The sequence below is a fragment of the Giraffa tippelskirchi genome, chromosome 4 (genome assembly GCF_054371585.1).
Source record: "Giraffa tippelskirchi isolate mGirTip1 chromosome 4, T2T-mGirTip1v1.2.pri, whole genome shotgun sequence".
NCBI classification, from domain to species: domain Eukaryota; kingdom Metazoa; phylum Chordata; class Mammalia; order Artiodactyla; family Giraffidae; genus Giraffa; species Giraffa tippelskirchi.
Genome location: NC_137278.1, coordinates 127,813,302 through 127,885,390, shown reverse-complemented (window position 1 = coordinate 127,885,390; position 72,089 = coordinate 127,813,302). Strand labels below are relative to the sequence as shown.

Here is a 72,089-nt window from a genome sequence, read left to right as displayed (position 1 = left end):
TAGCTACGCCATGTGGAATCTAGTTCCCTCATTATGGATCCATCCCAGGCCCCCTGCTTTGGAAGCACAGAGTCTTAGCCACTGGACCACCAGGGAAGTCCCCCTAGTAGCTCATATTTAATGTGTTCAAAAGTAGAACTCATCTGCTTTCTCTAAACTGCTCTATCTTTTGTAGACCCCGCTTCAGTTGGGGGCATCCAGTTGCTTCTGCCGGAAGCCTGGTCACCTTTATCGACTCCTTCCTCTTCTTCTCCCTCTTTACCATTGTGTAAATTACCAAATCCTTTCCTTTTAAACTCTTCTCAAACCTACCTCTAGAGCGGGCAGTTTATATTGACAAAAGTCTAGGCTAACAGTCTTTCAGTTTCGAGATCCCTATGGTGAGAAGTCCTTTCAGACTCACATTCCTTTTCTAGGTCAGTGACTACCTTGATTTTCAAACCTAACAAAACTAGAAGCTGATCTTCACCCATCCATCTGCAGGAAATTAACATAGGCTCTTAAAGATTTTCCAGTAGTCATATACGGATGTGAGAGTTGGACCATAAAGAAGACTGAGCATCAAAGAATTGATGCTTTCGAATTGTGGTGCTGGAGAAGACTCTTGAGAGTCCCTTGGACTGCAAGGAGATCCAACCAGTCCATCCTAAAGGAAATCAACCCTGAATATTCACTGGAAGGACTGATGCTGAAGCTGAAGCTCCAATACTTTGGCCACCTACAGCAAACAGCCAACTCATTGGAAAAGCCCCTGATGCTGGGAAAGATTGAAGACAAAAGGAGAAGAGGGCGGCAGAGGATGAGATGGTTAGATAGCATCACCGACTCAATGGACATGAACAAGAGCAAACCCCGGGAGATAGTGAAGGACAGGGAAGCCTGGCGTACTACCGTCCATGGACACAACTTAACGACTGAACAACAACTTAAAGCTTGCTGTGTATGTCAAACCACACGGAAGATGGAAAAGGTGGTTGAGGGACCCAAAGGTCCTGCCTGATGTCCATACAGCTGCCTTTTATTGGGACATTGTTAGCTTTTCCAAGACCTAGTGCTGCATATGCTGGTCTTAGGATAGTCAACTGCCAGGCTGTGGGAAGCAGAAAACTGGAGGGATGAGCTTGATACTCAAGTAAAGTAGTTTAACACCTAAATTACTGAGATAATTGCCTCTTTGTGGTCTAGGGCTACCTGACCCCCACACTCCTGGAGCCACAGGAAATCTGAAAGTCATAATTGTCTGTGAGAAACCAAGTGGGGCGTCTGACAGGGGTGTCTGCCAGCATAGGAAACGAAAACAGACTGTTCAAAGTAGCAAAGGAGTAATGTGCTCAGTGTGGCAGGCAGGAAAACAACCTCGATGGGAGTGAGCCAGGGGGGCTCTGATGATTTTCTCACCCTGCCTATTTTCCGAATGTGGCTTGATTCATTTCCAAGTAACTCTATTTAACATACCCTTATCCCAGGACTGCCAATAATTAAATCTCCATCCTGCAGGAAGCATTCCCTAGTTCTCCTCATCCAATATTGGTTTCTTGTTTACTTTGTGTTTACATAGCACCAGGGAACTCAATCTGTGTTGTATTTATTTGCACTATTTATACGTTGCTTTGTAAGTGTTTTTGAGCCATTTTTCTATATGTGGGCTGTGTTTCCTTAAGTGAATTTATGAAGAAAGTCTTCTCAGTTGCTGTTTTCCCTTTTCTTTCATTTGCATTTTACAATGCTGTTCATATGATATTGTCTCATAAAAATCTCCATGTAACTTCTTAATCCTTATCCACACATTGCCCTTTTCTTGCTGTTGACCACAAGTATGAAATGAATGGGCTTCCCTGGTAGCTCAGTTGGTAAAGCATTTGCCTGCAATGCAGGAGATCCCAGTTTGATTCCTGGGTGGGGAAGTTCCCCTAGAGAAGGAACAGGCTACCCACTGCAGTATTCTTGGGCTTCCCTGGTGGCTCAGATGGTTAAGAATCCACCTGCAATGTGGGAGACCTGGGTTTGATCCCTGGGTCCGGAAGACCCTGTGGAGGAGGGCATGGCAACCCACTCTAGTATTCTTGCCTGGTGCATCCCCATGGACAGAGGAGCCTGGTGGGCTTACAGTCCATGGGGTTGAAAAGAGTTGGACATAACTCCAACTGTGCGACTAAGCACAGCACATGAAATCAATGCTACATGTGCAGTCAGGATATAGTACCTGTGTCATTAGGTTTTTGCTTTACGGATTATCTGCTTTAGGACAACATCTCTAGGAAATCTTTGTACCTACAGCCTGGATTCCTTGTGCATTCTCTGTGTCATTGCCCCTGTGCACAATGAGCCCCAGCTCTTCCTGTTCCCACAAACATCAGGGGCTTTGCCCCATTCTGCTTGGAAAACCCTGTCCCCTTCTGCGCAGGGCAAGTGAGAAAGAACTCAGGCTTCAAAACCTAGCTCCTTCACCATCCCGTCTGCTCCCAGAGCACTTTATATAAACCTTTACTTAGGCCTATAGGCTTCCCTGGTGGCTCAGCAGTAAAGAATCCACCTGTACTGCAGGAGATGTAGGAGATATGGATTTGATCCCTGGGTGGGGAAGATCCACTGGTGGAGGGCATGGCAACCCACTCCAGTATTCTTGCCTGGAGAATTCCATAGACAGAGGAGCCCAAAGGGCTGCAGTCCATAGGGTTGCATAGAGTCAGACATGACTGAAGCGATTTAGCACCACTAAAGCCCATGCCTGGAAAAGGAAATGGCAACCCACTCCACTATTCTTGCCTAGAGAGTCCTGTGGACAGAGGAGCCTGGTGGGCTGCCATCTATGGGGTCGCACAGAGTCGGATACGACTGAAGCGACTTAGCATGCATGCATGCTTTGGAGGAGGAAATGGCAACCCACTCCAGTATTCTTACCTGGAGAATCCCAGGCAAGGAGGAGCCAGGTGGGCTGCCGTCTATGGGGTCGCACAGAGTCGGACACGACTGAAGCGACTTAGCAGCAGAAGCAGCAGCAGCAGCAAGGCCCATGCCCATTTTATTGTCTTTACCAAAATGCATACCTCAAGACCACAGCTTGCTCATCATTATAATCACCCCACCACATACTGAATCCTCCACACGGTAGATCCTCATAAAATGTTAGAGAACAAATACTCAGGAATAACTTCTCCCATAGAATGTTAACAGTTCTCTGTTTTACATCCCCATCCACCTGAGGAGACTGCTTGGATAATTCTTCCAGCTTAGTTCTTCATATGCTTCCTCTTCCTCAAGTATCAGTGTCCAGCTGGTCCCTAGTCTTTCTTTGCCATCATCCCAACTCCCCCATTAATTGGCCAAGCCAGAATGGGCCTGGGAGTTCAAATAAATCACTTATTCATTTATAAGATATTTATTTCAATATTTGGGCTTCTCAAGTGGTGCTAGTGGTAAAGAACCTGCCTGTCAAAGAAGGAGACATAAGAGATGCAAGTTCAAACCCTAGGTCAGGAAGATCCCCTGGAGGAGGACATGGCAACCCGCTCTAGTATTCTTGCCTGGAGAATTCCATGGACAGAGCAGCCTGGCAGGCTACTGTCCATGGGGTCGCAAAGAGTCAGACACGACTGAAGTGACTTAGCACGCACACAGGCATTCCAATATTTATCTCACATCTACCTTGTGCCAAGCACTCTTTGTTCGAGATGCTGAGGATACGTCAGATAAAATGGTCAAAGTCGTTTTATAAAATGTTTATAAAATGATAAGATGGTCAAAATTCCTGCCCTCATAATGTTTATATTTTAACGGTTTAGTCTGAAGACTGCACTGAGAGACAGATTGAGAATAGAAAAGTGAGCTTTTTGCCCAAATTGCCTGACAAATTCAGTTCAGCCATATGTATATGGCTTCGTTTTTTCCACTTTAATTTGATAATTGAGCTCTAACTGCATGTGACTTTCTGTGATCATATTTCTCAGCCACAAACACCAACATACATAATACACACACCTGTCTGTAGCACCTATGCCATGCTAGATAGACATTGGCACCTGTAGACACAACTACGCTTCAGCAGTAACCCAGTGTATGCACTCACTAATCATACATTCACCCAAATAGCAAGCCTCCCCACATTCGGATTACGCCACCTTCCCCTCCGCTAATACATATCCATTCAGACACATTGTCTAATGTGTGTACCTGCAGAGGTTCACAAATGCACCTGCAGACCTCAGCTTCCCCTCCAGTCTCCTTCCTTCTCCCCTAGCAAGGTGAGGGATATGGAAACATGCTCCCTTTCGTCAGGAGCAGAAGTGCTTTGAAAACTATCATGGATGTATATTGGACCAATTTTCGAAATGAGCTGGGCAAGCCCTGGGTGGAAGCATCTTCTCTTAATCATCAGTCTCCTTGCCCTCTTCTCCTGGACAAAGCAGGACCCGGAGGCTACTTTGAGGCTGAAAACTATTTAAAGTGGCGCATTAGCCTACAGGGAAAAATGAGAAATTTCTATTGGAGAAGATTACAGGAAAGAAAGAACTGATTAAGGAAATGATGGTCATTCTGTCAAGGCGCTGCAGTCCTGTTTTAGAGATTTTCTGTGATTCTCCCTGCCCTTTACACATTGCTCCGAATCTTAAATTGTTAGACATCAGTGTGTTCATGCTCCTGTCTCCACGCAGAACCCTGACCAGTAATAAGATGCAATGTGTCTTGTGTGAAGGGAACTAATACTCAAAGACCATCCTCAATAGGCCAGGCCTTGCATTATTTGATTTTATTAAAACCTTAAAATGGTCCAAATGGGAGATCATACTTACCTCCATTTTGTGAACAAGAAAACCAAGGTTCAAAGATATTAAATAATAGTGGTATTGGGATTTGAACTCAGTCCTGACTGACTTAGGAGTCTTCTTATTCTCTTTCTTCTCCTGTGCTAGAACTGATCTGAAGTCAGGGAAGTTTGAGTTTTTAGGATTATTTTGGCTTTCTTTTTTTAGCAGTGTAAGGGTGTTGTTCTGAGCCAGGGGCAAGGGTTATAGCCTATATTTGTGACACAAAAACACTGACCTGTGATAACAGACAGTGCGTGGGTGCTCAGTCATGTCTGACTCTTTGCGACCCATGGACTATAGCCCACGAGACTCTTCTGCCCATGGAATTTTCCAGGAAAAAATACTGGAGCGGGTTGCCATTTCCTACTCCAGCAGATCTTCCTGACCCTGGGATTGAACCTGCTTCTTCTGCATCTCTTGCATTGGCAGGAGAATTCTTTACCACTGCGATATATTGATAGAACAATATGGTAAAATACTTTCATGGAGATTCTAATGATAACATATATCTTTGTGTGTTCACAGTATCTAAATATTTCCCATCTATTGAACCCCTTTGATGGTCACACTAAGCCTCTAAAGGATGCAGCCCATACTCATTTTATATTTAAGAAAACTGGGGGGGGGGGCGGGCAAAGAAAAGGGTCAGTATTTACTGAGGAAATGATTTCTGTCTCTCTCTCACACAGACACACACACATACACACCCTACTAGGGGCCTCTTGTGGGACTATGCATTTTATCCCATGCCATCTCTGTGAAATAATATTATTTTGACCATCTTACAGATGAGGAAATATTTGAGCTCTGCAATGAAACATTGCATTTAGCACTGTTTTCCAACAAGCTCAACTAACTGGCATCTAAGTCATCCTGATGGGTGAGTATCATCAGAAAGCCTGCCCTAAACACTACCAAGAAGGGTGTTGCTTCACTCAGGAAATGTTTCCTCTGTCTAACTCAATCCTTGCTTCTATAGTTTCATTCTATTTCTTTGTGGTTTTTACTTCCCCAGAAAGAATGAAGAATGGCTGCCTGTGGTCCCACAAACAATAACTCTTCAGAGATTTGAAGCCCATTATGGTGTGGAGGACAGTTCTCTCCCAGTGCCCGTCTTTTCATGTTAGAGCAGACTTACCTCTGAGTGTTTCTCAGCAGAGGCTCAAAGCTGTACGTAAGTAAGATCACTCTTTTTCATTCTCTGGACCCTGAAGATGTATTTCATGGGCCAAATAGGCTGGCAAGAAGCTACTGGCCTGCCCACCAGTAGTGGGTGCGGGTCTGAATCAACTGGGAGAACAGAAGGCGGGTGACCTAACTTTCATCACACCTCCCTGTCTTTTACCCTCTTACCTTCTTCCCCAGACTTGAGGTCCTTTCCTTGCTTCTCCCCACAGATCTACGTCCACTGCTTTTCACCACCCTTTCCAGATGCTTCTTGCAAAACACACATAGGGACACATGCATGGCATCTTGTGTATATCTATTCACGTTTCTCTTTTTTTCTTTTTTTTTGACTTAATTTTCTTATGGCATTTATTCCCAGAAGTTTTTATTTCTTTGATTTCTTCTGGGGTATTTTTTTCTTCTGTGCAACCCCGTCTTCTGGTTTAGGAGCAGTGTGTTATTTTTCAGTAAGAACCATCTCAGCGTGGCAGGGAGAGCTCATGAATGGGCTGATCTGACCATGAGTGCCATATCTTGGGGGTTTGTTTATCTGAATGTGCTCAATAACCAGAGAATCTACATCTAAGCCCTTAAGTTCGGCATTACTCTCTGCATTTTGAGCACGTGCAGTAAAAACTTAACACTTTTTTTGGGCCACCGACCCTGCATCTATCCTCACTGTTTGACCTGGTCCCACCTCCCAACTCCACTATCGTGGTGACAGAGTGGCACTCACAGCTCTGTAAAGGGACATCCTTCAGGTACTTGGTGGCTTTTCAGATACGCATACCTTTAATGGCCTGGGCAGTTCCATGAGTGTTCTTAGAGTGAACACAAAGATGTGAACCTCATGATTTGCATGGTTTTGTGGGGTTTCCTGGGTCAAGTGAATGGCGAACTATTTTTAGAGGTCATCTCAAGCCCCTTACCAGAAAAGCTATCCCTTTATGTTAATCTTTAGTCCTGACTTTGATTTTTCTGTTTCATTTCTTTACATCTTTCCAGCACTTACCTTTGCAACTCAGTAAAGTGCCTCCTGGTCTGTCTTTGTCTTTCTTTGCCTTGGTCCCTGTGTCATGAGTGCCATCCCATCTCTCTGATGGGACTGGACTCCACCTGTAGGAAGAGGGTCTCCTGTCTCTGGGTTTTCCTTCTGCTCCCTGAACACAAGGTGGTCACCTCAGAAGTCACTGATCCACACATCATCTGATAATCCTCCAAGTGAGTGAGATATTTCTTAAATTCCTATTTAAAAAAAAAATACTTATTTATTTGGCTCTGCTGGATCTTAGTTGTGGCATGCAGGCTTTTTTTAGTTGCAGCATGTGAGATCTTTACTTATGGCATGTAAACTTGGCATGTGGGATCTAGTTCCCTGACCAGGGATGGAACTCAGGCCCTGGCATTGGGAGAACAGAGTCTTAGCCACTGGACTACCAGGGAAGTCCCTCTTAAACTCCTATTTAAGATCTTGCTCTAATTCTGGATATGAATTCAGCATTTTTCAAGAACAAATGCTTCTTGCATCTGACATTAGCTCAGCGTAACAGGGCAAGTGTGAGGAGAAAAAGAAATATGGTGGTGTGGATGAACACAATTTCTTGGGCCAATTAACTGAGACAATTCACGTGTTTATTATGTTTAAACTACTGGGTGATTAATTTAGGGAGCTTTATAGACAGTTTAATACTCTCCCAGAATAAGGCATAAACCAGTTTATATAAAAGAAGAGAGAAAAAACCCCTGAGATATATCTACATCTGATGATGACTATGACAAATAAAAGCTAGGAACATTAAAGAAATTTCCATAAATCATGTAGTTCAGAATGTGGGTATAAGGGGTGGGAGGTGGGAGGGAGGTTCAAGAGGAAGGGGACATATGTATATTTACGGCTGATTCATGTTGATATATGGCAGAAACCAACAGAATATTATAAAACAATTATCCTCCAATTAAAAATAAATAAATTAAAAAAAAAGAATGTGAGTACAAAGAGTCAACTATTAAACGTTGGCATACCAACGATCTTTAGGAAATTTAAAAGCCTAACATGACTTTTCCTTGCCTGTCAACATGCATCTTGGCTGCCCTATCCCAGTCATTCCCAAATCAGCACTGTAAACTCTTTCAAATGGGATTGCTTATATAAATCATAATTGCTAAGAGGTAACTTCTTGGGCAAACCAAATTTAAAAATTTGGGCAGAGTTTCCTGGCAGTCCAGTGGTTAGGACTCAGTGTTTTCACTGCCATGGGCCCAGGTTCAACCCACAACTAATATCCTGCAAGCTGCACAGCACAGAGAAAAAAAAATTAAAATTAAAAAAAAATTTAATAATAAAAAATGTTCATTGTCCACTTCATTTTTATTAGCACAACTGATCAAGAGTTGCCTGAGATTAATCCAAGAATATTTATTGAGTACCTGGGATAGCTATGGTGATGTGGCAGGGGTGACAATGTGAGGTCGGTTCAAGGCCACAAAAGAACCAAATCATATTACTTGAAAATGTGACCCTGGATCAGCCCCAAACCTTTAAGGCCTGAAATGCCTGTTCTGCTCCACACCTTTTCCCTCAGTGTTTCTGACCTTGCCTTGCCTATTCTCTGTTTTTTCACCTCAGCCTTTCTGGGAAAGCTGCACCTATCTACTCACATAGAAAAAGCTCTCTCTCTTCTTCGTTCTTCTCTTTTGATCACGAGATGCACATGTATAATGCTAAAAGTGCCTTTTGGTGTTGCCAACTCATTTCAGTGGATGGGGAACAGTGCTTTGATTCAAGTAGCCCAACATAAGATGTATCATCAGCTTGCTCTCTGTCTGCCTTTCCTTCTTTTGTCTCTCTCAGTAATCTTTCATGTATTCAACAAATATCTATTAGGTACTTACTGTGTGCCAAGAATTATATTTGTGGTTCAATCGTGACATGATATTGCTGTGTCTCTCTAATTACCTTCTCTCATAGCTCAGTCAGTAAAGAATCTGCCAGCAATGCAGGAGACCTGAGTTTGATTCCGGGTCCGGAAGATCCCCTGGAGAAGAAAATGCAACCCACTCCAGTATTGTTGCCTGGAAAAATCCCACGGACAGAGGAGCCTGGCGGGCTACAGTCCATAGGGTCGCAAGAGTCAGACACGACTTAGCAACTAAACCACCACCACCACTCTACCATAAATTTTAAAAGTCTAAAGAAGGAAGTTATACTAGGAAAACAGCTATCACAGGAAGTTGATTTCCCCCCTTATTTCTGGAGGTTTTATTAACTGGGGGGAAGGCAGTGGTGGGAGGGTCAATATTGCTGATCAGAGATTTCCTCACCTTAGCTTCTGCCCTGGACTGTGGGGATAGGACAGGGTTGCCTGCATCCATAGTCCCCCCATACCTTCTCACTCTTATTTTCTTGCCCCAGTCCCCACACCCCCCACCAACCAAGAGGAGTCTGTCACTATAATTATGCAGTCTGTAATCAACAAAGTCCCATTAAGAAATAATGAGGCCAGTAATGCAGTGGGTGCTATTGATGGGGGATTAGTGAAACTCATGTGGTTTCCTACAACTCCTCCACTCTCTGAGGAAGTGGGTTGGAGAAACTGTTGACTCAGCACCCTGAGCATTAAGCCCTGTGCTCCCTGCAACACTCCCTAATTAAACTCCATGCTAAAGTTGGATGTGTTGGATGGACATGGATCCCTAGGTAGGTGAGAGCTCTCAGGATCACCTCACAATCATCTCTGCATTCCCAGTGCTTACAAGCATCAGTGCCCAGTAAATGGTCCATGAGCACTGGGAGAGGGTGGGCTGATAGCCCAAATTGAGCATAGGACCTGAGTGTTCTTACTCAAAACTTCCTTACATAGACTGTGGATCCACTAGCATTTGTGTAAATATCATTGACTGAAGGGGCTCTTGGTCCTAAGAACTATAGTCTCTTTTCATACTTCTCTCATGTTGAATCCTGTTTGTATCGTAATTACTTATATACAATGGCATAAGTTATCAGAGGACAATGACCATTGTATGTAGCTTTATATTGTATATAACTTTATATAGCTTTGTATGTGGCATGTTTTCTAGCCACAGTAAAACTCTCAGGCTTATTTCATAGCAGTAAGGTTTGAGGCTAGACATATGGGAAAACTGCTATGCTGGAAAGTAAAAGGAGCGATCCCCAAAACATTCCTTTTTACTAATTTCACTGAGTCTAGTGAAACAACAAAAGCTGTATTGAGGAATAACCAATCTAGAGGTTCATGAAATGCTTTATGTAATCTTCTACTGGGAGGGAGTTTGCTCTATATAAAGATACTGTTCTTGTACTTTCCCAAAGTGAATTCCACTGAGTTTAAAGAGCCTTCTCGGATTTCCCAGGTGGTGCTAATGGTAAAGAATCCATCTGCCAATGCAGGAGATGCAAGGGACGTGGGTTCAATCCTCGGGTCAGGAAGATCCCCTGGAGGAGGGCATGGCAACCCACTCCAGCATTCATGCCTAGAAAATTCCATGGACAGAGGAACCTGGGGGGTTACAGTCCCTGGGGCTGCAAAGAGTCGCACATGACTGAGCAACTGAGCAGAAAGAGCCTTCTGCGGGAAAGCAGAATGACTCCTCAAAGCACCTTTCAGCCCAAGATGATGTGCATCCTCAGCATCTCTTGAGCTTGTAGTGTTTTGCATTTGCTTTTTTTCCCCCCTTGGCCCAGGGATTTGAGCTGGGCGAGCCAATCAGGCAAGGATAAAAGTTCATGAAGTCATTCCACTAGTTTCACAGCCTCCGAGTGTACATTCCCCTTTCAAGCAAAGAAGGAGTTTCAGCTTCTTTCCAGGTAGAAAGTTTTTCTGCAGAAGGAGGCGGTATGAGGTGATGATTAAAGGCACGAGTTTTTAGTCACATAGGTCTGTGTTTCAACCCACTCCCCTGCTTAGTAGGGCAAGTTACCTAGTCTCATCTCTGAAATGATGGTAACAATTTCCACCACAAAGGTTTGTATTATTAAAGTACCTGCCAGCGCTGTGCCTGGCTGACAGTGAATGCTCAGAAATGGTTGTTAAGAAGAATAGAAGGAAATCTAGCTTCGATTCTCCCTTTTCCAAAATGTGCTGTGTAATCTTCCTAGATTTACGTGAGCTGTCTGATTGCTCTCATGTCTGTGTTTCGCTTCTCCACTAAACTGTAAGGTCCTCTGGACAGGGCCAGGTATTCTTTAATATTATTTTATATTCTTTGATATTATTGAATAATTAATACTTGGCCTAAAACCACAGGAGATTTTAGGACAGGTATCAAAAAATTATGATTGGCCCTTCTGTCATTTCAGGTTCATGAAATGTATTATTTTGATCTATGTCAGAGGAGCTTGCTCTGTATTAAGATATAATTCATCCGTATTCCTTAAATGTATCCAATGGAGTCCAAAAAGCCTTATATGTAGTTTGAAGAAAAAAGGAGATCAAGAATATAGGAGCACAGAGTAGGTGGTAAAGAAAAAGAGGAAAAAACCAGCAGAGCAGAGTGGGGCTGGCAGAGAAAACTGGGCTTGTTTGACTTGGCTGAACCCACACTGAAGAAAACCTTCTCTTCCAGGACTGTAGTCATGTACTTTGCAAGTCTGAAAACACAACCCCCTGGCCTGAAACCACAGCTGCAGGGAGATCCTGGAGCTAGGGGTCATCTCCGTAACCTCCTTCTCTTTCCCAAACTAGAGTTCCCTTTCCTCTTATTTCTTCTTCCAATGAGAATATAATTTTGGCAAGAGTTGATCATTTCCCACTTTTTGTTTGTTCATTTTACCATTATCTCTGTTTGTTAACATTTTGGAACCATTTGCAGCAGGTGTTTTGTCTCGGCCCAGCTTTTTCCTGTTACCCTGCATCCTCAGGCTTGGCCATCTCCTTGCTCTATCATTTGGTGAGAGTAAAACAAAACAGACCCTTCCTGATAGCCACTCCCTCTAGAGAAACTCTTCCTGCTGGATCAGACTCCTCAAGGAACACCTTTCCATCTGTATCAGAAATCTCTTTCGACTGTCAGTATCTAGTTGGTTACCAGAAATGTGAACAGTTGAGATGACAGAAATGTTGTTGTTCAGCCGCTCAGTTGTGTCCGACTCTGAGACCCCATGGACTGCAGCACACGAGGCTTCCCTGTCCTTCACCATTTCCCAGAGCTTTCTCAAGCTCATGTTCATTGAATCAGTGATGCTAGTTGGACGGTGAAGAAAGCTGAGAGCCGCAAAATTGATGCTTTTGAACTGTGGTGTTGGAGAAGACTCTTGAGAGTCCCTTGGACTGCAAGGAGATCCAACCAGTCCATCCTAAAGGAGATCAGTCCTGGGTGTTCATTGGAAGGACTGATGTTGAAGCTGAAACTCCAGTACTTTGGCCACCTCATGGGAAGAGTTGACTCATTGGAAAAGACCCTAATGCTGGGAAGGATTGGGGGCAGGAGGAGAAGGGGACGACAGAGGATGAGATGGTTGGATGGCATCACTGACTCAATGGACATGGGTTTGGGTGAACCCTGGGAGTTGGTGATGGACAGAGAGGCCTGGCGTGCTGTAATTCATGGGGTCGCAAAGAGTCAGACACAACTGAGTGACTGAACTGAACTGAACTGATACAACCATCTAGTCCTCTGTCATCCCCTTCTCCTCCTGCCGTCAATCTTTCCCAGCGTCAGGGTCTTTTCCCATGAGTCAGCTCTTGGCATCAGTGGTCAAAGGATTGGAGCTTCAGCCTCAGCATCAGTTCCTCTAATGAATATTAGTGTTGATTTCCTCTGGGACTGATTGGTCTCCTTGCAGTCCAAGGGACTCTCAAGAGTCTCCTCAGTTCAGAGACAACAAAGAGCCCTTTCTAAAAAGGTGAAAGGCCTTGGTTCGATGGATGTGGAGCTTAACCTCTGAGAACTTATGAGGGGTAGATAACCTTTCACAGTCCTCATGCTCCTCACTCCACAACAACAGCATTTGTACTTCAAGATTCGTACAAAAGAATATTTAACAGTGCCGTTCCCCTTCAGCTGGCAGCTTATTGGCTGGTTCCATGACATGTCCCACAAAGGAACAGGTTGATTTGGAGAGTAGAAAGCCTCTGCTATTCAGGACATGGGAGTGAGGGAAATGGAGCCAGAAAATGTTTCATAAGACAGTGAGAAAAGAATGGGAAAGATACCCAAAGTACTGCAGACCTGCTTAAAAGCAGGACATATTTAAAAGATCCCAAGGACTGACGTTTTTGTAACACGAGTGATGAGTATTAAAGCCAAAAGTTCTCCACTTTCAAATGGGCATATTCCTAAACCTACCAAGCAAAGCAGAACCCACAACATCCGTTGTGCTATTTTATTTTGCCCATATTAATGTGTTGCTTTGTAATTGTTCTCAAGTTGCTTTTGTTGTAAAAGGTAAACTTTTATTGAGTTTACCTTAATAGGTAAACTCCCCCGGACAGGATCTGACTCCTCAGAAGAGTTTCCTCAACCAGAGGTGCCCATGTCAAGGCTGTACTAGAGCACAAGTTCAAACACAAAGATGAGCCAACCACAGTGTAAAGCCCAGAAGATACAACAATCAACACCCTCCATCTGATGACCTCGCTCCAGACTAATATACAATCTAACCACTTCCTTTTCGTGAGACAGGTATTGTCTGAAGGGGTCTGTGTGTGATTTTGAGGGGAAAGGCCAGACTCAACGGAACTCAGGTCCCAGTTCGCTTTATGTCTGAGCCTGTGAAAGCGGAAAAGAAGTGAATCTTCCCTGCGATGGCTGAGCAAGGAAGGACAAGCCTTAAGATTCACAGTGGAAAGAGCCTTTTCAGAGCCTTTCTTAGAACGACTCAATTCTTCCAGTTTAGTCTATTCCTATTCCTTGCCTCTCCCACCTATAATTCTGTCTTGGCAAGAACTCCACACTGAATATTCTCAAAGTACTTTGTAGACTTTAATTAGTTCCGTGGGAAGTAAGGCAAAACGCAGGCTTCACTCTGCCAACAGAGATGATGGCGGTGGGGGCAGAAGGAAGGCAGGGAAAAGATGAACAACCAGAGCAGCTTACAACTTACTGAAGGCCATGTGATACAGGAGAAATTGAGGTTAAAATCTCCGAGTCTTAGTACAAACTTCTTAGCCTTCCAGATTCCTAAACAGGTAGTGGGCTCATCCTACTAACCTATTTTGCCGGGGTGCTGTTGATGAATGCTTATAAACCCTATCCTAGATGATAGGTTTGGAAGATTGTTAAGGAAAGCGTGTCATTAAGTCCATGCTCACCCCCTCCTCGACAAACAGCCCTTGAGGGAAATGGATGTTAGCCAGGACTGGAGGGACTCCACTTCAATGGGATGGTTGAGGTTCAACAACAGGAGGACTTTTCCAACCGTGAGGGAACTCAAGGGCATGTATTAGGGGGTGACGCTGGGGAGGGGACTGAGGAAGGCCTACAATGGGTGACACATGGAATAAAATGGTGCAGAAAGATCATCAAGAAGTGATTGAATTCCACTCAAGTCACTGTGGATGGTCGCTTTCCTAAAACCCAGGATACAGTTTTATAATAGTTTCCTTTCCTTTCTTTCTAAGAGAGAAAAACTTCTCTGAGGCCTACCACAAAAGAATTGGGTGTTTGCAAATTAAGGACATGTTTCAAGCCTGGGATTCATCTGAGTTTCTCTAGAAGGAGTAATCTGAGCTTTGAAGGCAGAGACTTAGGTTTGAATCCTTTGTCACTTCCATCTGTTTGAATGAATTATTTACTAAACTTCTTTAAGCCTTGATTTATTCATCTGTAGAATGGGCCCAATAATAGTTCTTAACTCAAATGTTTGTTATGAGGGTTAAATTAAGGTAAAGCCTTAGCACAAAGCCTCACATATAGTAGCACTTGGTTCGTTTTAGCTACCATCATGGTCTCAGTCTTTTCTCTGTAGGGGTTATCCATTTTGGAGTTTACCCATGGTCTTTTTTTTGATCAATTTCTGATGGTCTCCCTGGTCTGCCTCTTGGCTATCTTCTCCCATCCCTAATCAATGAGAAGTCAGGGGATACTAATACCAAATTCTTTTTCATGTCATTTAGGACAAAGCAAAATTAGGAAGGTTAACCAGCTACTGTAAAAAAAGATTACATAGATTAACATAGCTCTACACACCAGATATGTTCTCATAAAGGCTATTAAGTGGCTATTTTTATGTTGAGTAATTTTTAGATGACTTTCTTCACGATTCTGAAGTAATATTCTCATAGAAACAAGAATCACTGTTAAGGGAAGAGAAGCTAATATTTCAATGTGAGACAACTTCCATATCCAAGTCTAATTGAATCTACCCAGTCACCCAATAAAGAGGTCCTTATTATTCCTATTTTATGGGTTAAACAACTGAAACTCAGAGAGGTTAAATAATTTATTCAGACTCACTTTCCTAGGAATGATGGAGCCTAAATGTAGATATAATTCTGGCTCCCAAATCAATTCATTTTCTACTGCATCACACTCAAAGGAGTATTCCTATTTGTAAATGGCCAAATCTATGTGCATTTAAGTTTCCCGCACAAATCCCAGAAGAACTTGATCAATAAATTCACATGATCTTGAGTATTAATTTAATTTTTAAATATTTCCCCTTATAATTTAAAATAGATATGCATCCTCTTTAGGAAATTATCCAGGTCTTCCCTGATGGCTCAGTGGTAAAAAATGTAGAGACATAGGTTCTATCCCTGATCTAGGAAGATCCCACAGGCCGCAGAGTAACCAAGCCCGCGCCCCACAACTATTGAGCCTATTCTCTAGAGATCAGGCTCCAAAATGAGAAACCATCTCAATGGAAGCCTACACACTGCAAGTAGAGAGTAGCCCCTGCTTGCCACAATTAGAGAAAAGTCCACACAGCAACTAAGACCAAGCACAGCCAAAAGTAGATAATTAAATAAAAATTTTAAATTTTTTAAAAAGAAATTATCCACATTTCCTTTCATTAGTCAGTCAAAAAATGGCTGTTGCCAGGTAATAATGAGAACATATTTATGATTCTATTTATGTAAAACTCTAGAAAAAGCAAGCTATTCTACAGTGACAGAAGTTAGGTCAACAGTTGCCTAGAAGGGCTGAGGCTGGAGGGGTAGATGGCAAAGGGGCAAGAAGAATCTTCTGAGGGGGACAAATATGTTTATCTTGATTGTGATGCTGATTCTACAAATGTATTTTATGTTACGTTATTCAGTCACTAAGTTGTGTCTGACTCTTTGTGACCCCATAGACTGCAGCATGCCAGGCTCCTCTGCCCTCTATTATCTCCTGGAGTTTGCTCAAATTCATGTCTGTTGAGTTGGTGATGCTATCTAACCATCTCATCCTTTGTTGCCCCCGTCTCCTCCTGCCCTCAATCTTTCTCAGCACCAGTCTTTTCCAGTGAGTTGGCTCTTCGCATCGGGAGGCCAAAGTATTGGAGCTTCAGCTTCAGCATCAGTTCTTCCAATGACTATTTACGGTTGATTTCCTTTAGGACTGACTGGTTTGATCTCCTTGCAGTCCAAGGGAGTTTCAAAGTCTTCTCCAACACCACAATTTGAAAGCATCTATTCTTTGGCGCTCAGTCTGTTTTAAGGTCCAACTTTCATATCCGTACATAACTATTGAAAAAAACAATATAGACTTGCGTTGGCAAAGTGACATCTCTGCTTTTTAAAACACTGTCTATGTTTGTCAGTTTTCTTTCCAAAGAACATGTGTCTTTTAATTCCATGGCTGCATGGCATGCATGCCATGCAATTACAAATGTATACTCACGTCAAAATTCATGAAAATTTAGAAAAACTGACTGTATATTAATAACCTATACACAGAAGTAATGACTCATTAAAAGTATAGTATAAAACAGAGCACCAGGGACTTGCCTGTGGCTCAGTGGTTAAGAACCTGCCTTCCAATGCAGGGGACAAAGGTTCAATTCCTGGGTTGGGTAACTAAGATCCCACATGCCATGGGGCAACTAAGCCCACGTGTGCCACAATTAGAGAAAATCCATGTGATGCAGAAAAGGCAGCACACAAAAAAGGAGCCCCCATACTGCAGCGAACAGAGCACAATTTCCCTACATCTCATTGCGTATTAAACATATTGCCCCTCCGGCCTCAGAGCAGCCATGATGGAAGATCTGGACAACAGTCCCAACTTCTTCTCAGAGGAGGATCTTGGACCTAAAGAATAAATGGAGATTTTCAAAGTGACGCTGCTTTATGGGTGGACATATCTGATTCTCTTAGTGAGAGAGATAAAGTAAAATTCACTGTTCACACAAAGAGTTCATTGCCAAATTTTAAATAAAAAGAGTTTTCTGTTGTTGGACAGCATGAGAAATTTACCTGGCTTAATGATTCCTTCATTAAAAATGAAGACTATGCAGGTTACATTATCCATCCAGCACTGCCGAGACCTGATTGTGATGCTTCAAGGGAAGAACTACGGAAACTTGGAAAAGGAGAAGGGTCTATGACAAAGGAAGAATTGACAAAGATGAAACAGGAGTTGGAAGCTGAGTATTTGGCTATATTCAAGAAGACCGTGGCAATGCATGAAGTATTCCTGTGTCGTGTGGCAGCACATCCTATTTTAAGGAAAGGTTTAAATTTCTACTTCTTCTTGGAATGTAATAAAGATTTGAGTGTGGGAGGAAAAAAAATAAAAAAGAGAAACTTGAAGATTTCTTTAAAAACATGGTTAAATCAGCAGATGGAGTAGTTGTTTCTGGAGTAAAGGCTGTAAATGATTTCTTTGAGTATGAATGAATATTCTTTTTAGGATATCATAACTGAGTGAAGGGTACATCTGCTAAATCTGATAGGATGACAAGATCCCACAAAAGTGCTGGCAATGATTGCAATAGAATTGGCTCTTCATTTTCTGTTTTAGGAACTCAGAATTCTACAGATACATGCAAATTTTTTTTTAAAGTTTCAGAACCATTTGATAAAATGGGAAAAATACAAGCACAGGTATCAGCTGATGAGGACTTCAAACTTCCTGATCTTTTAAAATATTACTTAATAGAATTCAAACTGCTAAGGATCTCCTCTATTGGAGATGTAGGTCACTAGCGGATTATTAAAATGCTAACAAAGCACTGAGTAAAGCAAGATAGAAAAATAAAGACGCTCTGCAGGCTGAAACGTCCCAAACAATTATGCTGTCAGAGACTTGAAAAAATATCTGAATCTGCAAAACAAGAACGTACAGATTTTAAAACAAAAAGAGTCACTGCATTCGGAAAAATATCAGTGTAACTGGCAGAGTTAGAACTGAAGCACGCAAAAGGTAATCATAGCTGCTACAGAACTGCCTGGAGATGTTATGGAGACACATAAGCCACACACCACCTTCCTTAAAAAGGGCTGCCTTTCTTCAGATTTAATTCTTTCAACAATTAAAACAATTTTCTTTTCTATTTTTTCCGTCACACTGCATGGCATGTGAGATCTCAGTTCCACAACCAGAAATCAAACCTGCCGCCCAGCAATGGAAGCACAGCATCTTACCTGGACCACCAGGGAAGTTCCCAGATTTAATTTTTTTTTTCTTAATTATGTTAGGCATGTACTGCTCACTGGAAACAAAAGAAACAGATGATAAAGTGCATCGGCTGCTGCTGCTGCTGCTAAGTCGCTTCAGTCATGTCCGACTCTGTGCGACCCCATAGACGGCAGCCCACCAGGCTCCCCCATCCCTGGGATTCTCCAGGCAAGAACACTGGAGTGAGTTGCCATTTCCTTCTCCAATGCATGAAAGTGAAAAGTGAAAGTGAAATCGCTCAGTCGTGTCCGACTCGTAGCGACCCCATGGACTGCAGCCTACCAGGCTCCTCAGTCCATGGGATTCTCCAGGCAAGAGTACCGGAGTGGGGTGCCATTGCCTTCTCCGAAAGTGCATCTACTCTACCCTTTTTCTGAGAAACAATGGCCTGGGGCCGCCCACGGGACCTGCAGACCTGCGCACCTGCGCCTGCGTCCCAGAGAAGGGCAGGTCATCGTGCCCTCCTTGTCTTCAGATGCCCAAAGTGCTATCTTTTTAAAAGTAGCCTCTAGAGCTGTGTTTATTTTATAAATAGTAACCCTTATGGTTGTCAACCTTTTTTTTACCTGTAAGTAATGCCTGAAGTTTAACCCTTTCAAAGTACATTGTTCAAACAAGGTGAGATTGCCGTTTTGGTTGGGTTTTTTTTTATTGTTTTTTTTAAAAAAAACATTGTACACCACCTTAGTTCACTCTTGTATCCTGGTAAAGCATCTTAATCAGACTTATTTTTAATTAATGAATATTTCTTAGAAGTTTTGGGACAACTTTATGTAATTTTTATAAGTATGATTTCTGAAGAAAAGCAAATGTATTAGTATGTGTTTGTCTTAAACTTACAGACTAAATCAATTATTGTCAAATAAACAGTGATAACAGTGAAATAAACAAACACATTGCCTTCTACACTCCAGAGCAGAGCTGCTTCCCATAGTTATCAGCTGCCCAGGGGCAAAGGCTGTGTCTCTCTGGTTCTTAATCTAGTACAGTGCCTGGGACACAAGTTCTCAATGGGTAGTGAAGAGAACTAGGTATTTCCTCTGGAACTTACACTTTGGGAATTCCCACAGAATTCAAATGTTTAAGCAGCTTGCTAAACGTTTATCAAATTGCCCAAAGTGGAAGAGCCATATCAGGAAGTTTAAGTTAAAAAAAGAAGTTTGTGCAGAAGTCAGTTCTCAATGGTTCCAATTTTATATTTAACCATAAAAAAAGTGAAGAAATGACATTGATTTGCTAACTGAAGTTGTTCTGATGTCAACCACCTTTGAATAACATGTTTACAGGGAAGAAAGAAGCTCTAAGAGAATAAAGGACTAGTAAGAAGAACATCTATGAGAATAGCAAACACTTAAGCTGTAGATTGTAACTGTGGGCTTAGTATTATGATTTCATTAATACATATAATAGTGTATTCTCACATCTCACATTGCTTATTCACCTTTGATAGATGATCTTTCCTCCTACTGCCCCCTCCATTAAAACCAGCTAATGCCAACACTCACAACTTCCATCCCCTTAGTCTTTAAATTTTATTATAACCAATAGCCTTTCCAATTCTCTTAGGTTAATTAGAGGAATATACAGATGTGGCCTTACTGTTTTTATATCGACTTCTCCACTTCTGTTCTCACCCCGTCTCCTTCCTCTTTTACCTCTCCTTGATCCACGTTTTCATTTTCCTTACCCCAAATAAATCTATCCTTGAATCTCTTTTCTCTAAAATGCCAATCCCCTTTCACTCTTCAACCCATCATATTTCCAAAGCTTCCTTCTCTGGTTTTTCCTATCTCAGTTTATGGAATCACTGTCTACTCAGTCTCTCAAGCCAAAAACTTTGCAATTATCTTTAAGTCCCTCTCTTCCATATCAAGTTGATCATCCAGGCTTGTGACCAGTTTAATTGTATTTCAGAAATATCTTGTGAATACATTTCTCTGCTGTCTCTTCTCTTCTCTTCTCTGTTTTGGCTCAGACTATGATGATCATTACCCTGAACTATTGCAACAACCACTATATACTTCTTTCTACCAGGCATCTTCCATTGTGCAGCCCAAACTTCTATACCTCCCCCACCACTGCCACCACCACAATTATCTTTCTGAAATATGAATCCAGGTGGGTCACTCCTCTGCTCAAACTTTGACTCTGCATTGCCCATAGGACAGAGGCCAAGTACTTGGGTGTGGCACCAATTGCCCATCAGTCAAACTTACCCTAGGCTGCTGCTACATTGACTTGCCTATTGTCCTGTGCTCTGTGAAGCCACATATGTCTTCATATGTTGGTTCTTCTGTCCAAAATACCCTTCTCCTTCTGGGAAATTTCTACTTGTTCTTCAATGCAGCTTAAATATCACCACTTCTGAGATGGCTGTGTTCCCCTCTGAAGAGTTGGATGGTCCCTCCTAGGTATACTCCTGGCATTTTGTTTATACTTTCTTTTTTTAAAAAAGGGTTTGCCTCTTTATAAAGTTATTTATTTATTTATATGTATTTGGCTCCACCAGATATTAGATATTAGGCATGTGGGTTCTTTAGTTGCAGCGTGTGGGATCTAGTTCCCTTACCAGGGGTAGAACCCAGGCCCTTTGTATTGGGAGCCCAGAGTCTTAGCCATTGGAACACTAGGGAAGGCCATGTTCCTATTTTCATCTTAAGGTTTATAATGTTGTTTTAAAGTTTTTTGAGAAATCTGTTTTCCTCTACTACCTCTCTATAAACTAAACTGATTCAGGACAGGAGTCAAATTTACTTGTCTTGTATCTGCTGTGCCCAGAGCAATAACTGACATCTAGTAGAGACCAATAAACATTTGCTGAGTGAATGACTGAACCAGCAGCAGTTTTCTCTTGGGCAGCCCCAGGCAGCTTGTGTGAAGTTAATACTACTTCTTAAAATGTGCAAGAGAAAGTGCATTGAGTAGATAGGCTATAACTGCAGGGTAATACACCCCAAAGACAAATGCAAATGATATTTGCTCTTTTTCTGTTATTTGGATTAGCTGATGCTTTAGATGAACTACTATTTAGGATGAACTCTACCTCAACCTCCTCCCTGTAATGTTGATCTAGATGAGTATACAATCCTTTCCTTAGATTATCCACTCCACTGTACCTCTCGCCTAGAACAAATCATGAGAGTCATGAACACTGCTTCATTCTGGGATAGCAGATTTGGGTGCTCTTTCCTGGACTATTGTGAGTCATACTCGACAGAATTTGGTTCCAATTTACTCACAGTTTTCCTGGCTGAAAGATTTATTTTAAATGTTTGCTATTTTCACCTTCTAATTCTGAAATCCCTTTTTTTTTTTTTCTTTCTGTTTTTTTCACTCCTATGTCTCAGCCCTAGGAACAGGGACTGGCACATCGTTGGTATTTGATAAATAGTTGTTGAATGAGTGAGCATTTTTATAATTTTCAGATATGTCATACATATAGAAAAGTATGTATATCAAATATAATCCTAAATAGGGCTTCCCTGGTGGCTCAGTGGTAAAGAGTCAGCCTGCCAATGCAGGAGACATGGGTTTGATACCTGATCCAGGAAGATTCCACATGCTGCAGAAGAACAAAGCCTGTGCATCACAACTACTGAGCCTGTGCTCTAGAGCCCAGGAGCCACTACTACTGAGCCCGTGTGCCACAACTACTGAAGCCTGAGCACCCTAGAGCAACAAGAGAAGCCACCGCAATGAGAAGCCTGTGTAGTGTGACTAGAAGGTAGCCCCTGCTCTCTACAACTAGGCAAAAGCCCACACAGCAACAGAGACCCAGCACGGCCAAAAATAAATAAATAAAATTATTTTTTAAATATATATGTATAAAATCTTAAATAAATAAAACAGATGCCCATGTACTTAATAAACAGATTCAGCAAAGTTGCAGGATACAAAATCAAGACACAAAAATCAGTTGCATTTCGATATGCTAACAATGAACAATCCAAAGAAAATAATCCCATTTGTTGTTGTTTAGCTGCTAAGTTGTATCTGACTCTTTTGTGACCTCATGGAAGTAGCCCTCCAGGCTCCTCTGTGCATGAGACTTCCCAGGCAAGAAGACTGGAGTGGGTTGCTATTTCCTTCTCCAGGAGATCTTCCTGACCCAGGTATCAAACCCATGTCTCCTGCATTGCGGGCAGATTCTTTACCACTGAGTCACCTGGGAAGCCCAATCCCATTTATAATAACATCAAAAATAATAAATCACTTAGGAATAAATGTATTATGTGTATATATTTAATGTATATAAATAAATGTATCGTTTATATATATTAATTTTTTTCCTGTACATTATGATGCTTTGACATCTTAAAAGACCTTTCTGGCTGGGTTGAGACTGCCCTTCCTGGGCTGGCCAATTTTTAGAGAAAGTAAAAAAAACCCAGCTGCAAGCATGCCTTTGGTATGCAAAGTAACCACTTGGCAGTCATGCCTCCTCTATCTAGCTAGTGCACCCCTAGAGGCGATATTCCTTTGCCTTATCATTCCAGAACTAGATACCAGGCAACCAGAGACCATCTCTATAGCCCAAAGTCCACCCAAATTACTAACCAACCCTAAATTGTTTACCTTTCCCGGCCTTGCCTTTTCCATGGAAATCCCAAGAAATTCTACAGCTTAAACTTTCTTCTCACTCCTGTCTTCTGTCTCCTGATCACCCTGATGTTTTCCCATGTGGTCCCACATGGGGTGCCTCCTGTCTCTAGCATGGGTGAATATAATAAATTTTATTTTTCCTGAGCATATCCTCTATCTCCTCTTGTGGTTACACCTGAGTGACCATCTCATCAATAAAATGCAAAACAAGAAACCTAATCAAGAAACTAAAGACTTGCACACTCTAAAATAATGCTGAAAGAAATTAAAGAAGACATAAACAAATCAGAAAATGTCCCATGTTCATAGATTAAAAGACTTAATATTGCTGAAAAGTCCATGCTACCCAAAGTGATCTACAGATTCAATGCAATCTCTATCAAAATCCCGATGGCTTTTTTGCAAAAGTAGGAAAAGAAACTTAAAATTCATATGCAATCTCAAAAAACCCCTGAATAACCAAAACAATTTTGAAAAAGAAAAACAAAAATGGAAGCCTCACACTTTCTGATTTCAAAACATATTAAAAAGTTGCAGGGACTTCCTTGGTGGTCCAGTGGTTAAGAATTCATCTTCCAGTGCAGGAGATGTAGGTTTATTCCCTAGTCAGGGAACTAAGATCCCATATGCTGGTGGGGCAACTAAGCCTACACACCACAGCTAGAGAAGCACCACAATGAAGATCCAGCATAGCCAATAATTTTTTTTCCCACCCCCTTCCCCCATAGGCAATAATTAAATAAAAGTTCATTTGTTAAAAAAGAAGAAGAAGAAGAAACTACAGTAATCCAAACAGTACGGTTTTGGCATAAAGACAGACATATAACCGATGAGTAGAATAGAGAACCTGGTGACAAACCCTCAAATATATATATAGCCAAATAATCTTTGAAAAAGGTACCAGGGCCACACAATGTGGAAAGAATAATGTCTTCAACAGGTGGTATTACGATAGCTGGATATCCACGTGCAAAAGAATAAAATTGGACCCTTACTTTACACCAGATACCAAAATTAACTACAACTTAATTAAATACCTGCATAGAAGATCTAAAACTATAAAACTCCTGGAAGAAAATATAGAGGAAAGCTTTATGATACTGGATCTGGCAATGGTTTTCTGGATATGGCCCCGAAAGCACAGGCAATAAAAGCAAACAGAGACAAATGGGACCACATCAAACTTAAAAACTTCTGTGCAGCAAAGGAAACAATAAACAAATTGAAAAGGCAACCTACAGAATGGGAGAAAATATTTGCCAAAGATATATCTGATAACGGATTAATATATAAAATATATAAGAAGCTAACAACTCAACAATAAAAAAATCTAATTAGAAAATGGGCAGAGGGCTTTAATAGATATTTCTTCAAAGAAGATTTACATATAGTCAAAAAGCATATGGAAATATTTTAAGCATTACAGTCATTAGGGAAATGCAAATCAAAACTATAATCACCTGACACCTATTAGGAAAGCCACTGTCAAACAACAGCAAACATCAGAAAATAAGTGCTGGGGAGGATGTGGAGAATTGGAACTCTTGTCCCCTGTTGGTGGGAATGTGCAGCCACTAAATGTAAATATAAAATGATATGGAGGTTCCTCCAAAAATTAAAAATAGAACTATCATGATCTAGCAATCCCACTTCTGGGTATTCATCCAAAAGAATTGAAAACAAGATCTCACAAAGATATTTGCACATCCAGATACAAACACAAACAGATATTTGCTGTTCCTTGCAGCATTATTCATAACAACCAAGAAACAGAAATAATCCAGTTGTTTGTCAACAGATGAATGGATAAAGAAAATGTAGAATGTAAATACAATGGAGCATTACTCAGTCTTTATAAAAAGAAGGAGAGACTCTGCTTTGAGAAAGCAAGTGTTCTTACTTGCTGCAAGTTACTTGCTGCAAGTTACTTACTTGCTGCAACTTACTTCCTTCTCTGGAAAAAAAAAAAGAAGGAAACATTTTCTTATGCTACAGAATGGATGAACTTTGCAGATATCATGTTCAGTGAAATAATTCAATAACAAAGAGAAAAAAATTGCCTGATTCCACTTTTATGAGATATCTAAAATAGTCAAACTCTTGGCAACAGAAAGTAGAATACTGGTTGCCAGGGACTGGGAGAAGTGGGAGAGAATTGTTCAGTATGTAGAGTTTCAGTTTTGCAAGATGAAAAAGTTCTAGAGATGTGCTTTGTGCATATAGTTAACACTACTGTACTGCACACCTAAGGTTAATATGGTAAATTTTTTGGTCTATGTTTTTGATCACACACACACACACACACACACACACACACACACACACACACACATGAATAGAGTTGCTGGCTGATATGTATCTTTAACTTTAGAAGATAAAACTAAATTGCTTCCAAAGTGGTTGTGCCAATTATACTCTATCCAGCAGTATATAAGAATTTTGCTCCTTATCCTCACCAACATTTGGTATTGTCATGCTTTTTAAATTTTGCCAATCTATGGATAATTTTAATTTGCATTTTATTGATTACTATTGAGTTTGAACATCTTTTCAGATGTTAATTGACTATTTGGATTTCCACTTAAGTCAATGACCTATTCAAGTCTTTTGCCCACAATAAAAAATGATTTTTTATCAATTCTCTATATATTCTGTGCACAAATTCTTTGTAAGTTATTGAATAGCAAATATCTCTCCTAGTTCATGGCTTGTCACTTTTTTGATGGAGGCCTTTAAAGAAAACATATTTTTAATGTAGTCAAATTTACTCATCTCTTCTATTATGGTTTCCTCTATTTACATCTTGTTTTAAGAAATCTTTCTTTACCCTGAAGTCATAAAGACATGTTTTGTGGAACTGATTTTTGAAGAGGTGTGAAAATGGAATAGGAACCCATCAAAAGAGGTACTTTTTCTTTACATAGAAGGCAGATGCCAAAGGTGGTCCATCTACACAGAATTAGAGCGGATGCTGCTTCAGAGAGAGTTGATCTAACCACAGGAAGGGTTTCCTATCTGTGATGGCTTATTGAAGCAATGGAGTCTATTTTACTGTGCTTGGTAGTGGTGGTGGTTGCTTGGGGGTTGGTGAGTACTAGAGAGAGAATTCAACTGGAGAGGAGAGGCTAAGAGTCAAGGGACACACAAAATAATTCTCCACTTCTCAGTGAGCCTAAATATATCACCAACAAGCTGCAAGGCACAAACTGAAAATAGTGTGTACCACTCTATCCAGCTCTCTGTCTCTGCTGGCATCCTTACCCCTTATCCTTTGCCTGGAACTTTCTATCTAGTGAAAATAAAACAATCTAAAGAGAATATGGCCAAAATCACAGTGGAAAGGATAAAAGGTAAAGCTCTGAGAGTTAGAAATACTCTTCTTGAGGAACAACAGAAGTGTGGATGTATCTTTCCTGGAATCTTTAAAAGTTGGACTAAAACAGCTTTGAGTGGAAAAAGGAGGAAACCTCTGGAGCTATTTGGATCCCTGTGGAGGACTTTTATTTGAGCAGAGGGCCAGGGAGGGAGGGTGCCTCATGATTGGATCAGCTGAAAAGTCCTTTTCCTTCAACTTGACCCAAGGTGGCTGCCCCGGTGAGGAGAACATTTCAGAAGGAGTCAGCGGACAAGGTTTGGGGAAGAAGAGGAGACAGAGAGAAAGGCTGGCCTCTAGAGCTCCTAAAGCAAAATAGAAGGAGTGGAGTGAGAAGAAAAGCTCTAGAGGGGTAGACTGACAGGCACAGGATGAATGACACTCCTGGCTCCTCCAAAGGCACATCACCATCAATCTTTAGTTTTTCATCCTAGGCAAGTGAAGAGGAGCAAGAGAGGAAGGACGATGCAGTGTAAATTATTACACAGCCCTTGGCTTTCAGAGTCCTGCCAGTAAAAGAGGTTTATGGAGCAAAGCTTCGAGCATAAGGTTCTAGAAAATGCTCACATGGCCTTCAGGTACATTTCTTTACATTTGTGCACTCATGCATGGACCCCCTCCATGTGCATACTCAGACATTCATTGGCCATATGCAATAGTGTGCAACATAATTTCACTACACTTTTCAGATACAATCCTGTCCATTCCTGTGTTTCCACACAGGCTCCAGGCTAGATCCAACCACTGACATGGGTTTTGTGCAGGTTTGCTTGGTTGAGGAGAGCAACTATAAAGATGATGAGGAATTGAAGAAATCTGCACTAAGTATTTTGAATTGAATTCAGTAAATGATTGTTCTTGAGGAAGGACGTGAGGAAAGCAGTGATTCACACAGGCTATTTTAACTATGTAGATGGAGTTAAATTTTGATTCACTAGAAGCAGAGACGGGGGAGGAGGCAATGCTGTTGAACAGACACAAAAGACGAGTCTCGGAAACATCAGATGAAAAATTAGGACTGTGACAACAAAGACCAGACAGGTTGAACCTGGGGTAATGTCTATCTGTCTCCTGTTTCTTTCTTTCTATTTCCAAATTCCTGAGAGTCAGGATGCAGCCAGGAGCAGGGGGAGAGAGATCTTTGATCTCATGCTCTTTCTTGATCTAAGGAGACGGTCCTGACGCCCTGTCTGGGTTTCTCAAGAGTGTAGCAAAGTCCTGGTTGTTGTGGAGCAGCTTCTGAGACAAGCTGAGAAAGCAAAGGGGAAGGGAGACTTGGGCTGTTGACAGGGCAACTCTGTCATTTCCCCCCTGCAACCCTGCCGTGGTTGGCTCTTACACCACCTACACTATTATGGCCTTCCTTTCTTCACTTGATTTCAGAGTTAATGGTCAGGAAGCGACTTCTAGCATTCATGCTTCAGTGGTAATAACATCTAGGACAAGCATGCAGAAGTCTTCCATACATTTAAAAGCAATGACAGAGTCATCATTGAGCCTTGTCATACGATCATTTTAGTTGTATTTGTATTTCTTAGCCATTTATTGCTTGAACCGTATGCAATTGCTGACATATTTGGCCATTTTGGTCTACAAAAACCATAATCTCATAGATTTCAACTGAATATTAAGAACCTCTTGTGTGTTTAATAGGACTAGGAGGCAATTTGGTGTAGTGGTTAAAAATCAGAGCCAAATTGCTTTTCTTCTCCCAGATCAGCTCCACCATCTAGTCTTAAATAAGTTATTTAACTTCTCTGTGTCTTCATTTCCTCATCCCTAGACTGAAGATAATAGTACTTCAAAGGCTTGTTCTGAGGGGGTTTTCTGGTGGCTAGTGGTTAGGATTCTAGGCTTTCACTGTTGTGGCCTGGGTTCAATCCCTGGTTCAGGAACTGAGTTCCTGCAAGCTGTGGGACACAGCCAAAATGAAAGAAAGGAAAAAAGTTTGTTTTGAGATTTAAATGAGCTATCACATATAAAGCACTTAGAACAGCACTCAAACCAGACTCTATATAAATAGTGACTATTTTTATGCCCTAGTCCTTATCTCTTTTTAAAAAAATTGCTTATTATCTTTAATAATTCTATTATTTATAAATCCTTCCACAAAGGGGCATTATAGTTCTTCAGTTTATTGCAAATACATCTTTAAAAGAGTCAGCCCTACTGTTGAAGCTATAATACAAATTATTTTAATTATCAGCACTATACTAAAAAAGCACAATGGAGAACATCTTATTTAAATAAAATAAGGATAATATTTCACTGGGGAGTATATCCAACAGATTTTTTTTCTATATATATATCTACATCCAGTGGTGGTGTTTATAGGCAAATTTTAAACAACTGCAAATTTTTTTAAAAGCCATGTTTTGCTCACGAATACTTTTATACACATACTCTATTGGTTGTTTTAGAGAGTCGTGTCCAACTCTTTGTGATCCCATGAACTACAACCCACCAGGCTTGTCTGTCCATGGAATCCTCTAGGCAAGAATACTGGAGTGGGTTGCCATTCCCTTCTCCATAGTAGATACTAGTCTGCCAAATTTCAGATGCCAAAATGCTAAGCCGTGTGTTTGGTATTGTCCAGCTAGTTATTTCTTGTCATCCTGGAAAATGTGTCATTGAGAAATATTCAGATCATCTTGTCACCACCACTTCTCAGAGGTGACCCCACCATGACAGAACATTCACATCGTGAAGATTCAAGATCTAGCAAAAAGCCTCCCACAAATCCACCGGATATCACAAGGTTGTTTGACAAGTTCTGTTGCTTCTTCTGTTGTTGATTTCAGGTGCTGCCTTATTTGCTCATTTCTTCATCTATCCTTTTGCTTTGTTTATTTATGTCTTTTTCAGCTCCCTTCCAGTTGATCTGCACACAGCCACTGTGGCTGGCAATCTGAAGGAGAAGAAAGCCACCACCTACTGCAGTTGCTTCAAGTTTTCCAACTTTCTGGAACAAAAATCCCGCACACCTGTCACTCACTTCATCCATTACAATCTGGGTGGCTACTGAGTAATTTCTTCCACAGGACCAGACTGTGACCAAACACTAGATTCCACCAGTGGTGTCTTCTTACATACTCAGTTAAACCTAACATGTCATAAAAGTCATCATCACTTTCATATTCTTTGGGAGGGGAGTTCTGGGCCCTATTATTAAATTATCAAATATTTCAGTCATACAAAAAGTATATATTATAAGAAAATTAACACTATGTGCCAACTTTTCAGCTTAGAAATAAATTACAAATATAAGGAAAACCCATGGATAATCTTCCCCTATCATATTAGTGTTCTTTCTCAGAAATATCCTCCATCTTGAATTTGGTGCTTATCATTACCATGGAGGTTTTCAAAAACTTTTATTTCATATGTATGTAACATAAGCTATATACAATATTGTTTCATATGTTTCTTCATTTTTATAAGTGGTATCATACCATACTTATCCTTCAGCTAGCTTTTGTTGTTCAATATTGTTTTTGGAATTTATCTGTGTGGCTACAAGCAGCGCTCATTTATTTATTTAACTGTTGTATGGTATTCCTTGGGCTTCCCTGGTTGCTCAGTGGTAGAGTCTGCCTGCCAATGCAGGTAACACAGATTCAATTCCTGGGTGGAGAAGATCCCCTGGAGAAGGAAATGGCAATCCAACTCCAGTATTCTTGCCTGGGAAATCCCATGGACAGAGGAGCCTGGCAGGCTACAGTCCTTAGAGTCACAAAAGAGTTGGACACAACTTAGTGACTAAACAACAGCAATAAGCTAGAGATGTAAATTTAAGTTATTAGCATAATAATTTTTCTTATATTTTCCTCTAATGGTGTTACACTTTTGCTTTTCACCTTAACTTCTTTTTTTTTTAATATTTATTTTATTTTGCTACATGCAAAGCACAGTTCTATCAGTTTTTTTTTTTTTTTTTTGGCCATGTGGCATGTGGGATCTTCGTTCCCTGACCAGGGATTGAACCAGCAGCCTCTGCATTGGGAGGGTGGCGTCTTAACCACTGAACCAGGGAAGTCCCCTCACCTTTACTTCTTTAATCCAGTTGGAATTAATTTTTTGTTTAGTGAGAGAAAAGGATTTAATGTCCCCCCTAAGGGAAGCCCATTGTCCCCAGCGGCATTAATTACATAGTCCAGCATTTTCTCTACTGGTTTGAAATATCAGATACTAGATTTAAATAGCACAGGTCTGTTTGTGGGTTCTAGTCTTTTAAATTAGTCAATCTGATCATCCCTATGCAAATATCACACTTACCTGATGTTGTTCAGTCACTCACTCGTATCCGACTCTTTGCACAACCCCATGGACTGTAGCATGCCAGTCTCCTCTGTCCTCCACTATCTCTTGGAGTTTGCTCAAATTCATGTCCATTGAGTAGGTGATGCTATCTAACCATCTCATCCTCTGCTGCCCCCTTCTCCTCTAGTCAGAGCTTAATGTAAGGACAGAAATAACTCCAGGTATTCTGAGCAGAAAGGAATTTACCACATTGATGTAAAGAAGTTCGATGCTCACAAAATTGTTGGAAAGACTGAAAGAACAGGAGTCAGAAGTTGCCACTAAACTTGTTAGTTGAAGAACATACCACTATGGTTGTAATCAAGAGGCCAGAAAGCTGCTGCTCCCACCATCATAACTGCCAACACCACACATATATGGCCCAAAGCTTCTGAGAACAAGGCTGTAGCTGCTACTTAAAACTTTCTTAATCAACTACCCATTCCATGCTGTTTTTGTCTTTAATCAGCACCTAGCTGGTTGGGTTCCTGGTGGAGAGGCCCAAACCTTTATACCTGAAGGAGCTAGACTTTAGGGGTTCTGCCTGCATTGGGGGTGCTCCAATCTTCAATCAGCTCTACCCTAGTCATAGAGCTGCTGTGAGGCACCCCAGAGGATCCCCTGCTCTCATTGCAAAGCAACCACTTTGTTTCACCCCAGCTGGTACAAGAACTCCTTTGCCTGTTGATTCAGTGGCATAAAGAATATAAAAGTTTCCTAGGAATTAATACCTCTAAATTAGAATCCAAGTTTAGAGGGATGAGAAGCAAGAAAAATATTGAAGTTGGTCAGTATGTGTAACACTGAGAGAAATTGGGGCTTCTCTGCTGGCTCAGTGGTAAAGAAGGAAATGTGAGTTTGATCACTGGGTCAGGAAGATCCCCTGGAGGAGGGCATGGCAATCCACTCTCATATTCTTGCCTGGAAAAATCCCATGGGCAGAGGAGCCTGGTGGACTGCAGTCCTTAGGGTTGCAAAGAGTCAAACACGACTGAAGTGACTGAGCACGCACGCACATACATGAGAGAATTCAACCCTACATACACTTCTTAGTACCTAGACGCATACATTTTGGCTATACGAATAATATCTCCAACTATGGCTCTCTCAGTCAGTCTTACAAGACAGCACCCCAAACTCACAAAGATCATCTCCCAGCTGGCTCTGTAGTAGAATCATTAGACCCTTCTATCATTTCATAAAGTCCACTATCTATGGATAATAGAATACATGTTAAGACTACTGAATCCTATGAGCCTGAACCCACTGCTTCACTTCTTTTGGTAAGTACTTTGGATGGGGGAGATACAGTATGGGTTATCATAATGGTGAAGAAGGCACTTACTAAGTTCAGGCATGAGGGGGCTGACAGAAGCATTATGATCAGAGAAGGCAAATGTCTATTCAAATGAGGCAAAACACGGCCTCTCCATGATGGAAGGGATCCACTATAATCAGCCTGTCTTAGCTGGTTCCCTCAGGTACAGTATCATATGGCTCATTATTGGTCTGTGCTGTTGGCAGATTATCCTCAGGAGGTATATGGTAGCCAAATCTACTTTGGTGAGAGAAAAATCTGTTTCATTGCATAATTTCCAACTTGTGCCCATAGCTACTGTATGAAGAGTTCTCTATCTCCTGGGCAGTTTGATAGAGAATGATTGACATTTAAAGACCCAGGTGATCCTATCCAACCTCATTATTGAGACTTCTTGGAACCCTTTGGTGAGTGAGCATTTACCAATCTGTAGTTTTGTTGATTGTCCCTATTGTATCCTTGTTACCTAATTTTTACTTTTACAATTATTATTTCTTTTTTAATTTTTTTGAGCTTATTATGACTTCTTTATTTTATATTCTCAAGCTACATAGTTTAAAAACAAAAAATGAGGATCAGTTACTGAAAAGAATAAAAATCACAGTTAAAAAATGTGCCTGGAGAGTAGACAGAAGCAGATCCTGAAAAGATGAGGTTACTTCTTAGCACCTGTATATATATATATATACACAGGTCAATTCAACCTTTTTTTTTTTTTTTTTTTAGTTGGGGGCTAATTACTTTACAATATTGTAGTGGTTTTTGCCATACATTGACATGAGTCAGCCATGGGTTTACATGTGTTCTCCATCCTGAACCCCCCTCCCACCTCCCTATCCCATCCCTCTGGGTCATCCCATTGCCTCAGCCCTGAGCATTTGTCTCATGCATCGCACCTGGAATGGTGTTCTGTTTCACATATGATAATATACATGTTTCAATGCTATTGTCCCAGAACGTCCCACCCTCACCTTCTCCCTGAGTCCGTAAGACTGTTCTATGCATCTGTGTCTCTTATTCTGTCTCACATATAGGGTTATTGTTACCATCTTTCAAATTCCATATATATGCATTAGTACACTGTATTGGTGTTTTTCTTTCTGTCTTACTTCACTCTGTATAATGGGCTCCAGTTTCATCCATCTCAATAGAACTGATTCAAATGTATTCCTTTTAACGGCTGAGTAATATTCCATTGTGTATATGTACCACAGCTTCCTTATCCATTCATCTGTTGATAGACATCTAGGTTGCTTCCATGTCCTGGCTATTATAAACAGTGCTGCGATGAACACTGGGGTACATGTGTCTCTTTCAATTCTAGTTTCCTCGGTGTGTATGCCCAGCAATGGGATTGCTGGGTCGTATGGCAGTTCTACTCCCAGTTTTTTAAGGAATCTCCACACTGTTCTCCATAGTGGCTGTACTAGTTTGCATTCCCACCAACAGTGTAAGAGGGTTCCCTTTTCTCCACACCCTCTCCAGCATTTATTGCTTGTAGACTTTTGGATAGCAGCCATGCTGACTGGTGTGAAATGGTACCTCATTGTGGTTTGATTTGCATTTCTCTAATAATGAGTGATGTTGAGCATCTTTTCATGTGTTTGTTAGCCATCTGTATGTCTTCTTTGGAGAAATGTCTGTTTAGTTCTTTGGCCCATTTTTTGATTGGGTCGTTTATTTTTCTGGAATTGAGCTGGAGGAGTTGCTTGTATATTTTTGAGATTAATTGTTTGTCTGTTGCTTCATTTGCTATTATTTTCTCCCATTCTGAAGGCTATCTTTTCACCTTGCTTATTACAATTATTATTTCTTTCCATCTGTTTCAACTATAGGGGAGGTTTTGTGACTCTTTTTTGGTAATTTCTTGAGTTGGAACTTAGCTTTTTGTTTCTTTTTCTTCTTTTCTAAGGTATTAAGACTATAAAGGCTATTTTAATGCTATGTTAGCTATAGCTTATGTATTTTGAATGTATGTTTTCTTTATTATTCAATCTAAATATTATCCAATTTCCATTATTAGTTATAATTCAAATTTTTTCATGAATTTCCAACTATATGGGAATTTAATCTTTTTTATTATTGCTATCTAAATTAATTGCTTGCATGCAGAGAAAAATGGTCTGTATAACACATTCTTTTTTTAAAATTGGAGTATACTTGCTTTACAATGTTGTGTTAGTTTCTGCTGTACAGCAAGTGAATCAGCTCTGTGTGTACATATATCCTCCTTTTTTGAATTGCCTTCCCGGATAGGTCACCACAGAACATTGAGTAGAGTTCCCTGTGCACCAATTCTTTTTATTTGTTGAGATTTGTTTTGTGGTCCAGTATGTGGTCAGTTTTTGAAAGGTTCTGTATATTTTAAAAACAAATGTGTATTTTCCAATTGTTATACAAAGATTTGTGTTATCCAAATCTCCTATGTCTTTACTAATTTTTATCTACCAGTGTGCCAATTACTAGAGAGTTATAATTTTTAAATCTCCAACTATTATGGTAAATTTATAATCTTCTTATTGTAGCTTTGTTTTATGTATTTAAGTGAGCACGTAAAAGTAAATGCTATATCTTCCAGGTAAACTGTTGCTTTCATGATTATATACTGATTACATTTTTTAAATCTTAAGGTCTAATTTTTTAATTGTGGTAAGATATACACACCATAAGACTTATCATGTTAACCATTTTTAAGCATACAGTTTGGTGGCATTAAGTACATTCACATTGTTGTGCAATTATCACCACTCTCCATCGCTAGAACTTTTTCATCATCCATCACAAACTGAAAATTTGTACCTATTAACCAATAACTTCCTATTATCCTCTCCCCGAAGCCCGCAGTAACCACTTTTCTATGTATTTTAAAGCTGATTTTGTCCCATCTTAATATAGTAATATCAGCTTATTTGGTATTTTTCCTATTCTTTTAATCTCAAACATTCTATGTCATTATGATATATGACATATAACAGCACATAACTAAATTTTAAAATCCAGTCTGACAATCTCAATCTGTTAACTGTTGATATTAGTCCATTTAGATTTGATGAGGTTACTGATAACTTTTGTTTTATATGTACCAGATTATTTTGTGCTTATATTTTTTCAGTGTCTCTCTTGCTGCTTTCTATGAAGTTGATGAGTTTTGAAAAATTTTCCTTTTATCCTTTACTAATTTGAAAGTTGTATATTCTATTTCTATTCTTTTCACAATTATTCTAATTTTTAAAAAGTAATCTTATTGGCCTAAGCAATATCCCTATTGTCCTCCCAAATAATGCAAGAAACTTGGAACTCTAATTCTGATCATATCTCTCTCATTTTATATGTAATTGCTGTCCAGTATTATAATGCCCCTTATTTTTATATCCCCAAATTAGTCACTATTACTATTGTTTGGCTAGTCAATGCTTGTTTAGATATACCACATTTTTCAGTGTCTTTACTCATCGAAACTATTCTCACAATTCTTATTTTTATCTCACTTCCTCCTTCTGGGTTGAAATTTTCTTTAGGAAATTCCCTAAAGAAAATGTCTTTAGTGGGAGGTCTATTTGTGTTAAGAAACCTGCTGTGTTTGTCTGGAAATTTATCTATTTCATGCTTACTCTTGAATGATAGTATAGCTGACTAAAGAATTCATGCTGAAAAAATTTAAAACTTTAGAACTTTGAATACATTTTTTCTTGTTACCTAGTCTCTTTTGTTGCTTTCAGAAAGTCTGCCGTGAATAAAATTGTTGTTACTTTGAAGATAATGTGTCTTTCTCTCTGTTTGCTTTTTAAACTTCTCACTGTAGTTGGAATTGAATAGAATATTCACAGCAAGGTATATTGAGTATGGATTTAGTTTAATCAATCCTGCTGAAGATTTCTGCAATCTGAATCTGAGTACTTATGTCTTCAATTAATTCTGGAAAATTCTCAGCCATAATCTCTTTGATAAAATGTGGCCTCCTCCCAGTCTCTTTATTCTCTCCTCCAGAACTACTATATGTTGGACCTTCTCATTCTCCAGCTCACCTTACAGTCTCTAATATATTCTAACTCTTTATCTCCTGCATTACCTTCTGAACAATTTCCTCAGATCTCTCCTCTAGCTCTATAATTCTCTTTTTACTTATACTTAGATTTCTTTTTATTTACCCATTTAGTTTCTTTTTTAAACTTAAAAAAATTTAAGTGCAACACATACATAGAAGTTTACACACAAAAAAGTATTGTTGAATTAATTATTATAGTTACAGTAACAGATCAAGAAATAGAATGTTGCCAAATTCCAGGTGCCCTCTGTCTGTATCTTCCCAATCACACTGTCTTCCTCTCCACTAGAGGTAACCACAATCCTGATTTTCATGGTAATCTCTGTCTTGTATTAAAAAAAAAAAAAGTTCTACCACCTAAGTATGTATTCCTAAACAATATAGGTTAGTTTCATTTGTTTTCAAACATTATAAAATAAATACTGTATGTAAAATTTTCTGTCCTTGTCTTTGGACCAATATTATACATTAAACATCTACCTACTTTATTGTGTTTATCTGTGGCTCATTCTTTTTTGTGTGTATGTTTATGTACTATTCCACTGTCTAATATACCAAATATTTAACTATTCTACTGCTATGAACATCTCGTCATTTTCAATTGGGGCTGTTATGAACAATGTTGCTATGAACATTATGGTTCATGTATACTGGTACATGTAGATGTGCATTTTTGTAGGTTATAAACTTAGAATAGAATTGCTGAGTCCTAAGATATGCATACCTTCAAACTTATCAGATAATGCCAAACTGTTCTTCAAGATGTACTAAATTATACTCCTATCAGAAATATATAAGCACCCCATTGCTCAGCAACCTCACCAATACTTGGTATTATAAGAAGAATTTTTTATTTGAGCCAATCTGGTGGATATCTAATAGTATCTTATTGTGGCTTTAATTTATAGCTAATAATTTAACTTGCAATTAATGAAGTGATACACTTCTATCCATTTGGTTTTTATACTTAGCTACCCTCATAGATATGGTCTGCTGGAGCTGAAAATCCCTTCTCATTCCCTTATCTTTTCATAAAAGAGAATCTAGAAAGCAAAACAAATAAGTATCCACCTACATTTCCCGGGTTCTGCATACAAATTAGATTCCATCCAAAAGATGTATGCCTGAGAGATTTGGAAGGCAGAGCAGAGTAGGGGCCACCTTTCTCTACTTTCAGTGATGCATTTATCTTTGTGAAAGGAGGTGTGATAAAGACAATGAATTGACTGAGGCTTCCACTCCCCTAGCCCATTCAATAATTTGTAAGGACTTAGTTCCTTGATTTCTTCCTGTTTAAAATCCCTAGGGAGATTTTTTTTTCAGTCCTGAATCCTAACTCATACAATGACTCTTGTACATCACATAATCTAAGATGATATCAAAGGTAAGAAGCACCATTATTTTACTGAATTAAGAAAGCCATTACTGCAATTAAACTAAAACAAATACTTTATTGACACAGAAATTTTTGCTATCTATTTAGAGAACTAGTTCAGACTTCGGACATAGGTTTTATAGGTTATTACTTGTGTATTCATAGAAAAAAAATAGGAAATTCCCTGACGGTCCAGTGGTTAGGACTCCACGCTTTCATTCCCAAGGGCCTGGGTTCCATCTGTGGTTGGAGAACTAAGATCCCACAAGCTGCCCGGTGCAGCAAAAAAGAAAAATATATATATAAGGGAAATAAATGAATTAAGGCACTTATAAAACTTCTTCACATTCGGAGTCCATATATTCTGAATGCTTTTTAAATGCCATGCATTTGCACACAATGGCATCCTCTGTGATCTCAAGAGCATTTCCCAAGAGTGCCCCACATGGCCTCCAGAATTTGTTCAATGTTGCTGTTATATTTCTCAACTAAAGGATTCCTATACAATGCACCATTAATAAAAATTTGAATCCCAAACTGGCATGAAGGGAGGCAAAAAAAAAAAAATATATATATATATATATACACACACACACACATATATATATATATATATCATAGGAGAATGTGTTTTGATATGTTTCAATTCTTTTCCATTCCAGAACCCAGACCAAGATAAACTTCTTTGTTCTTTCCCTTTACTAAGGAGCAGATATATTAGTTGGAGTATAGTTGTTTTACAATTTTTTTCAGGGAGCAGATATTTTTTCTACTCTTCCTTTTTATTTGGGCCAAATTTTGATTCCTATTCTAATATGACCATTAAAATCCTAAAAAAAATAAAATAACAATAGTGGGTATTGACTGGAGAAATGGAATACAAATTACTTAATCTAATTAAACATATCAAATTGGAAGAAATAAGTAAACCTAAATAAATCTAAAGTTTATATGTGTTCCTGTATTTATAATATTTATTTATATCCTGTATTTATAATATTTAAAAATTAACATTCTGATTGGTGTTTAACTTTAAGAACAAAACAAAAAAACAAACAAAAACAATCCTTTGATTACCAGGATCAGCAATCACTCCTAAATACACTGTAGAGGAAGCTTCAGGATCAGTTCTCACATTTATGGTTCAAGTTTTCAGTTCTCTTCTTATTTTTGGTCCCTTAGGAGAATTTTCTTTCTAACAAGTTCAGCTATATATATTTTTTTAATTTATATTTTATCTAGTATTTCTAAGTGGTTTATAGTAAAGCATTTTTACTTGCTATAATGCTGGAAAGAAAAGCCCATCTCATTAATATGTTCTACAAAATTTCCACTTAACAAATGAGAAAATTAAGTCTCAAGCAGATTAAATCATTTCCCAAAGCTTACACAGATAACAAATGGTAGAACCAAGTTTAAGCCTGAGGTCTTGAACTTCCTTGTTGACTCAGTGGATAAGAACCTGCCTGCCAAAGCAGGGGACACGGGTTTAATCCCTAGTTGAGGAAGATTCCACATGCCTCGAAGCAACTAAGCCTTTGCACCACAACTACTGAGACTGCATGCTCCATAAAATCTCTAGAAGAGAACATAGGCAAAACATTCTCTGACATAAATCATAGCAATGTTTTCTTAAGCTATTCTCCCAAAATGATGGAAATAAAAACAAAAATAAACAAAAAATAAACAAAAGCTAATCAAACTTATAAGCTTTTGCACAGCAAAGGAAACTATCAACAAAATGAAAAGACAACCTACGGACTTGGAGAAAATATTTGCAAATGATGAAACCAAAAGAGTTTGATTTTCAAAATATGCCAACAGTTAATACAAGTCAATACCGGGAAAAACAAAAAACAAAAAACCACCGAACAACCCAACCAAAAAACAGGCAAAAGAACCTAAATACACATTTCTCCAAAGAAGACATACAAATGGCCAGTTAGGCATATGAAAAGATGCTCAATGTTGTTAGTTGTTAGAGAAACGCAAATCAAAACTACGATAAGGTACCACCTCACACTGGTCAGAATGGTTATCATTAAGAAGTCTACAAATAATAAATCCTGGGACTTCCCTCGTGGTCCAGTGGTTAAGAATCCACCTGCCAATGCAGGGGACACGAGTTTGATCCCTGGTCCAGGAAGATTCCACATGCAGTGGGACATCTAAGCCTGAGTGCCACAACTATTGAGCCCATGCTCTAGAACCTGATAACCCCAACTCCTGAAGTCTGAACCCTCTAGAGCTTGTGCTCACAACAAGAGAAGCCACCACAATGAGAAACCCTCGCATTGCAACTAGAGAGTAGCCTCTGCTCGCTACAACTAGAGAAAGCCCACACACAGCAACAAAGACCCTGCACAGCCAAAAATAAATAAAATAAATAAATTTTAAAAAATAAATGCTGGAGAGAGTGTGAAGCAAAGGGAACTTTCCTACACTGTTGGTGGGAATGTAAATTGGTGCAGCCAGTATGGAAAACAGTATGGAGGTTCCTTAAAAAACTAAAAATAGAGTGGCCATATGATCCAGCAATTCCACTCCTGGGCATATATGTGGAGAAAAAGCTAATTCAAAAAGATACATTCACCTCAGTGTTCATAGCAGTACTATTTACAAGAGCGAAGACATGGAACTAACGTAACTGTCCACCAACAAGTGAACGGATAAAGGAGATGTATACACAACAGAATACTTACTATTCAACCATAAAAAAGATTGAAATAATGCTATTTGCAGAAACATGAATGGACCTAGAGATTATCATCCAGAGTGAACTAAGTCAGAAAGAGAAGCAGAAATGCCATATGATGTCACTTATATATGGAATCTGAAATATGACACAAATGAATTTGTTATGAAACAGAAACAGACTCACAGACATAGAAAACAAATTTATGGTTGCCAAAGGAGAAAGCAGGTAAGGGAAGATAAAACAGAAGTTTAAGATTAGCAGATACAAACCACTATATATAAAATAAATAAACAACAAAGTCCTACTATATAGCACATGGAATTATATTCAATATCCTGTGATAAACCATAAAGCAAAGAATATGAGAAAGAATGTATATATATAACTGCATAACTTTGCTGTATACCAGAAACTAACACAACACTGTAAATCAACTACAATTAAAAAAATTTTTTTAAACAAACCACAGTGGAACACCGATGAATTTTTGAATGTTCTATTTTAAAAACTAGACTTCTGGAGACTTCCCTGGTCGTCCAATGGTTAAGAATCTGCCTTGTAATGCAGGGACACAGGTTCGATTCCTGTTGGGGGAACTAAGATCCCACCTGCCTCGGGCAACTAGGCCAGTGTGCTGCAAATAGAGGGCCTGCAAACCACAGCAAAAGATCCTGCATGACACAACAGAGTCTGCAACTACGACCTGATGCAGCCAAATAAATTAAAATAAATAAAATTATTTAAAAATAGACTTCTGGGCTTGAAAGCCACCTTAAAAGGGCATCTTGTCCATTCCCCTGCCTCCAGGCAGAACCACCCTCCAACCATTATTCACAATCTTTGCTAGATGATAATTTCCCTGGGATCTAAGGTGCTATAGAAGACAAACTATAAATTCTTTTAGTCAAGCTCAGGCTTAGTGAGTCTCCCTGGCAGGGTTTTCTCCCTTGTCTGAACTCATTCTCTCCTGCACCTTCAGTCATTTCTATTCACAGGGGAGAGACAAAAGAGCTTTCCTTGTCCTCTTTGAAATAGCATCTCTGCCCTCTCCCCATTACCCAGTAATGGCAACTGCAAGCCCCTATGGAATCACTCAGATCCTTTAAGCTTTCCCTTCTTTCTTTCTTTTCGGTCATGAATTTTTTTCTTAGCTATTACTCCTGGTGAGTTATCTCCCATTAATGATGGTGACATACAGAACCCAGATAAAGTGCTATATAAATGCTAAGTAATCACAGCCAGGCTTAGCTTTGTGATACAGGTTATCTCAGACTGTTGTGTTATGGGATCAGCCCCCTGCTGACATTCAGGATGAAGTTTACCAGCTGCAGACTTTTTTTTTTTTGGCAATGGAATATCATGGCAAGTGCCAGTGCTCTAATAGGAGCCTTCAAAAAAAGAGTGTGCTATTATTTGCTGGTCTGTATGTTCAACATGCATAACTACGTGGATCTTTAAAGTATGCTAATTGGTTTTCAGAATGTGGCTGCTCTGGGAGACCAGAGCGAAGTCTTTGTGTTTGGTATTAATCAGGATGAAGGTAGAGAGAGATCCAGAGAGAAGAGGGCCTGAGCACCAATTCTGGAGGAAATGGGCACACATCCATAACACAGACACTCAATCCGCTTAAAATGTTAAAACACACACACACACACACACACAAAGAAAAGTTTTGACTACATAGTGCCAAATGGCCAACATAACTGATTTTTTCATTGACTTAACTAAAGCATTTCACTGTGTAACTAAAGTATTTCACTGTGTAACTAAAGTCAATCTCCAACATTTGGGTAGAACAAGTGACTATAGAACTATTCATTCTCAGGTTCATTGTGTGACACCAACGCAGCTGTTAAAAAATGAAAATTTCAGTCATTAACCCCTTACAATATCAAAAGTCCTCACAATATCAAAAAAATTGAAATTTTGTCATTAGAAAACAGAACTAAAAAATTATTTGGGCATTTTGTGGACAACTATGGTCATCTTCTGATCTTTTTCACCAAACTTTCTGGCCACTTGGCTAACACTCCATATGTGATATATGTATATTCTGACTATAGCTAAGAGGAAGCTTAGATTTTCTAAACAACTTCCACACTTAATGGATGAAGAAACAGAGTCAGAGAGAAAGTAGCTTACCAAAGGACATTCTGCTATTAGGTGATAGGTATGGACTAATAATTCATATATTTTTATTCCTACAGGATTCAGTGCACTTTTGTCTATAGCACACATGCTAGTGGCAGTTAGATATTGGACTAATTTTTTGTAGTTCTTTAAAAAAAAATTAGGCACTATGTTGCTTGAAGTAGTTGGTTAGCTGATATTCTTTCTTATAGACAAAAAAAATTAGATAAGATGATTTAGACACCATTTAAAGTCTACTGTTCTCTTATCTTTTTCTATAGTATGTGAAATGGATAGCAGTTAATAGCACTTGTGTCTCTGCACGGATCTGAAATGGCGTGTCATCGTATATGTGCATTTCTAATACAGATATATATATATATTAGAAATACATACATATATATATGAATGTTATTCAGCATGTGTGTGTGTATGAAGGGGTCAGTACTACACTTTCTTCCATGGGATATATATTTCTCAAGCTCTTTCAGCAGTCTACCTACTAATCTATTGCACTACTGTATTTATTGGTGCATCTTCTGCATACTTTTCTAAAGGGTTCCAGAAGAAACGCAATCAGAACATATGAAGACATGTACCTGCAGCCTTAAACACACTCATGGGGACATATAGAGAGTCACATGCTACCACACATTTCTTAGCTCTTCCCTGGATGCTCCTGCAGTAGCTAGAAGATACAGCTACTTCAGGCTGGAACTGGGGAAGCAGCTTGCTTTTTCTGTTTATCCTCTGTTGCTCACCAAAGATGACTGCATTGCCCTCCTTTGCTTGGATTTTACTTCTTTCTGAAAGGTAGCCAGGGCAAAATCTTCTTCCCTTGTCAGCATTATGGCCACAAACACCTTTACCCAGAAATTCAAGTTTGGCCCCTCTTTCCCTGCCAGCTTTATAATTCCTGTTGCAGAATTTCTGCTCAACCAGACTCCTGCACTCTGCACACCAATACACTCTCCCGTCTCCAAACTGCACAAGCCATTGCCCAACCTGGGGCACAAGCCTTTCCCCACGTTGCCCTCAGCCCCATCTCAGCTCTGAGCGACCTCCCCTCCTTGAGGATTCCTCCCTCGGCAGATTCCTCCAGCCTCTCTTCAGCTGCCGCTGCCGCTCCTCCTCCTCCCTGTTCATGGACGTGTCTGGCACCTCTTCTGTCTCTCAATCGTCTCATCTTTTTTTGCTGGGTCCTGAGCCATGTTCCACCTCCTCGCACAGATTGGATAAGTCTCCCGCTGTGCAGGAAACCAGCCTCACCTCTTGTGGTGGCCCCGCCCCCAGTGTGGGCAGTGCCTTGTTCCCCATAAGGATGTTGATTGACACAGGCTAGGGTAGAAGCTCAGCCTTGATACCTCCCCTATCTCTTTTCTTAATTAATTTTATGTGTTTGGCATCGGTTCTGTTGCTTGAGAGGTATTTTCGAGGAGGAGAGGAGTGCCAGAGGCCTTGCTCCTGTTCTTTCCCTTCCCAAATGGACTAGTATTTCAACCTGACAGCTCCCAGCCAGTCCTCTGGTGATGGGGCATTGAGGGTTCACTTTCCCGACGTTTTCATTCTAAAGTCTTTGCCAGGGTCTTGTTGTTGAAGTCTGCCAAGTGACAGCAGCCCCTGACCCTGCTACTGAATCCTACACATTTTACAGGTACTACCGTTGTCAGAAAATTATAGAAGCCAACAGCAAAAAAGAGGGAAAAAACGAGGTCTTGAGAGGTTGTCTTGGACATGCTCCTGTCTCTCTGATCTAGTACTCACCCATTTCTGCTCAGGTAAATTAGAAAAGATCTAGTATTCAAAGTGCTACATAAGGAAACTGGATACATACTCTTCACTTCCCATTCCAATGTCTAACAGCCCTCACTGTATGAAAAATACGTTTCATTAAAGAGACCAGCCTCTTCTTTTGACTGAAAGTCCCTTCCCACTTTGGCTGTTCTCAGAAAGTGGAGAATAGTGAATATAGCTTACTGTAGACTTGAAAAAGTGAATTAGAAGATTGGACATGATCCAGAGAAAATGGGCCAAGTGGTCATCCACGATGGATTATTCAATCTTTAACCCAATCTGCCATTCTTTCCAAAGACTAGGCTACTTTCATCTGAAATCCCTCCATGCTGACAATTGTAAGAATGTTTCTTAGGTAGGTAAGAAATGGTAGGCAAGATTTCAACGCCTTTTGTCTACCTACATCCCACTCTATAGCTCTGCCCCCAGAGCAGGCTCAGAAAATGCCACTTAATAAAATGCACACTTAAAAGGTCTCTGTTATGCCAAGCAACTGTTCCTAAGCAGGAAGAAAATGTCATCTGGTTAATCCATCCACTCACCACAATATATCTAGATATTTTGAAATAACCCAATGAGGGGTTGAAGTTTTCCTTTATCAGAGTGTAGACAGCCCTAAAAGCTTATAGTCAAGCAGGATCCACAGATAAAGTAAATTGTATCATTAACACTTCTGCACTTGGCATGCTGTTGCTAGACAGGCTTTCTCCCCACCTGATGACCCCAAGGCTGGTCTGAACAGCTTGGCACTGGCTATAAAGAGGGATGCCAGTGTCTCAAAAATGTCAAAGAGTCTGGCAGGCATTTTAACGATCAGACAACTGCTGTGATCTCCATAAAAGAAGTAGAATGCAAAACAGAACTGCAGAGAGGAAAGGACCCAGTTCCTAGTATTGGAAAGGGCCAAAAAACAGGAATTCATGCTCTGAGAGTGAGCCTAGTCTACAATCTAGGCAAGATGATGGGAGAAGTTTGGGTGAACTAATTCAAAACAATGTATTCTCATTACCTTTGGAGAAATGCTTCCATATCATCCACTTTTGCAGGAGACCAGTGGGGGCCATTTCTATACAACCTAGTGAATGAATGGTGATTCTTTACTCAAATTTGGAAACATATCAAACTAATAATTCAGAAAATCTACTTAAAAATCATAAATCGTCTAGACCTCCACTCTCTTGTCTATATATCCCATTAAGTAACTAATGACCAAAGTTCTGCTTCATTTGGTGCTGTGCACCACTGCAGCATCCCTGATCTAGTTAGTTTATCTAAATTCAAAGTCGCTAGACATCGTTCAAACCAATCCCCCATTGTCTCCACCTCTCAAACCACTAGTTGATCTGAAACAGCAGCTGAGGATAGGGGGAGGGAAAAACTCGATGCTAAGTAATAAGTCAAAACTACCCCCTCCTTCCCTCTACAGGCATCTAGACTGAAGCAATCCTGAATTACAGAGAGGAGAAGATCTCACATTAAATCCAACTCAGGGCCTTGAAGATACGCCAGACTGGATATTCTAATTACAGATTTGAAATTGTATATATGACTTAAAGTTGTTATCAGACTGTCACCTAAGAAGAGGTAAAAGAATCTTGGAGCCTCTTGGAGTTTTAATCCAATAAAGGTGACCTAACATCCATTGACATTTATAAGGGACGATTTTGTCTTTAAAGAGCATGTTAGTCAATAATAAAATCTAAAATGTACAGTGGATCAAACACAATAGGTTATTTCTCCCTTGGATAAAGTCCTAGGCAAATGATACCTGTCAGTGGGCAGTTTTCCACATGTGATTCAATGATCCAGGCTCTTCCCATGAGAATCTCTGCTGTTCCCTAGGGCCTCAAGATTAACAGAAGAAGGGGACAGAAGGCACTGGGGGAGGGGATAGGGGCACATCCACTTATTAAAAGCTTTGGCTAGAAAATGGCATATGCATTCCATTGACAAAAACTTAGTCTTGTGGCCACCTAAACTGCAAAGGAAGCTGGGGAATGTAGCCCAGCTGTGAAGAGCTACCAGATTTGGGGGAAATAATTGCTATAGAGACCAACCTGGAAAATCCTCAAGAAGGACCAGTGGTTCTACAGGACCTTTGTAAGAATACTTCTTTCTTCAAAAGGAAGATCATCACTCTCCAAAGAGATCTTTTTTCCCAGATGGCACGTGTTGATGTATGGGAGAGAGAAAAGATGGGGAGGAAGAGAGGACGCCTGTGAAAGAACAGAGGGTACAGCAATCAGGTGGCCATAAAGATGGACAGGGTCCTGCAGCTTGCCTGCCCAGACTTTCCACTCATAAGAGACCGGTTTCTTCCCTTATGGAACTTCTGGCCTCTTGTGTAATGAAGATGTGCCTAAAACCCCTAGGTCTTGGGAAGTGTGGAAGGGAACACAACCCTAAAAAACTTTTTGTTATTAAAAGAATCCAATAAAACTTAACCCTGGACACAGAGGCCATAAAAATCCAGTGAAAGCAGAACCGCCTGGTCTTTCAACCCTAAACAAAATCGTATTTCACACGAGGTTAATTCCAAAACTGGATTTAAGTGGTTTTTTTTTAATGCTTCATTCTGGTAGGATCAGAAAACACATCTGGCAGAGAGGAGGTCATCTCAAGAAGAGTTTGAATATTTACAATTAATAAAACAAACAAAAAGAACACTTGCCTCTCTTGGAGTCTCACTCCTGATGGGAGCAAACAGCTTCACTGGATTTGTCACCTAAGGCAAAGTTTCCAGCAACTTGATCCCCTCTGTTATCTAAATTTCAGGCCTCTGGCTCGCTATTAAAAACAAAAAGGGCATCTCCGTTCTTCCCCAGAAGTTCCATTCTGCAGAGACACTCATTACCTTATTCAGAGAACGTTTTCCTGTTCCCCTAGTTTCACTGGAGTTTTATGTTAAGCACCCTTCCCTGCTGGGTTTCTTCAAATAATCTGGAAGTCACGCAGGAAAAACACACTGAGGGAGATGGGGGTCTGTCAAATCCCAAAGCAAAGAGCAGAGCCGAGGCTTTCTAAGTAAAATGAAAGGGACTTAGGGAGGAAAGAATACGTTAGTGTAGACACTTAAGGGTTGAATTTACTCCGGGTCCCCGCAACCCCGTGATGGAGCAGGACGTCGGTTCTGGGAGTTCCAAAGCTGCGAAGTGAAGTCTTTAGAGGCGTCGGGGGTCAATCATTCCTGAGTTCACCTCGGCCGCTCCTAACTGCTCGTCCAGGAGAAAGCCGGGTCCGAAGGCTTGGAGGATCTGGGGTTCCCGGTGTTGCACCCCGCGGAGGCGGGAGATGAGTACCCGCCCGCAGCGGCCGAAGCTCGCACACCGCCTGGACAGGGAGGCTAACTTCTGGAAAAACGGTTTTAGGGAGCGATCAGTCCTGGAAGGGCGAATGCGGTTAAATGATTCGGTCCCCTGCAGTGGAGGTGCTGCGAACCCGGCTTCTGGGAAGGGCGGGAGGCGCTGGGCGGATGCAGCGCCCATACACACAAGGTCCGCTAGAAATGTTTGAAAACACAGTTCTCCCCATTTGAGGATTTTTTTTTTCTTTTCTTTAAATCTGTTCCCCTCAAAAAAACAAAGATGTGAATGGGTAGACGCCACCTGGTCTGGGAACTGAGGCTGTGACTCGTGCAGATTTCGTTTGGTTCAGGCTGAGAAGAGAAGGGTCTCCAGGTCCCAGGCTGGGAGCGTGGGACGTCTGTCTGGAATTGTGCAAACAGTCCCGGGCTCCTTCGAGAGGGGCGCGCGACCCCAGCTGCCCAAAGACTCAGGAGGTTCCCTGGAAACAGGCGTCAGGACCGCTGGATTCCAGATCCCCGTGGGGGGCGGGACGAAAAAAAAGCCCAGGGCATCACAGCCCGCACCCCTGGAAATCACCGCCCGGAAGGCGCGGGTCAGCTCATGAGGCCGCAGGGCGGCAAGGGGAGCGCGAGTTCTGCTCAGCTGCGGCCATTCTCTTTTCCTGATTTCATCAGTTCTCCAGGGAAGATGAGGAAGCTGCTGGGGAATTAGATAGGAAGACAAGATTTGAGAGCAATTTGAACGGCCCTGGGAGAGAAAAAAATTAAATAATTCGACTGAACTTTAAATAAAGGTCTGGAGCAAGATTATGACCCCACCGGCTTTTCCGCTGAAGACCCTCCCCCATTAGTCTGGACCCCTCGAGCTCACTCTGTTCCCCCCGAGGGCACGAAAAGGCGCCTTTTCGGCCTTGAGATGGGGGCTCTCCCCGACAGTTTTAGATTCTCGAAACTGAAGCTACCTTGTCATCAAGACAGATTTTGAAATTTCACAGGTATGTTTCCTGTTCAAATAGCATGGCCAGCATCCTCCAGGTTCACCGTGTGGGGCGGGTCATAGACACAAGGTTGTCCGTGGGAGGTGTGGGGGGGGAGGGCAGTACTAGAAAGCATTATCACGGTGAAATCCTGAAAACATTCTCACAACTCTTCCTCTCACCTTTGGATTGATTATTTGTGTAATTTAGGAAGAGGAGAATTCTGATTGCTTGTGGAGACTCTCCTGGATGGAGAGGAAAAAGAGAGAGAGAGAGAGAAAAGGAAAATCTAATAGAGACCAGTGCAGTGTGCTCCACGATGGTGGAAAGGGTCCTTTGTGCATTTTTCCTGGCTTAAAAGGGCAGAATCTGCCTTTCCAGAGTACCAGTTCCTCTAAGGATATGGCTTCTGCTGCGATGAAAAGCATAGAACTAGACACATTTGTCAAAACGCATATATGATATACATGAAAGAGAAAGTGAGCAAGAGAGAGAGAAAACATAGGTTTTCTCCTTATGTCATTGGAAAACATATTTCTTGGACCTCCAGGTTTTTTTCCAGGTTGATCACAGCTGGGTAGGGCCAGCCCCCTCCACATAACCCTTAGGCTGAATGCAATCGCAGAGTGAATTTGGGGTATCAACCCACTTGACTTGAACTGGTAGATTTAGATCCATATTCCAAACTGGGCAAAACATCCGAGAGATCCCTGCCCAGATTCCTGCCCAGTTCAGAGCCTAAGGAGTGAGCCTTGAGAGGCCAGAATGCAGACAGGAGGGAAGTCTCTGGGCCTTGCAAGAAGCACTCTTCTGTTTGCACCCAGACAGCCAGAATCCAGGGACTAAAGGAGCAGTCATTTTGAGGGAAGAAGGGATGGGACTGGACTTTCTTCTTCCTAGGACGAATACATTTGGGAAGCTTTCTTTTTTCCCCCCCAAGAATCAGGAGGCTAAACTTTAAAAGGTAGTGAGCCCACTCTTCTTACTGGCAATGTTTGAAAAGAGAAATTTGCCACTGCTTATGAGCCTACCCCTGCCATTTGAAGGACAAAGTATTCTAAAGAAAAAACTTAGTATCAGCAATTTGTAGGCCTATAGTATATATGCACTAGGTTTAAAAGTACAACTGAAACATATCCAGTTGGAGGGGATATTGTCATCATGTGTTTCTACATGAACCATGTATGACTGTGCCACTTCATACATATTATATAAGCAAATAGTAACAAACATGTAAAAAAGCAAATGGCAACAAACACATAGCTACCCAGAGGTTAATACCAAGATCCCTAACATCTGAGTAATTTGCTTTCTTCCTTTACCCTAAGGCCAATTAACGTTTAGGAAGCTTTGCAAAAGTCTGTTCTCATGGCTTCTCTGCCTCTGGCCTCCAGTCTTTCCACTCACCCATCCACCCGCCCATCCACCCACTCACTTCTCCCCACTTTTTTTTTAAAATCAGGGATTCTCTCAACTCTTTGGGAGAAATCTTTGTAAGTGTATGATTTTTTAGAAGACCACTTTCCTATCCCAAGACTGGACACAAGGCATGGAGAATAGGGGGAGGGGTTTCTTTCTCCATTTAGGAGGTACCCTTTCCACAGGAGCAGGCAGACAGAAAAAAGCAAAGGAAAGCTGGCTGATTCTTGGACATGGCAGTGGTGGTTATCAACAAAAAATCCGCAGTTAGGATGCGTCCCTTCAAATAAGCACAGGAACCCCTGGAGGCGCAGGGACCAACTTCCAGAACCATCAGATCTGTTCGCAGCTGCACGCTCTTGAATTCCAGGCACTCGGGCCTCCCCACACGCCCCGAGCTCTCTGGAATCTCATTAGAGTCCGCTCTGCCCCACAGAGAAATGTACTCACCTGTGTGCTCGGCCATCAGTGCCCATGGAGTGCACCCAAGTGCATCAGTCAGGATTAAGGGTGTGAGCTGTGATTGTGACTGTCCCCTGGTTCTGCGCTGGCGCCGCGGGGAGTGGAGCGGGAGCTTGCCGGCGCGGGCGCTCGTCCCGCTGTCCACACGGCTCGGCCATTGATGCTCCCGGGTGAAGCGGCTTGCGCCAAGCTTCAGTTTAGTCGGAGTTAGTGAAATCAAATACTAAATAATTACTACATGTAGAAAACACAAACAAAATCAGCCTGTTAAAATTAACGGAAGAGCTCTCGAAGTCTTGAGAGCAATCCAGAAAGAAAAGAGAAAGCAATTAGATGCTGGTGCCGCGTTCCCGGCGGAGCCAGGTGGCAGTGATTGCTCTTACTGAGAGTACTAGCCATCCAGGCTCCAAAAGTGACCCAAATCTCCTAAAAATCTGTGCAGGGGGAAAAAAATGCCCTGAAAGAACAATGCCAATGCCGGGACTCTGCCAAGTTTGGCTAGATGGCAATTTGGTTCATGGCAGGCACGTAATTCCGCTAAGTGATCGCTGCGATGAAATGGGTCTGAGAATTATATACTGCAAAGTTCATCCTGGATATCGTCAGACATGGTGTCTTTATTCTCTCTTAAATAGAAGGCTTTTAGCAAAATTGTTAACAAAAAGCATTTCTGCCTTACATACATGCCTGAATACCATCTCTGCTTAATAGCTAACTGCATCAGAGAAAACGCTGGTGAAGGTGGATTATGAAACCCATGTGTCTGTGTCAATATATGTTTTTACCCACCAAACCACAGGTCCACCAAACTCCCCACACACATCTCAGGGCTGGCATAAAGACAATTAAAGGCTTGGCTTTAAATTTTAAAAAATTTAAATGTGACTATGTTTCATATTCAAGGGAAATATTAATTTTTTTACAAAGAGTACCTAATTAGATGGAGATGGGTATCTGAGGGCACATATCTTATGTTAATATTTATCTAAAGTTCCCTTAACATCTAACAAAGCATATATTACATATTTATTTGTTTAGTGATGATAGGTCTGTAATAGATGAGAGAAATACTTCTCTTTGGAGAGAAGTTCATTAATAAACCAAGCACTGAAAAGAATTACTAGTGCTTCAAGTCACAAATGCAGATTCTAGCAGAAAAAGGTTGTCCTAAGTCCTCAGAGTAGGAGAGGAATTGTACAAGGTTTCCTTAACCCCTTAGAAACAGCATCTCTGCGGACATAAGGATGATCTTTTCTCCCACCCATTTGCTTAAAGTGGCTCAGCTAAAGGAGAGAAGACCATCACTGCAGATAGCTGGAGTCAGAGGATCCTCTGAGGGTCTCCCCAAGCTCAAATCCTGACTGTGTTTCCCTTTCTTTCATCATCCTAAGCCTACCCCCACCAGCACCTTTGTCATGATAAACCCATCTCCATGCTAGCACAATGCACAGCCATCGCCATGCATGTTCCCCAGGCTGTGTACTATCTAACAGTGTTCAAAAACCAGGACCTTACAGTCATGCTCCCCAAAAATGCTGAAGACCATCAAGTGCAAGAAGTCTGAGGTGTTCTCTATACCCTGAAATAACTTTTTCTTATCTAAGTTAAATTTCCTCTGACTATGCAAGTGAGTATGGTAATCTTTCAGAAGAGAGAAAATGGATGTCCGAATCCTCCTTTCTAGTTCTTTAGATTTCATCGACTTTACTGTGGGCATGTACAAGACCATAACTAAGAGAGAAAATTCTTCTAAATACACTCTAGAGAAGGAGAAACTGGGGTTAGGAGACAGTGAGGGAGAGAAAATCTAGCAGTCCCTTCCTTACAGATACCATAGGGACAGTTTCCTTTCAGTCACTAATAGTTCACCAAATTATATCTTTTTAGGAAGGTGGAATTTATTGCCACCAGCAGAAATCTTGTCCCAGGTACCTACTGAATCTTCCTCCTGCCTTTTTGCTCCATATTTCTCAAGCAAGATCAGCTATTTTAGCAAAGAGGTGTTCTTCCCCCTTTAGTTGAGCCTTGGGTTTTCATTTCCCTCTTTTTTGGAGATAGGAAAACTACATTTTCTTTCTTTTGGTGAGGGATCTTCTGAAAGTTCTTTAATTTCTGGTGTCCAGCTCAATTATTTTCAAATTAGAATGATTAGAATGCGTCTTTTGATGTTACTTCTGAGGGTATCTGGTCATAGGGAGAAGTATGCTGTAATCCATTTAGAGTATAATTTCCCCCCTTCCTCATAATGAAATATACATACAACCTCTTACCATCTCTATCTACCTCTTAGGTGCCACTAAACTCCAGGTATCAGCATCATGATGGAATTGAGGGCAGACTTTCACCTAGTTAGAGAAGAAATGTTCAGCCCTTCAGCTATGCCTTTTATATTTATTCCTTATTTGGGACAGGAAAAACAGTCCATTTTGATCCAGAAGAATGCTGTATTGAGGTCTACAATCCTTTCTCAGAAAAATGTTATTTTCCATTATCTTCTTTTAAAGTAATCTGAAATCTTAAAGAAACACACAGAAAGGCAAGGGGAAGGGAAAGAAGGGAAGAAAAGAGAAGAGATGGTCTGTCTCCTTTCTAGGAGCCCCAAATTTAAACTTTAAAAGATGTAGGAAATTATCAAAAGTGATAAATACCTTTCCAAGCGTTCGGTTTGTTGGCTTTCTGACCAAAAGGGCCTGTTGTTAGATCTCTGCAAGGAAGTCAAATCCAGCCCCTAGCAAACACTCCCCCACCTCTTCCCCAACCCCCCTCAGCTCCCTTGTCTAACTTGAAAATGAACTTGGACTCCCTCTCAGACAGGCCCTAAAACCAGGAGAGATTTTCTCTGTTTTTAAAGGGTTTCCAAAAAAGGAGGAGGTGTTTGGGGGGAGAGGAGGGGGACAGAGGGCCCTCTCCCACTGCAGAGATGGAGTAGGGGTAGGGACTCCGGGCAGTAAGAAGAGGGAGAGATACTTCGTTAATTTTCTTAACTCTGTTTATTCCCAGAACTTCTGTCCATGTTGGGTGGCGGGAGGGCAAATGACTGGCAGAGATGCTGCTGAAAAAGAAAAAGGGAATAGGAAGAATGAAGATTAGAAAAGGAGTGGGGCTGGGGAAGGAGAGGTTGAGGAGAGTTGGAAAGTGTTTCTGTGAGGAGCCTGGCAGGGCTGAGAGGGCCAGGATGGGAAGCAGGGGAAGAAAGAGGGCTGAGGTAGGAATCCTGGAGCCCACTGGAGGAGGCTTCCTGAGACTTCCCCAGGGAAGTGGCTACCTGATCCCCTACTAAAACACAGAGCACAACAGGCAGGGTCTGTGATTGAGGGCAGGCTGGAGGAGAATCCAGGAAAAGGCTGGAGATGGTAGCCTAATCCCCCACCTTCCTGTGGATCCCTGCAGAATCAGAGAGGAATGTTTAACGTGACTTCCCAAACTCTCAGCCAGCACTGCAACCCTAAATTGACAAAGAGGGTAGGTTTCCCTGATGTCTAAGAGAGGGAAGTGAATAGGGCCTGGAGGAAAGCAAGTTTGGGTTTGAGAGCAGAAAGCAAATTAGGAGCAAATCAATGCTCATCCCATCCTGGTCCCATCTCCCCTCAATCGAGGAGCCCAAGGAGGGAGAACAATAAAGGTGGAAGATGCCAGGATGGAGCTGCTGTCCAGGAGGTGAGTCTCAGACTGGAGGAAAGGCCTGGGTGGATCCCCTCGGAGTCCAGGCTGTGAGGGTGGAGAGAGAAAGTGAACAAGATTCCAAAGGAATCCAGGAGCCTGGGAGTGGCATCTGCATCTTCATGCTAGAGCCAGGGAGGTGGGGGGAAAGGAGGCAAGGAGGGAAATGGGTGGGCCAGGGAGACACAGTATCAGTCAGTTTTCTTTCCTTCCCCACCAGTATCACCCTTTGTGACCCACTGGGAATTTCCTCTGAATGCGTGGAAGTCTCTCCCACAGCCCCCCAACCCCCACCCCTTCCTGTTTGTGGCCTCTTCATCCCCCACATCCCTTTCTTTCCTAGATAGCTCAAGTCCTATGTCCTCTGTCCTCCACAATCCTCCTCTTCCATCGTGTCTGCAGCTTGTATCCTGGACCTGAAAGGGGCCCCCAAACTCTATGCCCGCCCACCAAGGCCCCAAGTCTGGGCAAGAATCCAGACCCCATGGTGGTAAGGCTCTTTGTTCTCTTGCAGCCTCAACCCACTCCCTCCTCTTTTTTTTAAACTGGAATTTCTCCCATAAAAAGGGGGGGCAGGAGCTTCAGAGCTTCAAGCTCTTTTTTTTTCCCCCCTTTTTCTTTCTTTTTTCTGGAGAATATAGAGGAAACAGAGGAAAGGGGACATGGGGGCGGGGAAATGAAGGGAAATCAATTGATGCTTGATTTCCAGAGAAGGCGATCTGGACACTGAATATGGGGCACACCAACCTCATTTCTCTCATTCTCTTCTCCCTAACCTGGTATTCTAGCTACACCCAGGCTGCAGTGTGTGCGGCAAGCTGCTAACTTACCCCTGCGACTTGGTCTCTAACACAGCAGGCCAGGAATTTCACCCCTCACCTTGAGAAAGACACAGACATCTGCTTCCTCATTTTCCTGGTATTTTCCTGGTCTAAGTAGAGAGCAGGATGAGCATATAAACTGTGTATCCAGAGAAAGAAACAGACCGGCAGAGATCTTTATTTGCACGGAGAGGATTCGAGCCAGATATCTTCATGAATACATTTGGGCTTTATCCACAAGAACATGTGCTGAAACAGTGCGTGGAGCCTGCCCACAAACCCACAGGCCAGGCATGTGAGAGCACGCACGCACACACACACACACACACTTCCAGTAAGAAGGCACATCGAATATCTCTTTTATATATTGGAGCCTCTGAAAACAAGAATTTCAGAGTTGAACTTAGCAGTGAACCCAGTCTATAGAGGACACTGAGGACAGAGCGCTCCCGTGGCCTCGCCATCACAAATGTCCCTTCGAAAAAAAGAGCGAAGAGCGCAGCCTGGGGCTTCTGGACGGGGGCTAGAGGAACTGTTTTCCATTTTCCTTTAGTATGATGAAATGCTCCATCCTTTTCTCCACACACCAACATCACAGTTAGAGATCGAAGGGTCATATTCCTATTCATTTCTCTTGACTTCCTGTTAACTGCAGTCCAGCTCCATCATCCCTCCGAGAAGCCCCGGGAGGAGCGAGGTGTGGCCGAGTGGTGGGGGGTAAGCGAGCGCCCGGGCCGAGGATTTAAGCGCCTGGCTTTCTAGGGCAGGATCGCCTCTGAGATGTAATTAGGACGTTTCCAGTAGTGCATAATCTCCTGGAGTGTTTAATTTGCTTTTATTTGTGTCTCAGCGAGATCCACAATTTTTTTTCCGGGGCGGGGGGACGGGAGAAGTGACCCCAGGCCTAGAGTTAGTTAACCAACAAGGCTTTACTTTGAGCCTCCCGCCCCAGGCTCTCTCCTCAAGGCCTCGCTCCCCACTCCGGCGCGCCCCACTCTTGGAGTCGGCAGTTTCAGGTTCGGAAGGTCTTGGGGAACTGAGCGGAAAAAGAGTGAGGGATGGTTCAGAGCCTGCAGATGCTTCTCCAGAGTCCTGAACTTTCCCCTGCAGCCTTCTCACTCTCTCTAGTCTCTTGGGGGCCTACATCTTCAGCTGGTCTTCCTTGAAGGAAGGGGACTTTTCCCTCTCTTGCCACTGGTCGCTAGATTTTGGCTGCACAGCGCCCCTAATAAATGAAATTGTAAATTTGCTGGGTTAATTAAATCTATATCTCATTGCAATAGGAATAGTTAATGCCCTTATATAAACCTGGAAAAGAACATATCATTAATTTTATTTATTGCTGGGCCGCCCGCACCCAGAGCCTTTCTGCTATTCTGCCCCTTATTCCCAAAGGCTGGAAGGACTCGTCTTTGGGTTCTGGCGGGGTGAAGACGCGCTGGGCTAGACCATTCCCCAGACCCAGGAATAGGTGGCCATTTCAGGCCCTTTGTTTCTCCCGGCTGCCCCCTATAGCCCGGTCCACCTCGCCCGGGGGGTTCTTCGCGGGACCGGGAAACCGCACTTCAGAGGAGGGGAAGCCAGGGCCCCTGCACCACCCCAACACCTGCCTCTGGGAAAGCAGCCGATTTCTCCACCCACCCACCGCCACCAGCCAGACAGCAGGCAGACTCCCGGTCCAAGGTCACAGGACCCAGTCTAGACTAGCCAGGCCCTGTTTGCTTTCCTCCTTTTACCTTGACCTTGGGGCCCTGAGACAGAGAAGCCAGTTTCCTAGCCAAGAATTGGCTCCCAGCAAGACCCACCTTCCCCTCCACCCACCTCTCTTCCCTCCACCATCATTGCTTTCAACAAGCACTCAAGCTAGCTTGCTGACGTTTCCAAGAGTCCCAATATATTTTTCTTCCTACTGTAGCTAGCCCAGCCCGAAGCCTTCTTTCTGGAATTCTGAGGTGGCCTGTCCGAATGAAGATCACACAGATAAGGATTACAGCTCTTATCCTAACTCACTCACGCCAGGGCGCTCTCCATCGTCAAACACCACCTTGCCCCTACAGGGAGAAGGGAGGCGGCTGGCCCATGGGCCAGATCTCAGTACAGACCTGGCCACTTGCTCTCCTCGAGTTGGAGGGATCCAGTGGGTTAGGCTTAGCCGGATGCTATTGCCTCAGCACGGCCTGTGTGCTGTCTGGACAGGAGCACCCAGCATTGAAAATGTTTAGCAGCGACAGGGAAGACGGAGATGCCGCAGCTCCTCTCCCCTCTTTTTTTCTCTGTTTATTACCGCTTCTCCTCAGGGAGGCCCTGTGCTGAAAGGAAACATGGCTCAATCCCACCGAGATGCTCTCTGGAAAGGGGTATCCAAACTGAGCACAGAAAGTCGGGAAATTGGGAGGAGAAAAAAGGGTGGCTTTTTTTAATATATAGAAAATAAATGGGTGTTGATTTTTTCTTGAAAAATTAGGTAATTTCAAAGCATTGAAACACTTCACATTAAAAGGGAGTGACCCCAAGAATGCTCTGGGAACTCAAGTTGGGGTTATCCGGCTGGGAATTGCGTTGATCCAGACTCGGCCTGGCCCCTCAGCTTATGGCCGAGGGCGGCGACGGATCCGCGGGGCTGGGGTCGGGCCTCCTGGGGTCTCCCAGAATAGCGCCTGGGAAACATTCCTCCAAAGAGGCAGCGCTGCCTACTCTCCCTCACGCCACGTTCCTTTTATATATGGATCTGAGAGCGCGTGCTCTAGTTCGTATCCAGGGCTTTTCAGCTTTCCTAGACTGAATCCCTGCTCCTCCTCCCCTTTTCCTTTGAAAAATCTCACTCCGAGGCTTTTAAACTCTACTGTGTATTGAAACGCCTCCATTTCTCTCCTTTATTCTATCTCAAGTTTTCAATGAGAGCATCCTGCCCTCGGTGTAATGATGTTTGTGTCTGGGAGTTATTACATTCTCCCAGTTCTCTGCTCCGCTGGAGGAAGACCTGCGGGCAACGAGACTAGAGAGGGTCCCTGTCAAGACAATTGGCGCTTTGGAGAAAGTGTCTGAAAGTCGGAAATGGAAACACAATCCCAACATCAACGTCTTGCTGCTCGGCGTCCGCGTCGGGTTCCATCCGGAGTCCTGGGTAGTTAGGCAAGGCCAGACGCGGGGCTCCCTACTCCTTGCCGGTGTGCTTCCGCCTGCTTTCTAGATTTTTTATTTATTAAGAAAAAAAATACGTGTCTCCTCCACCCTTAGCTCCAAGACCCCATCCAGTCAGAGGCCTTTGCGGGCTGGAATCAGTCTTCCCGTACGCCTCCTCAGCCTAGGAGGAAGCGCGCAGGAACGGTCTGAGCTCTCCTGACCCCTTTGCGTCGGCCAAACTCAGCCTCACCTCCTCACTCTCCCTCCCCGGGGCCTGCCAGGGGGCGGTACCCTGTCCCTTTAAATCTTCCAGCTCCCTCCTCTTTGCCCCCCTGAGAGCCAATCAACAGAGACATCTCCCCTTTCGCCCCGCCCCGCCTCTAGGGGTGGGAACCCCAGGAGACCCAGCCAGGAGGTCACGTGCACTGCCGGCGTCACGTGAGCGCGGGAGGGTGGCCTAGGGGAAGCAGACGGGAGCCAGTGATTTCTTAATGAAGTGTACCCGCATGCGTAGAGGGAAGATGAGGAGGGCGGTGGAAGCACCAGGAGAAGGAGGGGAGGGGTGGGGAGGGAAGAGAGGAGGGAGGGGGAGGGAAGGGAGGAGGGATGGGGGAGGGGAAAAGGGAACGAGGTGTCTCCCTAGCTCGCAGCCTCTGGCAAGTGGAGTTTTTAAAAAGCTCGAGCAGATCATGTCATGACGACTTCGCTGCTCCTGCATCCGCGCTGGCCGGAGAGCCTTATGTACGTCTATGAGGACAGCGCGGCGGAGAGCGGCAGCGGCGGCGGCAGCGGCGGGGGAGGCGGCGGCGCGGGCGGAGCTGGGGGCGGCTGCAGCGGAGCGAGTCCCGGCAAAGCCCCGAGCATGGACGGGCTGGGCAACAGCTGCCCCGCCAGCCACTGCCGCGACCTGCTTCCGCACCCCGTGCTGGGCCGCCCGCCGGCTCCCCTGGGCGCCCCTCAGGGCGCTGTCTACACGGACATCCCGGCCCCGGAGGCGGCGCGCCAGTGCGCCCCGCCGCCGGCGCCCCCCACCTCGTCCAGCGCCACCCTGGGCTACGGCTACCCGTTCGGTGGCAGCTACTACGGCTGCCGCCTGTCGCACAACGTGAACCTACAGCAAAAGCCTTGCGCCTATCACCCGGGCGATAAGTACCCCGAGCCGTCGGGCGCCCTTCCCGGTGACGACCTGTCCTCCAGGGCCAAGGAATTCGCCTTCTATCCCAGCTTCGCCAGCTCCTACCAGGCGATGCCCGGCTACCTGGACATGTCGGTGGTGCCTGGGATCAGCGGACACCCAGAGCCGCGTCACGACGCGCTCATCCCCGTCGAAGGCTACCAGCACTGGGCTCTCTCCAACGGCTGGGACAGTCAGGTGTACTGCTCAAAAGAACAGTCGCAGTCCGCCCACCTCTGGAAGTCTCCCTTTCCAGGTAAGGAAGAGCGCTAAGCGCGGCCGCCGCCAAGGACCCCTCCCTGCCCCGCCTGCCCCGGGGCTCCGCGCCCCAGCCACCCCCGCCGTCTGGCCCCGGCGCGCCGGCTTTGCTGGGCTGCAGATGGAGCCGGCCGGGCGAGCTGCGCTGAGGAATGCGCCGGGGAAGAAATCTGCTCCGACACGTTCCCCGGAGCTGCCCGGCCGAGAGTGAAGCAATCACAGGCGCCCAAGCGCCGGGCGGCCGGCTCCACTCCAGTCGGGAGCTCGCCTCCTCCCCCTCCGCCGGTCTCCAGTCTCACGCGCGGCTCTTGGCCCCCTAAATGCGCTTCCGGCCTGAAATACGGGGTGGGGTGGGCCTTGAGTGCCTTGGAATCTAAAACCAGTAGAACAAAAACCCTCAAGCCACCGAATAATTGAAGGGAAAAATAAGAACCCCCAAGCATTTTCTTGGCCTGAATTTCCAAGAACATTTAGGCACTAGACAGGTGTTTTGTTGCTGTTGCTGTTTTTAAAATACGGGTCTAATTTGCCGGGGTCTACAGAAATGTAGATTTTTAATTTTTCAAAGTTTTCTTTTTTTTTTTTCTGAATTTGTTTTAAGAATTTGACCACGAATTTCCTGATTGTTGAAGGAGCAAGAGAACTGAAATCTCTGGAGAGAGTGCGGGGAAAAAAGGGTGTTTGCATCCCTGTCCTGGGATATAAAATTCTTTCCCTGTCTGTAGGGCTCATATCCTACGTGTGTATGCGCACTACCAACTTGGCCAAATGTCGAGGGGAGGGAGTTACCCATGCCTTAGACACAGAAAGAGGGGAGTGAGGATGAGGTTTCGGGGGAAGGCTTGTTTTGGAGGAATCTGAGGTCCAGGCCCAGGCTGGGGACCCCTCGGTATTGTCTAGCTATGTATTCGGTGGTGGATTGGAATTCACTGGTGTTCTGTTCCCTCTCCAATTGAGACTATCTCTGAATAGGAGAGGATCCCGCAACACCCACCCCCCGATTCCCCAGAGGAAAAGACCAGTTCCAGGGTTCTCAAAATCACATCAGGAGCTTTGGATTCAGAGCAATGCTGGGAAACCAGGATTCAGTGAATCCAGATCTTGAGTCTGCTCTAATTATATATAAGCAGAGCTCAGTGGGAGAGGGTTGACTGGCTCCATTCTGATGCTTGCAGGGGTCCTGGGGGCCCAGAACAGCCATATATGTTTCTTCCTACTACCCAGAGGGCCCCCTCTTGGCTCTCTGCGGGGACCCAAGGACATTTTCATTGGGAAGTATAGACCTGAAGACCTCCTTAGGGTGGGCCTGAAATTCCTCTGTACCCGGGATTGGGGAAAGAGAAGATAGTTAAAAAAAAATACTGGATGATGTTACAAAGTGTAGCAAATAATATTTTTGTAAATATTCTAAGATGACTTAGTATAATACAACTGACCAAGGTGGGACCCACACTAGAAACCCAATTTCTGACTGCCAGAAGATTTAAGGATGATGGAATTTTAGTGCACGGTATCATGCATTACCTACTCTGCATTGACTATGTTTTTATATAATATGACTTATGTTATTAACTACCTAATATGAAGCACATAATAACACTTTTCTAGAAGATAAGCACCTCACATGTAGGTGTACAATAATGTGTTATGGAGATATGACCCTTTAATTTCCCACCTTACCCAGATGGGAAGCTCCTTGGGAGGTGAGGATTTAGCAGGAATTCCTGGAGCATGGGTAGCTGATAGCCAACAGACCATGCTAAGGGGCTGAAGGACAGAGGGGCCAATGCCCACCAGCCCCCCTGTGGGCAGAGCAATGGTCAGTGGGTTTAGTGTGAAGAGGGGATGAGAAGGAGCTGCTCTGGCATTGCTGTGTCTGCATGCGGAGTGAGTGAGAGACTGGAGAGGAGCTCAGAAATAAATCTGAGCAAAATAAACATCTTAAAGATTCCCAGAAAAGAAAAAAAAAAAACCTGCTAAAAGTAAGCACTTTTTGATCACAGCCTCCTAGGGAAAAATATCTTTAACATAAAAAAATCATACAACCCAACTGAGATTTAACACACTTGCAAATTATGGCATGAAAACGGATATAAAACCAAAAATGTCTCAACAGCTATGTGCTCACACACTCCCAGTGTGGAAATAGAAACGGGCTGGTGTATCTCAGTGCAGAGGTACAGGCAAAAGGCAGACGAATAAGAAATTATCTTCAGACACCCTCCATCTTTCTACCCACACAGAGCTCTTTTAGAAGTAGTGAGATTTCCAGATAACTCTGTCTATGCAATTGTGGTTTGTTCGGCAGCATCTCAGCATAAACACTACTGTCTCTCTTCAGTGCCTCTGGCTCTGAGAAACCTCATCTATGGCAGTCTGGGCTGGTGTGGGAGAGGAAGGCAATTGTTCAGAAAGATCCAGATAATTAGGGCCAAGATGAGTTGTGGCTTCTTCCTTCACCCAATTATATAGACCTTTGCTTCATTGCTCTTTTTTTTCCTTCCTATAGTGAGGGTAGACAATTTTTAATTTTGACAGATTCCAAGAGAGAAGATGGGTGTGGTGGGGGGACATGGAGAGACAGAAACAAATAGGATGAGGGGGAGAGAATAATAGGAAGAAATAATGGGCTCTTTGGGTCATATTGAAAGTCTCTGTTGATAAGCCATTGGATTTGGTTGAGAAAGAGTGGCTAGGATTTCTAGCAGAACTAGGTCCTCTTCAGAGCCCAGAGCCCTGTTGTGGAAGAGGGTGGGCAAGATCTAGTGTGTGGTAGAAACATTTACACAGGACTCCAAGAGAGAGCTATGGCTAAGCATCGATCTGATTTTTTATTTGCTCCACAAAAGTGTCTGTTGGGTTCCCAGGTATGAAGTGGGGTGTGTGTGCGTGTGTGTGTGTGTGTGTGTGTGCCTGTATGCCTGCGTATGCTCTGAAGGGAGACTACGGAAAGGTTGGTTATAAAATTAATCACCAAGTCCTCTGCTTACTTTAGGCAGCATAGACACAACTCAGGGCCTAAATTTCCAGATGTCTCCATATCTATAGATCCCACTTCCTTTCCAGACAAGACAGAAGACAATGAAAGGGGGCTTCTTTGAGAAGGCAGGGCTGAAGGTATTTCCCTAGCTGCCCAAAATCACTGGCAGTTTGGTCTGATCCAGGGAAAGCTTGGCCAGATCAACCCTTGGCATTCTGTAGAGAAAAATCCAATTTAGACTGGTTATCTGCTTTTGAAAAACTGATTCTTTTAGGGTTTGTTGATTAAACCTCATGGGAAATTTATAGTTGGGGTTTAGGAGAGCCCAAATCAGGTAGATAATTGTGAGCTTTTTCAGAAAGTGACGTTTAACAAATCAGGGACAATAATCTGGTTAACTCAGGAACACAAACCCACTTCTATCCCATTTGTTCTCCAGGGAAAAGGAGGTATTTTAAAGCTAAATTGTACCAGGTGGTCTGTTTCCATTTTAGAACTCACTGTGTCATTATGTTGAGCCCAAAAATCTAGTTTTAAAACCCCACTCTGCCACTTAAGTTTTTTTTACCTATTCTGAGCCTCAGATTCCTTATCTGGTAAAATGGGTTTAATAAAATAAGCTTTAAAAAGATGTTCTGAGGATTAAAAAAAATAATAATCATCATCTCCTATTATCATTACTTACCTTCTATGTTTTACTCTTGTTCCAGATTAATCAATTTCTCAAATCATAGTTACATCTGTAAGAGTAAAACATATTTGAGAACTTCGAGATTTAAAAAAAAATTATCTTCTGCAAAAAAAAAAAAAATCCTTTTTAACCTAAAGGATCTGCTTTGCTAAAGTGAAGTTGTTTTATTTTTCAGATTTTAAAAAAATTGAACCTCTTCCTACATAGGCAGAGAAAAGTGACAAGTCCAACAATTTTCCATAGAAATTGTCATCCTGGAGACAGCCAGACCAGGCCATTGGAATCCCCTCTCTCCCATATTCTTTCCATGTACTTTTTTTCCCCCTGCCTGTGATGGTGACCTCTTCTTTCCTGTCCTGTGTAGACAAAGGTCTCTGAAAGAGAGCAGACCCAATGAGAAAGGGGATAAAGAAGGTGATTCATGAAGGGGAGGTGAGAACAGGCATTTCAGAAAGAGCTTTGTGCCCTTATTCTAGACTGTGTCTACACTTCCAAAGGGCAGTAGGAATGAAGAGGAAACCTTAAATATTCAGCCCTACTCATTAGTTCCTTCGGGAAGAAGTCAGCCAATTACATTTTTTAAAGTTGAGGCGTAAGTTTTTCAGATCATCTCCCTAGTTCCTTACTTTCATTGAAAGTGTTGCTAGGACCTTTCTGTTGACAGGGGTGAGGTTGGAGTGGAAGAGGGGCTGTAAGTGACGCACATTAGCCTTTAGTTCCTGTGATATTCTCATAGAGCAGAAAGAAATTGAACTAGTAGTGGTATGGCAAGATATTTAGAGTTTAGGATTAGGGTTTCTGCATGGGTTGGAGAGTTTCCTTCAGCCTTGGTGGAAAGATGAGGATGGGGAACCAGATAAGAATTGCTCTGTCTTGGTGAGTGGACATTTGAGGAAGGGCAAGGGAGGGGCACTGATTTCTTTTTGTAGAAGATTTATGTGAACCACTGGTCTTAACCCAAGAGGGGCTCTCTTGGTGTGCCTCCTCTGGTGGGCACGCCCTGGGGTGTGGACCCTCTACTTCGAGGGACCTGATTTCTTATATCTCAGTGCTAGGACTTCCCACCTGGGATGTTACTAAGTGGCTTACAATATTGGACTCCTTGAGAGATTGGTTCCCAGGCAGTCTGGCTTCACCTGGACACTTTTCTCTCTAGCTGTTGGTGCTGGCCTCAGATTCCCAGTGCAGAGCCAGTGACCACTTGATGGTCTGTGCCCACTGAAACAGTCTCCCTGCCCGCATGCTCTCCCTCAAGTGTACGAAAGGACACCTTTCTCTAATAATTGGGCAGAGTATAAACTGACTGATTCCCAAGTGATCTAACTGCTAGGAAAGAGGAATTTTCCTGCATACTTGCAATCCTGCAGGCTAGCAGACCAGGATGGAATTTAGGGGGACCCCTCTACAGGGACAAGGATTCTGATAACGAATGCTGTGCAGAGCCAGATTGGAGGCTGAGGCAAAAAGAAAAATCAGTAGTACTGGTCCTGCATTCATTTAAAATTTTGATATTTTGTTCATCATGAAATTTTTGATAAATCATATAGGTATAATATATAAAATGTTATTTACTGTGATTTCTGAGCTTTTGGCACTCCCTCCTTTAAAGTTCAAGCCAGAGGCAATACCCCAGTGTCCTCACTTCAGCCATGGCCTTGGTAATAGCAGAGGTGCAAAGGATTTGGGGACAATCCGCCTGCCCCCTGTGAGTCCCTGCGCCTTGTGCCTCTACAGCGTTTGCCGGATCCAGGCGCGCGACTCACTTCCTGCTGCCTGCCTTCTTTCTCCCTCCAGACGTGGTCCCCCTACAGCCCGAAGTCAATAGCTACAGGCGCGGGCGCAAGAAACGCGTGCCCTACACCAAGGTGCAGCTGAAGGAGCTAGAGAAGGAGTACGCGGCCAGCAAGTTCATCACCAAAGAGAAGCGCCGGCGCATCTCGGCTACCACAAACCTCTCGGAGCGCCAGGTCACCATCTGGTTCCAGAACCGTCGGGTCAAAGAAAAGAAGGTGGTCAGCAAATCGAAAACGCCTCACCTTCACTCTACCTGACTGCCCACCGCCCCCGCCCTGTCTATTTATGTCGCCGATTTGTACCATATCCTTCACCAGAAGGACCCTTCTCCTGGGTGCAGACCAATATTTAATGTTAACCAGAAAGAGGAACGCAGGGAGGCAGAAAATATTAGATGGTGGGCTCTGCTGCCCTCTACTCCCCACCCCATCTTCAACCCCCATCCCTATGCAGATGGGACCTACATGGCCTCAACAGCTTTGGAGGTGGGTCTGAGTGGGCTGCGGGAGAAAGGCAGCTGGTCTCCACTCCCTCTGGCCTTCACCCCTCTCCCCTTGCCAGAAAGCAGAGTGGCAGCGAAGATCATTCCAGCCAAAGCAGAGTTGAGGAACCCTGAATATCCCATTCTTGCCTCATCCTTTGCCCCGGCAGGTAGACAGGCAACCCCACTGAGGGTGCCGCCACCGGGGTGCGGGGGACCTGGTAAGCTCCTACTTTTCTTTCAGTCCCTCCTCCTGCTCCCAGCCCCTTGGCACTCCTTAGTTAGGCAAGATATCCCAGTTAAGATTTTCTGTGCATATTTTAAAAGTCTCATTAATATTAATGATAAGTATTAGGGATCCGGCATCATGATTGGAGTACAGACAGCGCTTAGGTTTTCTTTTTTCCTTTCTGTTTCAACAAAAGCTGGAATTGGCCGAGGAGCCATCCATCCCTCCTCCCACTTCAAGCAAGGAACTGAGTTTCTCCAGAGCCACCAGTGCCCCCACAGCCTCCTCTGTTCTGCTTCTGGGTCCCATCTGAAAATCCAGGGAAGACAGAAACTCCCACGCTGCTAAGTATGTCTTCTCTATCTCTTTGTCTCTGTATGGTGAGGCTGAGATTAGGCCAGGCACAGGAGCAGAACTTTTTTGTAAGAAAAGGACAAACTTCTCTTCCAAGGGGATGGAGAGTGTGTCCCCCAGCAGATTCCCTCTCCAGTCCCTCTCCAGTTGCTTCTCCGTCAAGGCAATAGCTGAGAAGGTCTCACAGTTTCACTTTTACTCATTGTCCAGAGGAAAGCCGTTTTCTTCCAGGAGGCCAAAATAATCGCAATTAGCCAGCTAATGTAGACCCGACTGACATTTCCCTCCTCAAAGGCCAGCTCGGTGCTGGGGAGGTGTGGGGGCTCACCTTCTCCTTTCCCTCTGGCGCATTACAAAACAGTGTTCTTTTGAAATGTTCATCAGAAATAGGTTTTTTTTTTTAATGTTGTGTATCTGTATATAGTATTGTGGTGTCTAAATGACAATGTGCTGAATGCAAAAAGGAAAAAGAACCCACAAACCCGTTTTTAAAATAAAGTCTTTTTTTTTTTGGCCTTAATTTTATTGCTTGGATTACTTCTGAAACTCCTATCCACTGGCTTTTTGGGGGAGGCTCTGTTGCCCTGACACAGCCAGAGTTGGCCAGGGCAAGAGTACATCACACCGGGCTAGGTACATCCCAAACTCATATTTTGCTTTACTTAAGTTTTCTAAGTTAGTCATTCAGATTGTTGATAGTGTCTAGACAGGAGAAAACTCTTTACCATCCTGATGCCCCAAACAAATGAGTAGGTTCCAGAGAGAAGGATGTGATCAGCAACTAAAAAGGCCTGGCAGCAGGTGAGTGAGTTCACTTCAGTTAATTGTCAGGGCTCAGATCTGGATCCCAGGGCTGAGAAAAGGGCCATCCCATCTGGGAGCTGGATGCTCCGGTAGTAGTGGCAGCAACTGGGCTCTAATCTTAGGTTCTTGAGGCCCTAGTGCCCCAGAGGGTCCCAAATCCTTGCCAACAGTTCAGAGCTGGAACTAGGAAGTGGTCCCCTTAGCCAACCCTGTTGGTGGGGGGAGGCGGCTGCAAGCTCAGCATTCCCAAGCTGCTCTCTTTTCTTCCCCACTGACCTGCGCAAGAGATCAGGCCCCAAGGACACTGTGGGCCCCAAGTTTGCTAACCCAACCTTGCTTCTATTCTCCAGCTTTCTTGGGAACCTCAGTCTTCCAGGCAATCAGGAACTGTATAGACTCTGCCACTAATTTGTTTTCACTGTCGTGTCCATCTACGCCTATCTTCCTATCCGGCTGAGTTAATGAGATCATTAAGTTGTCGGGTTAAGAGATTTTAAAAAAGCAATATAGCCTAAAACAATGTTATCTCAGATTAAATCTTTACTGCAACAACTTTTATTTATATATGATATTTTTCCTCTCCTGAGATACAGAAAGACTGGAGGCATTGGATTGGAATTCAGAGTGCTCCAATTTCTCTTTGCCTGATGGCTGAAGGTCTTCAAGTTTTATTTAAATAAATGTTTGGTGGGGGGTTGTGATACACACACATGCACACACAACACACACACTGAATCTGAGAGACTAAGATAAACTGCAAGAATTCACCCTCTGTGGAGCCTCTGCTACTGATGCGGCTGCTGATCCTGTTCTCTCCATCTCAACCCTGGTTAACTACCAAAGAATCCTAGGCTGAGCAGTACAGATTTAGGAGTTCCAAATAGATGAATTTCCCAGGAATAAGGTTTATTCTTAATTCCATCTCCCCTTTCTCTCCCCACTCACCACTCCAACCTCTCTCCAAAACCCCTCAGTCTTCCCTGAGATGTAAAGAATTGAACACTAAATGTGTGTGTTTCATCAGAAAAAGAAAGTGAGTAGACAAGAGACCTCGGGGCTTCCTTAATGGACCCACACCCCTCTTGACCTGAGGGTACACTGGGTAGTCTCATGACACAGCTGTAGACAGTGGACACTTGGAGGCTCAGTAGGGAAAGAGAATTCTAAAGTTCTCCGAGGCATCCTTCCACTTCTGCACACAAACCCACATGAAGTCAAATGAAGGAGTCTTCCCACATGGAGGGACCCACCCTAAGGCCCCAGAAGGGGGCGATGGAAAAAAGAGGAAAGCTGGTGCAGGCTCAATGGGACACCAGTGACCTGGGCAGGCACTGAGGTACTTCTGAGTCCTGGTGAGCCCCAGTGTGCTAGGGTGTTTAAGATGCCACCCATTCACTGGATTAACTATGCCTGGAGCAGTTTTGGGGATGCCTCTCCCATAAAAGTAAGCAGGTGTGAGAATGGAAACTCCTGTGTGAGACAGGCATTGTGTGAGTACGTATTCTGGGGAGACACACATTCCCCAGAGTTGGAAAAAAAGTATGATTCATTCCCTGATTGTGTTGGTTCCTTATCTGTCCTTCCTCCGAGAGTTGTCATTCTCACTGTGGAACTCTGTGAGACCTTCCTATGAAAGGATGCGTGTGTGTGTGTGTTCACATGCCTGTGTGTGTGCCTGTGTGCATCTTTGTGTGTGTGTATATGGAGCCTATGGTTAGTGCAGAATTTCCCCAGGTTTTACTGCCTCTGTGTGTGCATGCGTAGCAATGCTGTTAGCCAGCATTCATCTCAAGGTGTAGAGTGTGTGTTTTCCTCATTCAAATTTATAAAAGCTTTTCCTTCCAAGACCAGTTTCCTAGTGTCTGTGTGAGTGTGTGGATGCAATAAATATGAAGGTGAAAGGGGATAGAAAAGGTCTGAAGGACTGTGAGCAGTGTGGTGTCCTCTTCTCTGGGACTGAGGTTCCTGCTATCTTTCTCATAACCCAGTGGCATCGCCTGCTCCCTGTGACTCTATGGCCAGGGCTGGGGGACCTGGGAGAAACAGAGCCTCACAGAACTCTCATTCTGGAGATCACTCTACCAGGCTGCCAGGGAGGACTCAGTTAGAGCTTTTCCTGATTTGGGGGAGAAAATCCCTTCTCCACCCACATCTTAGTGTTCAGATATAGGGCCAGCACAACTGGCCTTTTGGCCAGTAGTCAGTCTCACAGCCAGGAACCCACCTGAGGATGCAAGGCCATCAGTTCTTGGGAGACTCCTCCATGACTGTCTCCAGACCAGCTGCTTTTCCACAGGCCGCTGGACAGCAGGCCTGTGTGGGTGAAGGTGGGGGCAGCCCCTGGGACACTCTCCATCTCTCCAAGAATTGAAGCTGGGGACCCTGTAGCAGCCCCCTCTGTTCTGTTCTGAAGAGACCCACACACACACTAAGATTTACTTGAACCTGGCTTGGATGGTGTAGGAAGCCCGCTCCTCAAAAAACTCCAAGCCCTGGATCAGGCAGATGTGTATCCAGACCTGCGCTGGTGGAAGATAGAGGGGCCCTGGGGAACCAGGAGCTTCTGGGAGGAGGAGGAGGGGGCCATAGCCTTTTCACAACCAACCAGGCTCTTCCTCTTTTAGCCTTGACCGTGACTAGGTCTTTCTGACCTTGACATCGCAGGGAGCCCTGGGAAAGGGGGGAGGGTGGAAAAGGCCTTGATCTTCCTGTGGCCAGAGAAGGAGAGGGCCGCTGCCCCCTCGACGCGCCATCCCCCTTCCCGCCAGAGCCCGCCGCCTCTGTTTACACACAGAGTTGTCGTCTGCAGTCTAGACAGGGGCGCTAATAACGCCCATAAAAGGCGGCCTCGCCAGAGATGCTCTGCAACTCGGCTCCCGCGCGCCTACCGCTGGCCGAAGCCTCCGCCTCCTCAGCCCCGCCCTCCTCAGATACCTCGGCTCGGCTTGCGGGCCGCCTTGGGGAGGGGGGGATCCAGAGTGTTCCTGGAGTCTGAGATCCCCTGCCCCGCACCCTTCTGAACCTCTTCAGTCTCCAAAGGTAAGTGGATCCCCGTTCCCGTTCTTCCAGCCCAGCCAGCCTCGGGGTTAGCAGCGCATCCTCCTACCCCCACTGGCCTCTCAGGCCGGTTGCCCCCGCGCAATCTGCCTGTGCCCAGCACCATCTCTGCCCCCGCCCGGAACTGGAGGCTTGGTTTGGGAAGCAGTTAGGTAGGTAGCTGGGCAGAGCAGACCCCAGGCAGATCTCAGCCCTTCCCCAGAGCAGGACTGGCCAGAGGCCATGGTCAGAGGGAGCGGCTGGTTGTGTGACAGAGGGCACTCTAGGTAGTGCTCACCCCATGCTGAGCTTCGAGGTCCACGGAGAACCTGGTCCTGGGCTCTCCTTACGTTGTTGCCGGCGGCTGTAGATGTGGTGTTGAGGAGAGGGTGCTTTTTTTTTTTTAACTTGGTCCCCACACCTTTCCTGACACTCAGTAATTCACTAGGCGGAGGAGATCCTCTGCTGGCGGAGGGAGAAAATGTCAGAGCCGCGAAACTAGTTAACTATTGGTGCGCTAAAAGGACAGTGAAAATGAGGGAAGAAGGTTCAGGTGAGGAGTGGAGAGATGGTCTCCCAGATGTTCCCACCTGGGACCCCTCCACACCCCTTCCCCATTTCCTGGGGGGCAATCGGGCTGGGATCTTGTGGTGGGAGGGAGCCCAAGGGAGCCACAGAAGACTTGGAGGAGGTAAGGGCGCTGCTGACCCCGGGCCGTTTGTGTGAGCCTGAAAGCCTGACTGGGCCCCCTCATCCAAGGTTCCTCTCACGCATTGCTCCTCCAGGCTGCAGAGCCCTGGAAGACAGCACAGGGGAAGGGACCTTCCACTCTTCTCCTTGAGTAGCATAAGGGGGCCTGGGAGACAAGGGGCTCTGACCCCTGGCTGAGCTAGTGAAAGCAGAAGAAAGAGGAGTCCGAACTCCCTACCTCCACCCATCAGTCTTGTCTGAACCCGACAATATCTTGTCCCAAGCCCAAGATGCCCCAAAAGGACGACCTAGGGAGAGCTGAGTGGTCGGGTGCAGACCTTCCCCACCCGCCGCTTCGCATTTCCCCTCTCTGGGCCAGCCCAGCTCCTGCTGACCTCCCTTCGGGACCCAAGGCCCTGCCTCATTTGCATACGCGGCAGAACCGCTTTGTGCAAATTAGGCAGTGACCTTGAACTGGGCCGCCTTGGCCTCTCGACTGACTGGGGAGAAGGCAGCACCGCATGGAATAATTCCGACCTCGGGTTGGCAGGGTAGCCAGACCATGGCAGGCAGCTCACAGTCACTCCGCGGTGGCCTAAGCCACCCGCAGCCGCTCTGCCTCTGCCACCAGAGCTGGCGGAGATTTTGTAATAACTCCTTTCGCCTGGCTCGTTGGTGGCGAGGACTCGAGGAACTGCGCAGAGCCGGCGAAGATGCCGGAGGGACCGAGGATTAGACAGAGCCAGGTCGGGAGAGGCCGCGAGGCAACCCGCTGGTGGATGCCAGGAAGCCCAAGGGCTGCAGGGGGTCTTCAAGGAAGTCCTTGGACCACATCCTGGTCTTCAGTTTTAGTTAATCCTTGAGTTAATGGGGGGGGGGGGGGTTGAGCCAGGCCAGCTGCAGCAGGAACCTGTGGTCCAGCGGCCAGCAGGCAGCCCACCTCTCCTTATGATTTTATGAATGTGTGTTAGAGTGGGCGTACAGATCGCTCCGCGCGTCCGGAGCCTGGCTCTGGCCATTATAGCTTTTCTTGTGGGCTGGCAAGTGCCAGCGGATTAAACCCGGCTAGAAGCGGCTGCCCAGCGCCTCGGGCTGTCCTACGAATTATTCTCACCAAGTCCGGGTTGGCTCCTGGCGAGCAGCTTTCCCCGAGGCTGGATTTAGCTTTGCACCCGAGCCTCCCGCCGGCCCCGGAGACCCAGGCTGGGAGCGATCTCTGCAGCTTTTTAATCCAAGCGGGGTTAAAGAATGGGTGTCTGAGCGGCGTGTGCGGCCAGGAGCCTTAAAGGCGCACAGAACCGAGGCTTCCACGAGGAGGCTGTGCGCCTAGATTGCCTGGGTCTTTGCCGGGGTCCTAACAACTAGGTAATAATCCTAGTGATCCTCGAGGAGTAGGGCACCGGCACCGGGGATGTGAATTTTGCTGATGGTCCTCGGCAGCTCTCGCCTAAAAGAAACAGGGTCGGCTGCACGGAAGGAAGGGGGTTTGTGTGTGTGCAAGTGCCAGGGTCCGAAACCTGGGGGAAGTGGTGGCTTTTTTTTTTTTTTATGGGACCAAATCGGACTGGGAGAAACTGCATGTCTGGAAGAAGGAAGTCCTCACTCCATCCTCATTTCCGCGGCGTTTCATCTGCCGCCATGTGGCCGCTGCTCTGCGTGCTC

The 72,089-nt window shown here is 43.5% G+C and overlaps 1 protein-coding gene and 2 pseudogenes across 1 annotated transcript; 2 read left to right on the top strand and 1 right to left on the bottom strand.

The window, feature by feature from the left end:
• Positions 1-17,112: 17,112 nt before the first annotated feature.
• LOC145545645 (sorting nexin-6-like) lies at positions 17,113-18,331 on the top strand (annotated as a pseudogene).
• A 10,821-nt stretch (positions 18,332-29,152) lies between these two features.
• On the bottom strand, positions 29,153-56,844 carry LOC145545644 (FUN14 domain-containing protein 1 pseudogene; annotated as a pseudogene).
• Positions 56,845-58,522: 1,678 nt separating this feature from the next.
• Positions 58,523-66,418, top strand: HOXC13 (homeobox C13). Its single transcript, XM_081592007.1, has 2 exons — positions 58,523-59,366; positions 64,834-66,418. The coding sequence occupies exons 1-2, from the start codon at positions 58,631-58,633 to the stop codon at positions 65,088-65,090; spliced, it is 993 nt and encodes a 330-aa protein (XP_081448133.1). The 5' UTR covers positions 58,523-58,630; the 3' UTR covers positions 65,091-66,418.
• The last annotated feature ends 5,671 nt before the right edge of the window (positions 66,419-72,089 follow it).

Excerpts from the sequence above, each read along its gene's own strand:
- HOXC13 (XM_081592007.1), top strand. The coding sequence starts at position 58,631 with ATGACGACTTCGCTGCTCCTGCATCCGCGCTGGCCGGAGAGCCTTATG. Across the intron at positions 59,367-64,833 it reads CTGGAAGTCTCCCTTTCCAG|ACGTGGTCCCCCTACAGCCC; the intron begins GTAAGGAAGAGC and ends TTCTCCCTCCAG.